The following is a 72,089-nucleotide window of genomic DNA, read 5'->3' on the forward strand; positions in this document are numbered from 1 at the left end:
ATGGACCCCCTGCCTGGCGCGGCCTCTGGTGCTGTCGGCTCAACGGATGGTGGCGACGCAGCGTCCATGGTAGCCGCCATGATGGGAGAAATGCGCACTGGCTTCAAGGCCCTGGACACTCGCTTCGATACCCTAGAGGAAAAACTGTCAGACATTGGCACCACGGTGCAAGCTCATGACCGCCGCCTCGACTTGGCGGAGTCCAGAATCTCCGATGTTAAACACGGGGCCGCCAAAACACTGAAACGGCTGGAACGTGTCGAAAAAATTCTTAAGGATGTGGCCATGAGGACTTGGAAGCGCGTAGCCGCAGGAACAATATTCGAATCCTTGGAGTGGCGGAGACAACTGCCACGGGCCGGTTTGATACCTTTGTGGAACACCTCCTCATCGAACTGTTCGGAAAAGACACCTTCACGGCTGGCTTTGTCGTCGAACGGGCATATAGGTCTTTAGGACCCAGGCCGCGCACTGGGCAAGCACCTCGTCCCATCATTGCCAGGATTTTGAACTTTCGGGACCGTGACTCTGCACTCCGCGCCACACGCGAGATGGGAGAGGTGCAGTGGCAGGGAAGCAAGTTGTCCTTCTTTCCGGACTACACACTCATGGTGCAGGAGGCACGTAGGAAGTACACTAGTGTCAAGGCCGCCCTCCGCAATCTCGGCCTGAAATACGGCATGCTCTATCCGTCACGGCTGAAAGTGGAAGTGAACGGCCGATTTCGCATCTTCGAATCTCCGGCGGAGGCCCAAGATTTCTGCCATGGCTACAAGAAACAACCGGGCTCGGCTCCCGGATCTAGGCCTCATTCTCCGCCTCAGTCTGACACGCAGGCCAGTGCTGACTTGTTCGCTGAAACTGGCCTAAGCTGATCACCCAGTTGCTCTCTATTCTAGGTTCCTTCTGTATGGTAGTTGAGAGTTCCGCTCTGGTGGGTTCAATTACGTGTTAATACCTCGTTGGATGCTCTGCTGGGCTGCCCGCATGGGGTAGCGTTGCTTTCCCCTATGGCGAATGCCTGTTTGTTCAGATTCTATTGGGGTTTATTATGTTTTAGTTGGCAGATATGTTCGATTATAATGTTCATCTTGCTATTTGTGTTCTGCACAGCTGTTCAGAGCTTGTTTGGGTCCTGCCTCTCCTGGGGTGTTGGGAGGCTGGGTGGTGGGTGGGGGATGGGGTGTATGTTTTCTTTGAGGAATTTTATATTTGTGTTTGATTGCGAGATTCATGGTATCGGCCTGTTAGCCCACCATTTACAGTCCTTGGTTTAGTGCTATGGCCAGGTTAGGTCTGCAGTCTGGTCCCTCCAGGCTTAAGTTGATGTCCTGGAATGTTCGTGGCTTGAACACCACTCGAAAACGCAAACAGGTTCTGCAATATGCTGACCGTCATGGGGTGGACATCCTCTTCCTACAAGAAACCCACTTGGTGCAGGCAGATACTGTCTCATTGGCTAGGGGTTAGGGGACTCATAGAGTGTTTTCCACTTACAGTAGATATGCACGGGGGTTGCGATCCTTGTCCACAAACGAATACCCTTTGTAGTTACGGACAGTAAGGTGATAGAGAAGGCAGATATGCGCTACTTTCTGGTGTGTTGTATGGACACAAAGTTGCTTTGGTTGGGGTCTATGGCCCTAATACTGACTCCCCGGCCTGTTTCCATGACCTGCATCTAACACTACTCCACTCGGACATAGAGCTGCTGGCATTGGGAGGCGATTTCAACCTATTGATGGACCCTGGCAGGGATAGCACGTGTCCTCCACAGATCGCAAGCCACTTGCTCGCGCTGCGGTAGCTGCTATTTGCTCACACTTCTCCCTGCTGGATGTGGAGGCCAGACTGCATGCTCACGCCCCCGCTTTTACTCACCACTCCAGCTTCCATAACACCAGCACAAGACTTGACTATTGGCTACTTTCTCCGGGCCTGGCGGGATGGGTGGTTGCTCTCAGCACACTTCCGCGCACCCTTTCTGACCACTCTCCAGTGATGTTGACCCTGGCGGTACCAAGGATGGGTGGGTATGAACGACAGTGGCGTTTCCCGGGTAGAGCCCTTGCGGACCCGGTCTTTACTGAGGAGATCCGTACTGCCATTGAGGACTATTTCAACATCAATACTGGCTCTGTGGCCACTTGGGCCACGTTATGGGAGGGGTTCAAGGCCACCATTAGGGGAGTCTGTATCAACAAGCATGTTGGGGCTCTGCGTGAGGTCCGTGCTACTCTGGACCGAGTGGAGGCCGAGTTATTGGTGGTGGAGGGCGAGATTCTCGCTAATCCCTCGCCGACCTGCGAGGCTAAGCGCCTTGAGCTGCTCCTTGAGTTCAGGGAGGCTGCGGACAGGGAGCTGCGGTTTCTGGGCAAGTACCATATGGCACGCCAATATGGTGAAGGGGATAGGCCGGGCAGATTACTGGCTCAGCTGCTCCGCCCACCACGACAAGCTGCATACATCACGGACATAATTGGCTCACAGGACACACACTTCTTTTCCACCCCCGATATATGTGATACCTTTCTGGCTTACTACCGCCGCCTTTACACTTCCGCCCTACCAGGGGACAGCCAAGACCCAGGGTCGTATATTAATGAAATTGCCATGGTGTACTTAGAGAAATACATGCAAGACTTCCTGGCCGATCCCATCACACCGGACTTTATAATTGAAGCCATTGACTCCTTGAGGGGTTCTTCGGCGCCTGGTCTTGATGGCTTCACGGCCGACTTTTACAAAGAATATAAGGAAGAACTGGTACCAAGACTTGTCGAAGTTTATGCGGAGGCTTTGGAGACCGGCGTTCTCCCTCCAACGCTCCGTGAGGCAGTCATTGTTTTGCTGCCCAAACCGGGACGCGATCCCACGGTCTGTGGCTCCTATCGACCGCTTTCGCTCCTCAACCTCGACTATAAAATTTTGGCCAAAGTGCTGGCGATAAGACTGGCGCTGCTGGTGGATACTATTGTGTCACCGGCCCAGTCCGGCTTTGTCCCCCATAGGTCTACCTCCCTGAATCTCCGTACGCTTTTCTCCGTCTTACATAGGATCGACCCCTCCACTCCGGCGGCGGCTGTATTTCTAGACGCCGAAAAGGCGTTCGACACTCTGGAATGGACTTTTTTCCTGTCAGTGATGCAGCGGATGGGCATTCCCGCGATGTTTGTTGGCACGGTTGAGCTGCTGTGTACTGCCCCCACGGCTCGCATTCGCTTGAATGGCACCATCACTGAAAGGTTTGACGTCTCTAGAGGCACCCGACAGGGATGCCCCTTATCCCCACTCCTCTTCATCCTTGCTATGGACCCCCTTGTGCGACACTTTCAGGAGAAACATTTCCACAGTGGGCTCCAATTCCGCACCGGCCCACTCTTAGTCTCGCTATATGCAGACGACATGGTCCTGTATGTCCGTACCCCAGAGGTCAACCTGCAATCCTTGCTGTCAGAGATCGCTCGCTTTGGCGAATACTCCGGCCTCAAAGTCAACTGGCACAAATCGCAGCTGTTTCCGCTCACCGCCGCCACCACACGGTGGCCTTGCTCCTTCCCACTGGAATGGTGCGAGGACTTAAATACCTGGGGATCCACGTGCACCTTGACACAGTGTCCATTATTCGTCTGAATTACGGACAAGACCTAGGTTTTTGTACCTTTTCAATAACATCCCGATCCCTCTCACCAAGATTTTTTTCACCCAACTACGCACTGCCCTGTTACGGTTAGTATGGGGCGGTAAAAACCCCCGTGTGGCCTGGTGCACATTAACTCTTCCATATGAGAGAGGAGGATTTGGGGTACCAGATTTTTATCTTTATTACTTGGTCGCGCAATGTTTGTATGCACACCCTTGGTTTCACCCAGATGCTAGGATCCCACATCTGAAACCGGAAGCTGATGCGGCGCTCCCAGTGTCACTTAACGCAATCCTCCCCAAGGGCCTCTCACGTGACCCGCATGACATACACCCGCTGTCCACCACTGCCTGTGCCTGGGACAAGCTGAGGCGATTACTACACATAGACAAATTGTATTCCTCTGCTCTTCCTTTACCCAACCCTCACTGGCTCCCCATTACCGGCGAGTCAGTGATTCGTCGTACGCTGTCCAAATTCCAAATACTCACGATCGGCGACCTGTTCCCCGATGGTCATGCTTTCTCTCTGACAGAGGACTCCCGCTTCACCGACCATACATTCATGGATGCCTTCACTTTAATGAGACTCCGCTCGATGTTACGAGCTGAATTTCCCACATTCCCCCTTGCCCCTGAAGAAAACCCCGCCCTTACATTTATAATACAAAACACGTCAGGGGCACATGTGGTGTCCAAGCTCTACAAACTGTGCTTGGCCTCTCTTCCAGCTTCAGACGGGGTGGTGCGCACTGCATGGGATCGAGATCTGGGCACGCCGATTTCGGACGACCAATGGGAGGCATGTTGTACTGTGACCCGAGATGTATCCATGAACAGTAGACACAAGCTCATACACTTTAAATTCTTGCGAAGGATGTATCACACCCCGGCGCTTGCTCACAGAATTGACACCAGTAGGCCCCACTGCTGCCCCAAATGTGACGCCCCGCAGGCGGACTTCGCGCACCTGTCCTGGACCTGCCCTAGGTTACACACTTACTGGCTAGAGGTACACCGGGTGTTGGGCGACATGTTAGGACTGACGTTGATTGCTACTCCTGAAATTGCGTTGCTGGGCTACATTACAAATTTCCCCCGCCATCTTCGCAGATTGGCGTCCATTTGCTTCCTCTTGGCCAAAAGGGAGTTGGCACTGCTCTGGTGCCCACGACGCGTTCCGACGCTCGCTTCATGGCTCAGGAGTGTGGCCTACAGCAACGTGAATAGTGTTGAATATTCGGAACAACTTCCTACTTCTTCCCGCCCAACTGACATTTGGGGTCCATACCGACAGTACATTGCGAAACTCACTCAGGAAACGCCTTCCCAGTCGCTTCATCCTGTCACGCCAACTGGGGTGGGCTAGAGCAAGAGCTGCTTAGTGGCCGCACTCGACAACACCTTGCTGTGAGGGCTACTGGCGCTTGCCCCATGCTCCAAACGTCTGAGTGTGTGTCGTCTGTTGGTACTATGTCCATTACAATGATTGTAGCGTCCCGACAAGCATTCATTGCTCACGCGTTTCCTATGCAGATTGGACGCGCCCCCGACATAGGCTCGCTCAGGCCGGCGCTCCGGGCAGTATACCAGGGTACGACTGCCTGTACTGTTCACTGCCTTTTCATATTAATACTGACCTGTGTTTGTGATTTCTTGATGCCCATTTCAAGAGATGCCGGGGGGTTGGGTGACATTTGTTGGATCTGTACTACTACTGTTGCCCATGGTGGTATTTGACACATTGCGAACTGGCTGACTGTATTGGTCTTGCAATCTCGTAGATATGATTTTTTTGTTTTTGATTTATATTTTTGTTTTACATTTCTGTGTTTTGTGCTTCTGTTTTATGCTTTTTTGTTGCTGTATTTCAAAATGTTACCCTTGTGTCATTTCAATGATAACTCCGCAATCCTGATGAATACACCAGCTTTCAACGCGCGATGTTATATATGGCATCTGACGATTCCGGTAATTGCTATGTTATTGATCTTTTTCCACTGTGGATTGCTTATCATGCTTCAATAAAATATTAAAAAAAAAAAAAAGTACAATTAATGTCTGTGCAAAATACAATTTTTAAAATGCAGAGGACAGTTGATAAAAATGATTTCAAGTGCTAACAAGCGCTCCGTTACACCATCCCACACACACTAGCAATCAGAGTCTCATATATTTGAGTGTTAGTTCATACACTAAACTTTAAAATGGCTGGGAACCAGTGAAATGGAACATAATCAAAAAAATATATAAACAGATAATCTTAATAACAAATGTAATTAGTAAACTTAAAACAAAAAATATAGAAAACAGAATAGAATATTAGAATTCTTAAAATTAAAAAAGTATACGATAGTATAAAAAATGTTTTCACAAAAGGGGGGTGGTGGGAATTCCCGTCCGGTTATACTCATTCATTTCTTATATAAGTCAATCAGTCTTTAAGTCTCGAACGATTCTGTTAAGCCGGTTATTATCATTATTACTTTTATTTAGGGTGGAAGGGCAAGTGGAGAGGGTCTGTTCGAAGACGCAAATCTGGCTATTCATTTGGCCAGAGTAAGTAAGGGTGGGTTTTCCAGGGGGAGGGTGGGGGCAAAAATAATAAGTCCTCGTATGCCAGTCCTTGTCCGATTTGTTTTAAATCACAACCTCTTTAAACGAGGTGAACCTAGATATTTAAGAGATGGCGGTCCGATAGGTTCTGTAGGTGAGTGGGTGAGATGGGGTAGGAAAGGGGAATGATTGGGTTGCAATTTTTATCCTGGAATGTGAAGTACTGGGTTTTTAAGAACCCAGCGGTGCCAGGGGACACACCCAAAGACTTTGAGTTCTCCTGTCTCAGACTACAGAAACACAGAGTCTTCTTGGTGAAGTCAAAGATCGAATTTATTGGCTGCAGCCAGTAACAGGTATCCTAGAAGTACAACACGGTGTATATTCTCAGGAGACTGCTCAATCTTACAAAGCCAGTCAACCCTTCTTATACAAAATATTATGCTTCAGGCAAACATTCCTTATTTTACAGTTGACCATTCACATATTTTCACGACAAAGAAAAAGCAGAATCATGATGACAAGCCCATATTTCAGTTTGTCCAGCCCACAATCAATTACCCGGCAAGGCCCAACACTTTCCATCAGATATCGGACGGACCCCTAATAAAAACGGGCACCTCCTCATCGTAAAGCAGGCCATAAAGAAAGAACAGAGACAGGTGTGAGTAAGATTAGACATAGTTGTGTGCAATACAGTGTTTATGGCATGTTGTGGCTTGATCCCTAATCTCGATCGGCCACTGGGAAAGGAACTGGTCGAACAGGTTTGGCTTCGGGCAGTGGAGTCAGCTTGCCCAGGTCACACAAAAGTCAGCAAAGGTGTATGTGTCCCAAAAGACTCGTTTTGGCCATAGTCATCGGCCTATGTGAGGGCAACCACAAAATGGCTGCCGTACACAAAATGGAACCCGAGGGTTCAGAACGGAATCCCTGATTTCATGGTGATCTCGCCACTCAAATATGACGAAAATACTCGCACAGCTTATACTTGTCATTTTCGGTCTGATGTTACCAAAATCGTCATGATACGACGATTTTTATGACACGGGTGCAGAATTTCAGTACCACAAATGTCAATGGCCTGCGTGTGAGGGGTAGGAGACATAGAATCTTACAATATCTGAGAGACTCCCCCGCGCAGGTCGTTGTCATTCAGGAGACTCACCTACTCAAACACGAGGTGAACGACATGCTGAAAAGGTTGAAGTGGGTGGACAAGTTCCTCTGTACGGACCATAACACTAATATACGTGGGATCCTCATCATCTTTAAAAAGCAGGCTAAGGCTCAGATTATGGAATATAAGGAGGATCTCAGTGGGAGAGGGCTCCTTTCCAAATCACGGCTAGATGGCAGGCCATACACTTTGGTAGTAGTGGCGGCTGGTGTGATTTGAAAGTGGTAGTGCGTAAAAGTCAATGGTTGAGTGCCCAGTGGTAAAAGAGGTGTAAAACCAGATGCAAGCACAACATCATGGTTACCTATTCAGACTGGCAAACCGAAAAAATGAATAACTAAAAACCGGCCCACATGATTGATGACAATGACGTGCAAATTGGGACAATTTTGAGCTTGTAAACAGTAGAGATAAGCAGTGATGATGTAGCTATTAATTTACAAGGGTATACCGCATGCATTTGTTATTTGTGGTCGTCTGTGTTTGCAGTAATATCAGGGAACAAGTGCACAAAAGTAAACACCAAACCAGGTGGCCGCTGGCAGAAGCAGAACACAAATCAGACCTACATTTGGTGGTGCTGCAGCTTCTATGATCTTGTAGAGAATGTTATGGACATTATTTGGCAGTTTCACAACATTCCGGCAACCAAACATTAATGTGAGCAAAACAGAGGCACGCACAAGCAACATCAGGGTCTGGAAAACACAAAATAGATAAGCTCCACATGAGCATGTCGGACACCAAAATAAAAGAGGCCCGAGATAAATATGTGCAAATCGGGGCAAATTTGAACTTGAAAATACACAGTGACGGTGTAGCTATTATTTTACACGGGTAGACTGCATTCATTTGTCTGACTCTTTTGAGCTGTAGTCGATATTCGTGCCAGTAATATCAGGGAACAGCACAACAGTAAACACCAACCAAGGCGGCAGCAGCAGACGACAAAAGAGACCTGGCCAACGTACTTGTAGAGAATTATATAACTATTATTAGGCAGTTTCACTACTCTCACACATTCCGGCAAACAAATAAGTATGAATGCGAGACAAACAGATGCACGCACAACCAAAGGGTAACGGGGTCAGACTGGTGAACAGAAAATAAATAAGATTCAGCACGGGAGCACATCGAGCACTGAAATAAAAGACGTCCCAAGATAGCTTATAAAAAACTTACCTTGGCTGCCCGCGCTGACTCCCGACTCGAGTCCCGAGACTGCTCCCGCTGTCCTGGATTTTGAATGCCGCCGCTGCGTCTGACGTGGTGTGGGCTCTCGTCACTGAAGGCTGCAGGCAGCCTCCCTCCCCTCCATGGCAGCCGGCGCTGATTGGTTCGGCCGGCTGCCCTAACCGTGTCATTTCTCCTAGTCTGCATCCTGCAGAACGGAGAGTGGGAGGTCGCTTGGGGGAGCGGCTTGCCCACTGTTGCTAATACTGTCTGTTTGGACGCCTCTCAAGCTGTCCAAACAGTCAGTATTAAAAACAGTGGGCAAGCCACTCCCCCAAGCCGCTCCCCCCTGCCCTGAGGCTCGAGTAACCAGGAAGTTCTGCTGACTGCTTTCTCGCCGTGCGAGAAGGGCAGGCAGAAACAAATGGTAGTTATAAATAGATAACTACCATTTGTTTCTGCCTTCTTCTCGCACGGCGAGAAAGCAGGGGGGGCGGCACCCAAACGCCCCCATGGAAGAACCGCCACTGTTTGGTGGGCTACTACGGCCCTAACCACGATGACCCTTCATACCTGAATAAGATTCAGAGTTATTTGATCACTTCTCAAGATCCGTTGATAAAGGTAGGAGATTTTAATCTTGTTCTAAACCCCATATTAGATAAGTCTCCTAACTCCAGAGCATTGACGCACTCCAAATCTAGGCTAACCCTCCTATCAATAATGACAACCCTGGGATTGGCAGATTTATGGAGGGAGAGAGCGGGCAACACCCTGGGGGTTTCCTTCCAGAATCTCAAATATAAACACAAATCGAGAATTGACTATGCTCTTTTTAGCTACATTCTCAAAGATGCTCTGATAGACCTGGTTTACCTCCCTTCCCATTTGTCCGATCACTCAGCTATCTTCTTCACTTTAACTCTCTCCCAGCAGATTAGACATACTTCCAGGTCCTTTGACTGGACAATTCTGCTAGAGGATGAGGAGATAAACTTCCTTATAGCAGAGTCCACTTCATTTATGGAAATTAATCTAAATTCTGCTACTATTGTGACTGTGTGGGAAGCACTCAAAGCTTATTTAAGAGGGTGTATAATCAACCGAGCCTCCTACAGAAGGAAGGTATACAGAGAAGCAATCACAAATATAGAGCAGGAATTGCTACTCATAGACCAGAAGAGTGGCTCCGCCATAGGATCTTTAGCTGACCAAGAGAGGTGGGCGGAGCTAAAGAATAATCGGTAAAACCTACCTCAAGAAAGGGTGGCTAAGAGGTGGGAGGTTAGCAAGTTCTCACATTTTGAGTATGGAGAGGCTGCGGGTAAGGTTCTGGCCTGGAAAATAAAATCAGATCAGGCCAAAAAATACATCAGGGAAATAAAGGTGGGGGGGGAGCCATTCCTAGGACTTCCAACCCAGGTATTGGGAGTGCCTTTCAGGAGTTTTTTCAGAATATTTATAAGGAGGAGATCATGGAAGACGCAATGGCTAGGGACGCGTGGCTAGACAAAGTCGAACTGCCTATCCTCTCACTAGAACAGAGTGACCGTTTGGATGAACAAATATCAAAGGCAGAAGTCCGTAAACCTATAAGCCGATTGAAGCAGGGGAAGGCGGCCGGGCCAGATGGCCTACCAGGGGAGTTGTACCGTATATTGGGTCCTGCTATCATTCCCACATTGACTGCCCTCTTTAACGACATTTTCTTAAATGGCGCAGTGCCTCCTGAGTCATGGAGGGAGGCAATGATTGTTTTGATTCCCAAACCTGAAAAGGACCCGACCGACTCTGGGTCTTATCGGCCGATTTCGCTCCTAAACGAAGACTATAAGATCTTTGCCGCTATTTTATCAGCACGGCTTGGGAGCAAGATCGGCTCAATAATTCACGAAGATCAGAAGGGATTTATAAGGGGGCGCCAGTTGGCCGACCTTACCTATGACCTGATTGGCGCAATAGATATTGCCTCAACCTTTTCTCTTCCCCTGGCCATCCTGACCGTGGATGCTACCAAAGCATTCGATAGGGTCAATTGACCCTACCTGACCGCAGTAATGAGGAAGTTTCAGTTTGGGGCAAGGTTTTCTCGAATCATCAACCTTTTATATAGGGACCCCAAGGCCAGTCTGATGGTCAATGGTGCCTGCACTGAGCCCTTCCAAATCATGAGGGGCACTAGGCAGGGCTGCTCGCTCTAGCCCCTCTTATTCAATTTATATATTGAACCTTTCGTGCAAATTCTGAGAGAGGAGCCCGGTATCTACCCTTTTGAATTTGGAGGATGGGAGAAGCGGGTAGGACCCTATGCTGACGATATCCTTCTTTATACAACTGATCTGGTTCAAGCTTTCCCCACAGTTGTAAAAAGGGCAGAGGAATTCTGGCGGATCTCCGGATATGAAATCAATGTGGGGAAAACGGAGATTATGACCTGGAATCTAGATAATTCACTGTTTACAGTGACCCCTTCCATGCGCTATCTGGGAATAAGGATCACCCAGGATATCAGCAAAATAGCACTGACCGATCTGGACAGGGTTTTTCGAGAATGTAGGCCACTACTAAAATCTTGGTCTTTCCTCCCCCTGACCGTTCTTGGGCGAACAAGTCTAGTAAAAATGTCAATCCTCCCCAAATTTACATTTATTTTTAACTCCATCCCATTAGCCTTTGATTCAAAACAGCTTCAAAAATGTCAGCAGGAAATTAATTCCTTCATCTGGAGATACAAAGCAACCAGATTGACATGGAAGAAATTAAGGAGGAGGAGGGAAAAGGGAGGGCTTGCACTGCCAGATCTACAGTACTACGCTTGGGCATTCCAGCTAGCCCATTCAAGGATGTTGTTGAAAACTCCACCAAGTTCCTCAAACGGGAAAATGTTTAAGGCCATGCTAATCGGGGCAAACTTGCCACTAGACGGATTTCTATTTAAGTTTGGAGACCAGAGGTTTTTTAAAAAGGTGGGATTAAAGATCTTACAATCACTGGCGAAAGATTGGGCGCAAATTAAAACAAGAGTAGGGTTGGCCTATTTTTCAAATTTTGCCCCAATCTGGGATCCTCCGGGGATCCCTCCCTGTTTTAACGACAGTCTAGCAGCCCCTGTAAAGGAGGCAGGGATCCTAAGATGGGGAGAGTTATTAGCAGGAGGAACATTGGTAGAATGGGAAGAGTTTTACGAGAGGGTTGGCCCTGCCTTAACGAGATTCAAATATATGCAACTAGTTAGTTGGTCCTGAGAGTTGTGTGCACAGAAGAGTACTGCGTTAAGTAAAGGAGGTGTGCACTGTGTGATGTAACAAGTGTGCTGAGAAAACAAGCCCCTGTGAATGGACTACTGACCAGGTGTGCACTGAAAGAACATGTGTGCTTACACTCCTACGTCACAGATGCTGTAGACACAGCCATCTTGGGACAGGAGCAGACCTGCCCAGCACAAAATAAAAATCACCAGAAGCATTTCCTTTTCTGAAATCAAAATCAGCCCATCATCCAGGGTTATGAGCACGGACAGCGCACTGACATCACAGCAAAATAGAATTAAAGCGGCTCCTGAGCACCGATCTCTGTGGGAGAGGCAGCACTGGAAAGGGGACAATGTTTGCAACCAGTTTCCCCCTTTGGGTAGGTGTAAAGCCCGCTAGACACCATGGATTTCTCCCAGGAGAGGGGGGGGATAGAAAACCCACTAGACACCAGGATGTTTTGAGGCGATGGGAGCTGTCCTATGGACAAGGGCTAGTGCTCTGTTTCCCCATCCACAGCAATACAGTCTTTCTGCCAAACCCCCACCCCCAACTTCTCAGTCTCCCAGGAAGGGGGGGCACTAGACATCAGGGTGTTCGCATGTTGGAAAAAAGGGGTGAGGTGGGGTGGCCAGCCCCACTCCTACCCCAGAGGGGGAAATAAAGTCGTTCTGCCACCCCCACACAGGGTAGTACACACAAGTCCCAGGTTCAGCAACACAAAATACTGTTTTTATTGGGAGAAGTGTGGGTGCTAAGGATTTTGTAGATCCATGCATATTTTCCCCTCAGAAAATGGGAGGAAATGAATGATTTATCCAAAGTTTGAAGAACAACTTCACTTTATGCTTTTATTGCTCTTTTAGTGAGTTTCTGTGATTTATTAATCTCATTCAACATGGAAGGTTTTTTTGCAACTCTACCTAAGTTAAATCCTAAGGATTGCTTTGCATGCCTTGTAGCTGTGAGTAGGACGTCGACATTCATTTATTTATTTACTATGTGTGGTTAATTAAAACCATTACACATTTATACAAAAACACACACATGATAAAAAAGTTTCAAGTCAGAAAGAAAAAGACACACATGCTATAGCGTCACAGTTAGCAACAGCGTATAAACACACATACATGTGTTAAATGAAAAGGCCTCGGGGACCTTCTGGCTTGTGGCTTATGGGCCTGTGTCTATGAATACCAAGTGCAATGTCTAATAAGAAGTCCTGCTTTTGTAAACCGTTTTAGGACTATGTCAAATTGACATGATACATCAAAGTGCTAGTGCAACAACCAGATAAAGCAGCATTTTCACAATCAAACTGAGTTGTTCAGCTGGAGTAGCAAGACAACCTCGTGATATAAGAAAACCAGGGTAATGTAAATACTTCTCAAGTGAATAAAACGATCAACAGATTGAAAGGTGACACAGACAGGAAGACGCCTGGGTCTCTGGCACAGTTCTAGTGCAAAAACAGAAAATATCTGCGATTCATTGGATAAAAAGTGCAATCTAGCAAATTTACATAGCACAGGAATAATTGACAAATATTGGGGGACACACAGAGTACAGTAAATGGCAATCGTTCTTCGAATGAGCTATACTATCTCGCAGCATTCGAGGACTTATGTGAATAAGGTAAGGGCCAGATAATAGCAGCAGGGCAAAGAAATGCAATCTCTCAAAATTCGTAGCAAAGATGGCACACACTCGTATTAGTGAATACTCTTAGTGCCAATATCGGCAACACTTCCCATCCCTCCCACAGCAATAACTCGGAGAAATAATCAGACAAGACACATCCTTAGTGGCTAAAATTGCTGCAGGTTTATTTGCATAACAAATATGCCAACATGGTGGTTTATCTTACGGGCGATCCCAGGGCCGGCAGCCCCTCGCTGCCTGCCCACCTGATGAGCCAAATTACACCGTGGCCCTAGCCAACCGGTGTTTGTTAGATTTGGGGGAGGGGAAAACCCCTCCCACCGGTGGACCACCAGTCCACCCACCTACTCACGCCCCCCCAGCTAAGGGGCAGCATAAAAAGAGGGCGGACAGTGGGTGGGAGAGGTATATGCACCTCTTCCCCCGCCCCCTCCTGCCCGGAAGTGACACGGGCATAGGGGACCCTTGAGGGTCCCAAACACTGGGAGGCTGACTCGTGTGCCATCCTGTGGCACTAAGGGGGGGCTGCCCTGTTAGGAGGGCCCCCTTCATGGGCCTGGGGCAGCACTTTTAAAGTCCAGAAAATAGCTGCTGTTCATCAAATGAGGAGTGCAATCTTACAGCATCCGTAGAAAAAGGGATCGAATTTCGTAGTAACAGACACACAAGAAGTCCAGTCAGAGAAGAACATACAGTTACTCGATGTGCCAAGGGGCCCTACTGGCTGGATTGAACCTGGTGGGAGGGTGCTGAAGGAGGAAGTAGAACTCCCCCCCCCCACTCCCGGAGATAACCTTGGGCGTTGAGCCTGTTAGTAGCGAAAGTGATCAATTTGGTCAGCAGAATGTTTTGTTTTTTTAAAAACTTTTTATTAATTTTAAAACAAGAAAACAAAAGAACAATACAAAACAAGGCAGTACATTAAAACGTGTCATCACGTGGCCCGTGGGGGGGGGGTACATAGAGGAATCAAGCAGTAGTGCAATCAATAATTGGGGGGGGGAGAGGGGTAGGGGGAAAGGAGACCAAAATATATACAAAACAACTATATTCCTGCGGAGGAAACGTCAGGTTGGGAGGAAGACAAATCAGCATCAAATTCCGACATTGGGGGAGTACATATATCTCCACGGTATGCGTTCCATTGGGTCCACACTTTCCCCCACTTGCCTGGTTTGCCACGGGAAACATACACAGTTTTTTCTCGAAACATGCACCAATCCATGTTTTGTGTCCACCCCAGAAGTGTCGGAGGCTTCTGAGCGCCCCACAATTGGGCAATATCACGCTTGGCAACCATGTTGCCCAAGGTCGCCCAGCGGAGCTGTGCTTGATTGTAGTCATTTGGCTCCCAGACATTCAACAAGCATCTTCGCGCTTCAGGCATTAATCGCACTCCCGTGACCTCACTCATTACTTCATGCACGCGGTTCCAATAACGTATCACAGCAGGGCATTCCCAGATAACATGAAGGAACGTAGCCACCATACCGCATCCGCGCCTGCACAATCCATCCATCGAAAATCCCATTCGAACCAAACGTGGGCCAGTCACATACACCCTATGCAAAATTTTTAGTTGGACGAACCGAAGACGTGCCGGGATAGCCACTTCCTTCGGGGAAGAAATCGCGGACTGCCAGTCCTCATCATCGAGTTCTAGACCATCTCTGGTCCACAACCCTCGAAGACTATCTAGTAGATCAGTCCTGGTATTGATCAACTTTTTATAAATTAGCGAGATCGTGCTATCAGGAACGTGACCATCCAGAATCCGATCCTCGAGCGGGGATGCCTCCGGCACGTCCGAGCCTAGTGGAAAAACAGACAAGACCGCATGCCGGACTTGCGCATATCTGAAGAATTCCTTATCATTCAGCCCATACTCAACTTTCAGTTCCTCAAACGTCTTGACCCTGCCCTTGATCCATACGTCATCCACCCTACTGATCCCGATCATGTCCCACCGATCAAATCCCTTCGATTGCCAAAGGGAGCCCAGTTTATCCGAAGCATATAGTGGGGTAGCCCGGGTCGGCCTGTCGGCCCATCCCGTGGCCGCCGTAGCTCTACGCCACACCTGCATTGCTGTTTTGGTGGGGCCCGTAAGAGTTTTGCCAGCTGATTTCGCATATAGAGCCCTATTGTAGTCCCCACCGGGTAGCAACCATCTGTCCATCGCAAAAGCCGTGTTTAGTGGGGGAGTGTAGGTGCCATGGTTGATGGCCCCCAATTGAGAGGCCCAGTAATAGCGACGAATATCCGGAAGAGCGATGCCGCCATCGTACCAAGGGAGTGTAAGCTTCGAGAGGGCGATGCGAGGACGGCCCCCCCCATAACAATTGCCGCTGTAGACTCTCAATCTCCCGAAAATATTCCGCTGGCACAACATCAAGCGTGTTTTGAAGCGCATAAAGGAATCGGGGGAGCGACGTCATCTTAAACAACGCAGCTCGTCCCAAGGGAGAAAGGGGGAATCTGCTCCAAGTCCTGACATCCGCCCGAAGGCGTCTGAGAGGGGGCAGCAGATTGCGCTCATACCGAAGTGTGGGGTCCAAGGTGACAAAGATTCCCAGATATTTGAAACCATCTAGTACCACCGGAATAGGACAATCACGGGGCAGGAGAGGAGTATCATCGGAGAGAACATAAACGCAAGATTTAGACCAATTTATAACTAAGCCGGAATTCTTACGGAAAGAAGTCAAAACGTCGAAAAAGACGATTAACGACTTTCGGGGCGATGTGAGGTACAAAAGGATATCATCTGCATACAGAGATACACGGTCTTCAAATTCCGGAGACCATCGAATGCCCTTCATGGATGGCTCCCATCGCAGCCAAGCCGCCAGTGGCTCTAAAGCAAGGGCAAACAAGAGTGGGGACAGAGGACAGCCCTGGCGCGTACCTCTACCGAGAGCAAAGGAGGCCGAGACACGTCCATTCACCACTACCTGGGCTAAGGGATCAGCATAAAGCAATCGAACCCAACGGATAAAGGTGGGCCCAAACCCGAATTTGGAAAGGACCGCCCAAAGATAGGGCCATTCAATCGTGTCAAACGCCATGGTGGCGTCCAAAGACGCCAAGATGGCCGACTCTCTCAATGTCCCCGCTCGCGCGAGGACTCCATGCAAGCGCCGAAGATTAAGTGCCGTATTGCGATGTGGTATAAATCCGGACTGGTCTGGATGAACCAGATCGCCTATAACAGCCACCAGACGATTAGCAAGAACTTTGGCCAGGATCTTGGGTTCAGCATTTATTAGGGAAATAGGCCTGTATGATTCGCAGCGGTCACGTGGCTTACCCTCTTTATGAATAACCACTATGGAAGCCAATCTCTGGTCAGGAGGAAGAAACCCTTCCGCCAGTGATTCCAAAAACATAGATCGCATATATGGTGCCAGCACATCCGGACGGAGCTTGTAGAGTTCTATAGGGAGTCCATTAGGGCCCGAGGCCTTCCCGGAGCGGATCGAACGGATAGCGTTCGCAACTTCATCCGCCGTGGGCAGAGCTTCCAGCAGGTCCCTCTCTGAATCAGACAAGCATGGTAGCGAGATATCGCGTAAAAGCATGTGGGAGTCTTTTTCAGGTCTATCGGACACAGGGGAGTACACTACCCGAAAATAATCGGCGAACCTCTCAACAATCCCAGCAGGGTCCGTGATACTTTCACCATTCGTGTCAACTATAACAGGAACCACTCGACTCGCGCATTCTCTCCTATCCAACCAAGCAAGCAACTTCCCAGCCTTATCTCCCACATCATACAGACGTCCCTGCTGTTCACGACTCATCTCCTTCGCTGCATCAGTCACCAGAGCTCTGTACTCATGTTGTTTTAGGTCCAACAGATGAAGCCTCTCAGGGGAGACCCAAGCATCAAACTCTCCCTCAAGATCAGTAATTTCAGTCTCAAGACGAACAACCTCCTCTCGTCTACACCTCTTAACATTGCCAATCGACGAGAGGGCCTGTCCCCGAATTACAGTTTTGTACGCCTCCCACAAGGAGACAGAAGAGGATACTGACCCCACATTTTCGGCAAAGTATTGATCAATTGTCTTAAGTAGTTCCGCTCTAATCTTAGGATCACGGAGGTACCATGGGTTGATCGGGGCCACTCGACCCTCCGATCCCCCATGTGCGTTCACAACCAACGACAGTGGGGAATGATCCGAAATACCCCTGGCAAGATGTTTCACCTCCCCTATACGGGAAGTCTGGGAGGAGGGCATCAAAACATAATCCAATCTCGAAAGGCTGCCGTGGGCCCCAGAGTGAAAGGTATACTGCTGTTGCCCAGGATGATGTAAGCGCCAGCAATCGGTCAGCCCCAGCGCCTCCATGAAGTCCCCAAGCCAGGATTGGAACTTAGCGAGAACTCGGGGAGGGTAACGATCACACATCCCAGATACTACTGAATTAAAGTCTCCCCCGACTACAAGCAAACCCTCGGGGACTCCCAGAATCACTCTTCCCAGATCTGCATAGGTCGTAGTTTGAAGACCGGGGGGTATGTAAACAGAAAATAATGTAACCACCCTACCCTCCCAACGCCCCACAATGGCGGCGTACCGCCCTCTATCATCGAGTATAATGTCATCAACAGCGAGGGGGAGGGAGGTCCGGATTAGAATGCCCACCCCTCTGGAGCCAGAAGTGAAACCTGAGTGTGCAATGAGACGATAGCCACGCCTATTCATGGCGTGGCACGTATTACCCAGCAAGTGCATTTCCTGAAGCAAAACCACATCAGGGGACAAGCGTCTCAGTAACTGCAAGACCACTCCCCGCTTAATTCTGTCTCCCAGACCATTTACGTTCCAACACAGTATCCGTAGTCCCCTACCCCCCATCCCAGAGTCCACCCCACGTCCCCCCCACACCAGCCGCGACACCACAACACAGAAGATCATCAGCATTATGCCTTGAAAAAAACAAAGAAACACATCCCTGAACTTCTCAACCCCCCAGAACAACATCATACCCCCCACCCCGCACCCCTGCATTAGACTCAAAAGCCACCCCAACTCGCAGCGTGCCTGTTGCCCTAACATACAACTAATCTACGAAAAGAACCCCAGAGGAGGAAGTCTCACCCGCCCCTCACCCACACCCCAGTAAGACAATGGAGTAGCAATCGTTATCAGTATAGTATCGAACCACTGCCGAAAGTCAAAACGTTGGTCCGGGAGCCGATGTCGCTCCCTATTCCTGCTCTGTCGGGCCGCCCTCCGCTCCACCGGAAGGTTCCAATTGTTCAAATCGCCCTCATCCCGTAGGCAGCGAGTCCAACCAGTCATTAGCCGCTTCAGGATGGTCAAAGAAAAATGTTCTATCGTTGTGGACGATACGCAATCGAGCCAGGAAAAGCATGGCATATTTCATGTCCCTGTCTCTCAGTCTCTTCTTCACTCCTTGAAATCCCAGCCGCTGCTTCTGGACTTGTTGGGTGAAGTCCGGGTAAAAGCTGACCGCAGCGTTCTCATATTCCGTGGGGCCTGATGTGCGGGAAGCCTGCAATATCACATCTCTGTCACGAAAGTTGAAAATCCGCGCAATGATGGGGCGCGGAGAGGCACCCAGCTTGGGCGGGCCACCCGGGACACGGTGGGCCCGTTCTACTGCAAAAAACTTGCTCAGGCCCTTGTTGCCATGCCAAATGTTAAGCGTCTCTCCGTGACCTCATTCAAGATACTCCCCACTTCCTCCCAGTAATTTCCCAGTTTTGGGCACTCCCACAGCATGTGTTCCAGCTCCACTCCTTCGCTCGCGCACCTAGGGCATTCTGCATCTTCCACCTTAAAGTACTTCTTAATCCTACCCAGCGTTAGTTATGCCCTGTTTATTATAAAGAAATGTACCAATTGAAATCGTGCATTCCTCGTGCCCTTCCAAGCTCTACGTAGAATCTGTTCCCATGTAGTTTCTGGTATAGGCTTGCCAACACCTGTTTCCCACTTTAATCGCAAGGCATCTAGCGGTGCCAATCCCTCATTCAGCATCCTGGAGTACAAGCACGTGACCGCCTTAAAAGTCCCAGCTGCCATCACTACATATTGGCATGCCATTGTTGTTTTAGGTTCTGTATGCCCTTCTTTCCACTGCGTCCGTATTGCGTGAACTAACGCCGCATGCAGCAAGAACCCTCCCCCAGGGATATCATGACTCTCCTGCAAAGCCCGGTATGGCAGCAATTCCCCATCGTAATACAAGTCTCAAATTACCTGGATCCCAGCCTCTTCCCAGTCCATCAAGGGCATTCAATCACTGCCGTGGGGCAATGCTGTAATCATCCCCAGTGGAATTTTGGGAGCATAGGGATGTAATACTCCAGCCTTACGTTGACTACGATTCCAGCACAACCGCAACGTCTTCTCCTCTAGAGAGATATCGGTAAGATCTAGCTTTTGTTGCAAAATTATAAAGTATAGGACGTGCCTTGGGACCCCCTTTCCTTTTAAGTTCTCAATAACCCTAAATTCCACTGCAACCGCTTGTGTCAATACCTGGAGTTGAGCCGCCAAATAATACAGCTCAAAATCGGGGACCACTAATCCGCCCTCCGCTTTTGGTCGCACTAGAGTTGCCTGAGCAACTCTTCGCCTCCCAGTTCCCCACAGAAACCCCACAATCATAGATTTCAGGGATTTAAAGACCAAATTCAGTACCCCAACAGGTAATGTTCTAAAGAAATATAGCAGTCTAGGTAGTGCCACCATTTTTAGTAAAGCTATCCGGCCCATCACTGATAGCCGAAGTGTAGACCAGAAGGCCATACTGCCTTTCAAAGCTCTCACACATGGTCCTACATTCCCTTCTAACATGTCATTGGCTCCATGAAATATATTTACCCCCAGATATACCAAGCGTGTCGGCTCCCAGCGCACCTCCCTTGACACAGTAGGGGGGGCCCTCCGAGCTTCACCGGGAACAAACACGTCTTAGCCCAATCCACCCGTAATCCTGAAGCATCGCCAAACTCCAATAGTAAGCTGCCGCTCCTTCCAATGCAACATCGGCATCCACCAGAAACATCAGTAAATCATCCGCATATAGCTAAATATATTGCTGATCTCCTCTGAATCCCAGGCTCTCATAATGCCGTCCTAATCTAGCTTTTGCTGCCAAGGGCTCTATCGCCAGGGCAAACAATTACGGAGAGAGCGAGCAGCGCTGTCTCGTACCACGAGCCACTAGGTACTGGGGTGATATCAGCCCTCCTACTTTCACCCTGGCCACCACGGTGTTATACAACACCCTAGTCCAGTCTACAAAGTAATCTCCTAATCCAAAACGTCCTAGTGTCTTATATAAATATAACCATTCCAAGCTATCAAAGGCTTTCTCTATGTCTACTGAGAGCACCGTTGGGTTCGGCGCGTCAGGTTGATCTTCCCCCATAATCCTTACTAGTCTCCGTACGTTAGTGGCTGTGTTTCTAGTAGGGATGAACTCAGCTTGGTCTTTGTGAATCTGACCTGTCATGTGCTGTAGAAGGCGAGTTGCCAAGATCCTACTCAAAACCTTGTAATCGGTAGGCAGCATTGATAGTGGTCTGTAGGCTGCTGTGTCAGTACCCTCCCGCCCAGGTTTTAACAATGGAATAACAAGCGCCTCCCTCATGGAACCGGCGAGGTGTCCTAAGACTTTCGCCTCTCTGAAGACCTCAAACAACCGTGGGGCCAGCAGGTCCACATGTTGTAGGTAAAATTCCATGGCCAGTCCATCTACACCCGGTGTTTTATTGTGGGCCATATGTTTGATAGCGCACCTAATTTCCTCTAATGTTATATCTCGACCCAAACATTTTGCTTGTTCTTCTTCCACCTATGCAAGGGACACACCATCTAAAAAGACGTCAATGTCTGAGTCCCCGGCCACCAGCGAACTTTCATACAATGCCGCATAATACTCGAGGTACCGGTCTAAAATGTCACGCTGAGTGAAGACCGTGCCACCCCCCTGGTCCTTTAGTGCCATGATTGGGGAGCCCCGTGTCCTGGGATTGGCCAGCCAGGCTAATAACGTCCCTGCCTTGTTACCCTCCGCATGTACTTTCGTAACATATGTTTTATAGTCAAAGCATCTCAGTTTCTCCATCTCCCCCGCCCGGGTTTCCTTGGCTGCCACTACTTCTGCCTGTGCTTCAGGATGTCCAGGTCGCGCTAACTCAGCTGCCCTCAGCCTGCTTTCATCCCTGTCCACTTCTTTCAGTAGCGCCTTCCTCACTCGCACCTGCTTACTTATACAGACCCCCTATATCACCACCTTAAAGGCGTCCCACTCTACTGCTCTCGTGGACGCCATGCCCGCATTTTCGTTGAAATAATGTGCTATTCCCTCTCCTACCTCTCTTTGAAAAACCGGATCCTCTAATATTTCGGGTCAGAGCCTCCAGGTGGGGATATCAGACTTTACCGTCATCCAGAACATATTAAACATTAACGGGTTATGATCAGATAATGTCCTTGTTAGATATTGAGTGTGCACTATGGAGGGTATCACCTGTGTGGAGCATAGGACTGCATCTAATCAAAGATGTAAATCGTGCATCGCAGAAAAGTATGAGTAATCCCGGTCCCATGGGTGCTGTATTCGCCATATGTCCACCAAGCCCCACATATTCTGCCAGTCCAATCTACACTTGGCCAATCTGTGGGCAGGAGAGTCCACCAGAGGAGGGTGTGATCTGTCTTATGAAACATCTGCTATGGAATTAAAATCCCCTCCCAACACTACCGGGCCTGTAAAATAATGTGCCAACGTGCCTGACAACCGTTCGAGAAAGCGTGCCTGGTCAATGTTCGGTGCATAAATACTACACAGCCCTATGTCCCTCCCCCATAGTCTCCCCTCCACTGCTACAAATCTGCCCTCAGGGCCAATGGTCTGTTTTGTGACCTGGAAAGGTACCCCCACCCTTACCCAGATCAATGCTCCTCGAGCAAACGCAGAATATGTGGTGCTAAATATCTGTCCTCTCCACCTTCGTTGCAATGTGAGACCCTCTGTCTTAGTGAGGTAAGTTTCCTGAAGCAGCGCTATATGTATTCCTCTCCTGACCAAGTATGCATGGATCATGTGCCACCTCGTCATTGTATGTAGCCCCCTTACATTCCAGGTAATACATCGTAAATCAGGTGTCGTTCCCATCACAATAAAATGATGCCCACATTACATTTCGTACCATAATAAACACACCGATGACCTCCCTTCCCCACCCTTTCCCCCAACTCCCCTGTGCCCCCAACCCCCCAAGAACAGGACCTAGAACAACATTGCTAGTCCCCATCCAAACCATTTCGACAACCAACTCAGCTCTAAGACCATCAGCAGTCACTGAGGGCAAGCCTTATGGGCAATGGGGGAGTTTGGTGCCAACAGGCGACCTCGTACACTTCAGGTCCATTACCGCTTCAAAACCCCAGATGATCCTAGCTTTCCCATTCCCCCGTGCATTCTTTCATGCCCCTTTGAGCACTCAGCCATCGTTCGAGCGTGCCATTGTATACCAGGGTCTTGAGGTCCTCCCCCTTTGCAGCCCCAGTCATCAACGTATTAGGTCCGCAATAGTGTCCACATGCCCTTCCCTACTCCTAACAGCCACACAACACCTTCCCAGAGTACAAACTTTTAGTCATCCAATAGTCCATCCGCCGTCCCCGGTGTGACCAGTGGCAAATGTACACTATCCGTCTCCGAGAAGTCAGCATCCGAGTGCTCCTTGTCCTTCTCTGAGTCCGTACCCTTCGGCGATTGCTCCATCGGTTCACCAGATATAGCAGACACTGCCTCCAGCACTCCTCTCCGCTCCAGCTCAGTTTGTGAAGTTGACGGCCTCCGCAGTCCCCGCTGCTGGTGCCTTATCCGCTGTGGTTTACGGAGCTGGAGCTCATACGCAAGGTCTGTCGTTCTGTCTCATCTTTACCAGCCCTATAAGATTCCAGCCACGCCTCCTCCGGGGTTTTGTGGAAGCACGTCCTCCCATCCAGGATTATTCTCAGTTTGGCCGGAAACAACAGGGAGTACTGGAGTCGCTACGCCCGTAGTTCTTTCTTATCTGATTGTAAGGACGCACAGCGCTATTGAATCTCAAATGTGTAATCCAGAACCAGAGTAACCTTGCTATTTCCTACGTGGAATGGGCCATCAGTTCGGGCCTTTTGGAGCAGCAAATCTCTGTCTCCAAAGTGCAACAGGTGTGCCACCACCAGTCGTGGAGGGCGTCCCTGCTGCGGTGGCTTCGCAGGAACTCCGTGCGCACATTCCAGGGTATAAAAGGACGACAAGCCCTCAGGAGCTACTACTGATTTCAGGCAGTTCTCCAGGTAGCGCACCATGTCCGATCCCTCTGCTTTTTCAGGCAGACCCGCTACGCGAATATTATTCCGCCGGTTCCTACTTTCGGCGTCCTCGGCACGGTTCTCCAACGCCACAATTCGATCTAAGGCATTTGTCACTGTCGCAGTCAGCGCAGTTTGTGCAGGCGCTACATCCTGGAGTATACCCTCCACATGTTTCACTCTGTCTGCCAACTTGGAGTGGTCTGCCCGCAGGAGGCCAAGGCCTGCCGCCACCTGTGCAATGTCCTGTTGCAGGGCGGTGCGAGAGTCCGCGATAGCCGCCAAAATGTTATCAAATTGTTCCTGTAGTCCAGAATCCTGAGGCGCCCCCTGTGCATCCTGTTGAGCTTGATTCGGAGACTCAGTGTCCGAGAGCTGCTGCGCTCCATCTTTCTTCCCTCTCGGTTTGCCCATGATAAGATTAGCCAGCTCTTGCCTGAGGGGTGCTAAGTGCCTGAGCCCTCCTTGCTTGCTTAAAAGGATTTAATTTCTGTACACCTGCAATTAGACTTCAAGTGTCCGATCCCCCAGTTATCCTTCATTCCGCCGCCAATGCAATCCAGCTCAGTGCTGCAGGACACTACTGTGTTGCAATTGTGCTAGTGTTAGAGTTCCGATCAGTGGGACTCCGCCCGCCATCCCTGCCCAATCCAGCGCGCACTTGCCCACAGTTACCATGTTGCTCCACGCCAGCTGCCACGGCTCAGTCTCGAGGACCTCAGTACTTTCCCCACCGTCGTGGCAGCACCGGCCCAAAGCCTGGTTGTTTCACCTGCTGCTGCCTACTCGGCCCCCAATTACGTTCCACCTACTTCTGAGGTGCTCCAAGCTCCTGGATTCTCATGGGCGCTGCAATCGGCCTCGCCCAGGAGGCAATCCACTTGCTGCCTTCTTCCCCCAGGACCCGTAGCATTTCACCTCTCCTTTGGGGTCCTTTCATGTGCACATCAGGGCAAGCCTCCGCTCCTTTCGGCTCCCCCACTGCATGCACCAAGACTTATTTCCGTTCACACCGTTCACCAGGCGCCAGCTAATGCCCCTCGTTGCTCGCCTCCGCCCGTGCCCCGGTTTGCAGGCTGCAGCGTCCCTGGAGCCACGCGTCCACCTCCGCAGCCCGCAGCTCCAGTCCTCGTCACACCCCACTCGCCAGAGCAGGTCTGATCACCGCCTCTCCTCCAGTTGCCACCCAGCCGCCGATCGGCTACTCGTTGTACCGCACTGTGCGGACCCAGCTCCGGGAGGTCCAGGCCCCCCGCACTCTTGGTTCTGGTCACTGCGCCCTCCGCGCCGCCGGGCAGTCTCTCACCAGGCCCTCCAAGCATCGGCCGACGCGGTCCACTCTTCTCTCTGCCACAGCTCCAGTCCAGCTCACAAGATGTACCTCACTGCCCCCAAGACCAGTCCGCCGCTCTATCGGCCTCCTAAGCAGTGGTCTGCGGCTGCCCCCGGCTCAGTTCTAGAGCTTCCTAATCCTATGCCGCCGCCATCTTCCGTGTGCCTCCAGCGGTCGCCTCAGGTCGGGAAACCTCCAGGGATTCCTGGCTCACGCCCTATTTAGTAGTGGAACTGCAGCAATGGGGTTCTCCTTCGTTTTCCGATCCTCGGGTGCCGTCAGGGGGTGCAAGGCATCGTTTAATACCGGATTATTGTGCGGATTCTAGCAGAGCTCGGTGCTCACGCTGCCGACCTCATCGGCTGCCAAGCCACGCCCCTCGTAAGAGATTCATTCATCAGTCATAAGACAATTTCTGAGGAGGCAGAGATGATTTTTTGAATTTGTGGGGTGCATGCATCTTTCGGGAAGCCATTTTTCACTTTTGTTATTAGTTCCACTAGGTAGTCTTGGCTAATATTGGGAAGGTTGAGATGGAGGTGTAATTTCTGTTTTCAGGTGCGGTCTTTGTGTCTAACATACTGGTGGGGATAATGTCTTGTATTTCCTTATTTTGTCCACAAAGAAAGAGTTGAGATCATTGCATAATTTTTATGTTGGGGTGACTGGCAATATAACTCGATATCGGTTTGTTATTTCGCCCACTATATCTAAAATATCTTTGGTTTTATTATTGGAGTTCATGATTTTGTTTGAAATGTATGTTATTTTAGCCTGTAGGGTAGTTGTTTTATAATCTTTCATGCTTTGTGCAAAGAGCTCCTTATTTTCCGTCAGATATGTTCTTTGCCATTTTCGTTCTGCATGATGACCTGTTCTCAGGACACCCCGCGCCGCACGGCCACCAGCTGTTGTGTGTGCAACTCGCCCCGCTGCTGCCCGCAGCCTCGCTGAGCCTGCCTCACTGACCCCGCCCCCGCCGTATTTGCGTGTACTGTTTGTTTTTATTTAGTTTCCTTTTTGTTTCCCTGCATCTTGTTAATATTATTATTGTTTCCCATTTGCTGTAATTGTTTCTTGATAATGCCTGTCCTGTTTTTCTGTCTCTCTGCCCCCTGTGCCTGCCCGCCCCGCTCCCTGCTTCCCGCCGCCGTGCCAGCGGCCACGCCCCCTTTTCCTTCTGTGCCCTCCCCGCTCCCAGCTGCTCCTCCCTCCCTCCCACTTGGCCATAAATGGCGACCGCGCAGCGCAGGTGAGTGTGACCTGTTCTCAGGACACCCCCGCGCCGCATGGCCACCAGCTGTTGTGTGTGCAACTCGCCCCGCTGCTGCCCGCAGCCTCGCTGAGCCTGCCTCACTGACCCCGCCCCCTGCCGTATTTGCGTGTACTGTTTGTTTTTATTTCGTTTCCTTTTTTTTTTCCCTGCATCTTGTTAATATTATTATTGTTTCCCATTTGTTGTAATTGTTTATTGATATTGCCTGTGCTGTTTTCCTGTCTCTCTGCCCCCTGTGCTTGCCCGCCCTGCTCCCCGCTTACCGCCGCCGTGCCAGCGGCCACGCCCCCTTTTCCTTCTGTGCCCTCCCCGCTCCCGCCTCCCAGCTGCTCCTTCCTCCCTCCCACTTGGCCATAAATGGCGACCGCGCGGACGCGCAGCGGTCACGCACAGCGGGAGCCGATTGTGCGCCTAAGGCGCGCCAAAGGTAAGCCTGTCTGCGCCCGTCCATGCCTGGAGCGCGCCCAGTGCCAGGACCTCTGGCCCCCACCGACGCAAGCCGACCCGACAGACCTACGACGCCGCCGCCCTCAACGCACTCAATGCCAGCCGGCACCACGCCTGCTGCCGGGCAGCCCCGAAACGCTTCCACGGACCCTTCACCTGCACAACCTGCAAGTTCACCTGCCTCCGAACATGCACCGCGCCCGCCAAGCCAAACCCCAGCAGCGACCTCAAGTGCATCCTGCTCAACACCCGCTCCGTCCACAGACACGCCGTCGAACTCTGGAACCTGCTCGACACAACATCACCAGACATCGCGTTCCTCACTGAAACATGGATGAACGCCTCCTCAGCCCCCGACATCGCCATCGCCATCCCGGATGGATACAAGATCATCAGGAGGGACCGTGTCAACCAGACTGGGGGAGGCATCGCCATCGTCCACAAGAACACCCTCCGCATCACGACCGACGCAGACGACACTTACACCGCTGCCGAACACCTCCACTTCCAGATTCACACCGACCCCAAGACCACCCTCAGAGGCACTCTCATCTACAGACCCCCGGGACCACGCACACAATTCAGCGAAGACATCACGGACTTCATCAGCCCACACGCCCTCCCCTCCGCCGACTACATCCTCCTAGGGGACCTGAACTTCAACCTGGAGAACAACAAGGACCGCAACACCGTCACCCTGCTGGACAATCTCGCCAACCTCGGACTCAAGCAACTGGTCAACACCCCCACCCACTACGCCGGCCACACGCTTGACCCCATCTTCTCAGCCAGCAAGCACATCGCCTTCAGCCACTCCACCGGACTTCACTGGAACGACCACAGCTGCGTCCACTTCAGTTTCAGAAAAACCACTACCCACCACCACCCGCAACAGGTTCCTCACAGAAGCTGGAGCAAGATCACCGCCGACCAGTTCACCACCTCCCTCAGCCAGAACCCACCTGCCAGCACACCGGACCCCAACGAAGCAGCCCGCAACTTCACGCAGTGGCTGAGCGCCTGCGCAGACGACCTCGCACCACTGAAGAACCCTCCCAGCAAACCCAGAAGCAGGAAGGCCCCCTGGTTCACCGACGAACTCAAGGTCTCCAAGAAGACCTGCCGCACCCTCGAGAAAGCCTGGCTCCTCGACCGGACCACTGACAACATGACCGCCCTCAAACACGCAACCCGCAAGCACCACCAGCTCATCCGCACCACCAAGAAGAAATCACTGAAGGATCGACTGAACAACAACGCCCACGACAGCAAGGAACTCTTCAGCATCGTCAAGGAGTTCTCCAACCCCAGCACCGGCAACAACGACATCACCCCGTCACAAGATCTCTGCAACTCCCTCGCCTCATTCTTCCACCGCAAGATTGCCGACATCCACAACAGCTTCGGCGCACCTTCCTCGCACCCAACCGTCGAACCATCGCACCCCACCGCCACCCTCCGCACCTGGACCGCAGTGACCACGGAAGACACAGCCCACACGATGAACACCATCCACTCCAGATCTCCGACTGCCCCCTGCCCCCACCACGTCTTCAACAAGGCCGACTCCACTATCGCACCCCAACTCCGAGACGTCATCAAAACCTCCTTCGACACCGCCACCTTCCCGTAGAGCTGGAAGCATGCCGAGCTCAGCGCCCTACTGAAGAAACCAACAGCGGACCCCACCGACCTCAAAAACTTCCGCCCCATCTCGCTCCTCCCTTTTCCTGCCAAAGTCATCGAGAAGATCGCCAACAGACAGCTTGCCGCCTTCCTCGAGACGAATGGATCCCTCGACCCCTCGCAGTCCGGCTTCAGAGCCAACCACAGCACCGAGACCGCCCTCATCGCAGCCACCTACGACATCCGAGCCCTTCTCGACAACGGGAAACAGCGGCACTCATCCTCCTGGACCTCTCCGCCGCGTTCGACACTGTCTGCCACCGCACCCTAGTCCAACGCCTCAGCAACACCGGCATCCAAGAGAAGGCCTGAAGTGGATCATCTTGTTCCTCGCTGGAAGAACACAGAGAGTCCGCCTCCCCCGTTTTGTTCCGAGGCCACCGAAGTCATCTGTGGCGTTCCGCAAGGATCATCACTCAGGCCCACCCTCTTCAACGTCTACATGAGACCTCTCGCAGCCATCGCACGCCAACACAACCTCAACATCATCTCCTACGCCAACGACACCCAGCTGATCCTCTCCCTCACCAGAGACCCCGACACCGCCAGAACCAGCCTCCACAAAGGGATGAAAAACGTCACCGAGTGGTACAGAACAGCCGCTTGAAACTGAACTCAGACAAGACGGAAGTCCTCATCCTTGGACCATCACCCTCCGCCTGGGACGACTCCTGATGGCCCCCAGCCCTGGGCACCGCCCCCAAGCCGACAGACTACGCACGCAACCTGGGCTTCATCCTGGACTCCTCCCTCTCGATGACCAGACAAGTCAACGCCGTCTCCTCTTCATGCTTTCACACCCTCCGCATGCTCCGCAAGATCTTCCGATGGATCCCGATCGAAACCAGGAAGACGGTCACCCAGGCCCTCGTCACCAGCCGGATGGACTACGGAAACACCCTCTACGCCGGAACCACAGCCAAGCTACAGAAAAGACTACAACGCATCCAGAACGCCTCCGCCCGACTCATCCTGGACATCCCTCAACGCAGCCACATCTCGGGCCACCTGAGGAACCTGCACTGGCTCCCCGTCAGCAAGAGGATCACGTTCAGGCTCCTCACCCACGCACACAAGTCTCTCCACGACCTGGGCCCCAAGTACCTCAACGACCGCCTGACCTTCCACACGCCCACCCGCCAGCTACGGTCCGCTAGCCTCGCCCTCGCCGCCGTACCACGCATCTGAAGAGCCACCGCCGGAGGCAGATCCTTCTCCTACCTGGCGGCCAAGACATGGAACTCCCTCCCCATCCACCATCGGCTTATCCAGGACCACCTCGCCTTCAGGAGACAACTCAAGACCTGGCTGTTCGAGCAGTAGCGGGGCCCTTCCCCCTAGCGCCTTGAGACCCTTCCGGGTGAGTTGCGCGCTATACAAGTGTTATGATTGACTGATTGATTGATGTGTTTTTATTTTGAATATAACTCTGCTGAGAACCATTTGGACACCTCATGGCGGCAAATAGATCTAATTTTTTGGAAGGTGCATGTATATTACTGGCCGTCCTTTGCCAGTTTGAGATTGCTTTCTCTAATTTGTCCTGATTCTCTGTCATGGGGGGGCAGATTGGATGCCAGATGAACAAGAAGGGCTCAACAGTATGAATTGGTTTCGACTGATGACTTGGGGAGCTCTAGGTCCCGTCACTCGGAGGGAATCGTTTGTGAGCTGGGCAAGATCACTGTTAACCGGGACAGAAAGCCCAGGTTGGTCAACAGGACAGTCTTGGGTTGTCGTCAGCCCATGCCCACATGAGTTACCATGGGTGGCCTTCGATGTTACGTCTTCTGGATGTGCGCCTGTTGGAACCGGAGGTCTCTGGTTGACACAGGTATGCACTTGTGACAAGCAGGGACCCTCAGCTCCACGTTAGGGCAAGGGAACTACTCCTTTGAATAACCCCTGCTCACCCTCTAGGTAGTGTGGCGCGAGCAGACAAGGCTAATCCTCAGGGCGATAGTAAGTTAAGCATTTATGATCACACACAGTAAACCCACTGACCCACCACAAATGGACACCAGTCGTGTAGTTGTATCAAAAATACGTATACTTTATATAAACGATAGATTCAAGCAGGATTATCACAAGACCATGTAACGTTTAGCGATTCAAGGCCACCAGATCATGATAGGCAAGATTTAGTCTTTGAATGTTCGTTGTTCAGCAAGGTACGATGACAGGGAAATAAGAACGTTGCGGACCCTGGATCCGATATGAACTCGGGACGGAGTTCAAGTGTACCTTGCTTGTGGAAGTCCGAGGCGTTTCAGGCGCGGCTGGTGAGGGCGGACTCCAGACGAGGCCAGGGGTTCTCCAGAGGATCTCTCCGGCTCAGGTCCCCCTCGAGGCGCGAGATGGAGGAGCAGGACTGTGGAGGGTAGTGGCGATCCGGGGTCGATGCAGCTCACGGGGCGAGGCGCCGTACAGGCCTGCGGGGCGTACTACTTCTTAGCACGCCGGGTCGTACTCGTGGATCTGTGAGGGGCGTCACGTTCTATGGCAGACGAGTGCAACACCAGGCTTCCAGTACCACTGTACGGGGAGGCCTTTCTTGAGGTGCGACACTGGTCTTGGCATGCAGGAGGGCAAAGCGAGACAGTCGGGTACGTTACGACGTACGGACCGTCCGAGGCTATGGAATGCGCTCCGTGCAGATTCCAGCAGGCGAAGATGAGAGGTGCACAATGCGCTCCGTTAGCGGCGAGGTGACAGGAGAGCAGGCAGCCCGGCACTGAAGCAGAGCGCGACTCAGGGATGAGCGGGCTCTCTACGGCGGGCGACCAGGCTCCGAGCTGTCACGACCTGGGAGGGGGCGAAGGCACCCGAGTCACGACTCCGGCGAGGGAATAAGAACTAAGGCCCAACAGGAGACGGGCACAAGCAGATAGAACCCAATGGTCCTGGGCTTCCGTTCAGGGGGCAAGCTCTCGATCAAGCCCTTGGAGATCGTTTCAGGCACAAGTCTACAAAGTCCTTTCTAGTCCTTTCCTCTCCGTTCTCAGCCAGGCACCTACTGCAGGCCAGTCTTACAGGATTCAGACCGGTTTCCGTCCTTCAGCTTCTCTTGGTCCTTCTAGTCAGGCAGAGGTTCGTCGTGGTCAAAACTGGATCTGATTTGTAAGGAGCGGAGCTCCTATATTTATACCGTGATTCTTTTGTCTTTGCAGGCCAGGGGGCCTGAGCCTAGTTCAACCCGGTTTTGGAGTACTCTGTTTACAGGAAACTGCCGTCTTCTTTCAGAGTGCGGGCAGAGACATCAGACGCTCCGCAGGAGGTGGAGACAGCATTGTGGTGGTGGAGCACAACCCTACTCAGAGTCAAGGACTACTCCGCCCACCCATCCTGGTGTAAGCACCCTATTCGCCACCTGGGGGTTCCAACTGTCCCCGGGAATCTCCCAGCCCTGTCACTCACACAAACCCAGACAACAGAAACACATCCTTGCAGAGGCGGGCTAAATAGTTAGGCGCGCAAAGGCTATCTTTCTGAAAGTAGCATTTGCAAACCCAGGATATTAAAATAACCCTTACTAAAGGAAGTATTTTATTATTCTGAGTTCAGGCATACTAAACTCGACATGCTACCATGTTCCCTGAGTCTGCCGGGACTATAGCGTGTAATAGTTCCGACAGCTCATCTTGGCCGGTAGCCCTTCCATAGTGAAGAACGAAAAGGGTGGTAATTCACTATGAGGACATGCCACACTCTATATGAGGACATGCCACACTCTAGGTTTGTCCTACCTTACGCTTCAATGCACCCTGCCCGTAGGCCTACCATAGGGGCGACTGATATGGAGGTTAGGGAAGGTTCAGGGACTGGCAAGTGTGGGCACTTGCGCAGTCAGCGTGACAGTACGGGACTGTACGCGGGGTCTGCAATGGCGGACCCGAGTCATGTCTCCTGAGGCCGCTTCTGTGGGTGGCGCAACCAGCGCTGCAGGCCCTCTAGCAGCATTTGTATCTACAAGCCCCGGCACTCCTCGTGCGCTTTACTGGGGACTGATAGTAAACCAAATAAGCCAATCGTGGAAATCAATTACACATACACTTTACATTGGGAGCACTTGCACTGCAGCACGGCTTGGCCGTGGCGCAGTGCCCTGAGCATCGGACACCAGCAAAACATCTGAGGCACATCAGCAAAAAGTGGAAGGGAGACTCACGCCAAGGTGCCAGGTCTAACAGCGCCGTATTGTCTTGATGGTTGACACAGCCAGTTGTCGGTGGGCCCTGGTATTGCATTTGCCTCAGCGGGCACTGGGCCTTCGGTTTGGGTAAAAAATGAGACATGTGTTTGTCTGGTGGGATCCATTTTCTTTGCCGTTAGGCATGGGGGCTTTCTTCTTTTACTTGTGAACAGCGGGAACAGACTGCTAGTGACAGAGGGAGTTGCTACTGGTTTTATTTAGCTGCTTCTGAAGTCTCATCCATTCCCTCATGCTGAGAGGATGAGATGGCTGAGTTCCTTCTAAGTCAGTGATCCCGGTGGCTGGCTGGAGCAGAGCGCTATAGGTCACTGCTGAGGGGGGCTGGTGTCGTATACCTGCCTGCTGGGGACTCAAACTTATTGAATGAGCATGTCCGTTCATTGGGGAACAATCGTGGCCTTTACAAGCCCAGATATTGGTTACATTTGTTGTCGCTGAAGGGCTAGTCACCTGCTGAGAGCCTGAAAGCTCAGGACTTGAGCCGATGGACACGATATGTACATTTGGAGTTTGGGTGTTGTGGAGTTCAGGGGCTTGTAAAGGGGTTGCACTGGCCAAAAGTTGACATTGTCCAGTCCTGACAGTGAGCCATTTGATTTCAGACAAAACATCATTGAGAAAGGTTGGAAATGAGGACAAGCTGTCTGTGATGGGGGAGCTTGCTGTCAATCTCTGCTGTGAAGACAGCTAACGAGTTCAGAAGGTCAACTTGAAGGACCAGTTTATCACAATGGAAATTAAGGGTGGAAACAGTAGAATTAAGTGTCTGCAAAAGTTGTGGCCATATTTCACTAGGGGGAGCCGTGGTCATGTCTGAGGCAAAAAGCGTGAGACCCAATTATTCGGTCAGATTGTATCACGAAGATCTGTATATTCTAGGGGGGCGCTAGGTGGCGCCGGACAGCATAGCCGCCTCGGTGTAAAGCTCCCGCCTAGCCAGGCGGATTCCTGCACATAAACCCTATCCTGCCACCCCATATCGCCCTACTAAGATCACCAATCGGGTCCGGAAGGTCTGCTGGTGCTGCCGTTTTTTGTGCCGGAACACCGAACATTTCGCCTGCTACACGCTGTTTGCCGTGGAGGCAGGGTGAGTCCTTCACGCCCTGGAGAGCCATGGGACACGAGAACTAGGGGAGGCCGGGGCTGCATAGGCCCAGACACGACGCGGCCAGAGGTGAGGTGCGGAAGATCGGCGCCAACTGGGACACCGGAGGGATCGCGTCCCCCGCCTGTGGGTCGCATAGCGGGGGTCGCATGCCCGGTGTAGGTACACCCCACCCCACCCGTGGAAGATTCTCCTCCCCGTGAAGAAGAGGCGGAAAGGTGACAGGGCCGCACCGACTCGGATTGACGCAGCTGCTGGGAAGGCCGACTACAGCGGTCTAGTGGAGACCCAACATACGGTAAGATGCTGCGCTTTTACTGTGACTGGGCGTGGGACACTGCGAAGCCACCCCGACCGGGAGGGAAGCTACAGCTGCGGCGGGAATCACCATTTTATGCTGACCCTGCCTATGTCAAATGGAGGATTAGATCAGCGCTAACTGCACTGCTCATGGCGGCGGGGCGTATGTATTAGAGACTTTGGCGATAAACTTCTGACTTCCCCGTACTGCCGCAGACGCCCCTGCTCCAATATCAGCCACCCTGAGGTGGGGGGGTTCGCAAGGAGACCTCCCCTGAAACTACGGTGCTCCTTGCCGCCATTTTGCTAACGTGCTGGCTGCACACACTGGAGGAACGGAGCACGGAACAACGTTCGCATGTTAGGCCTTGCTGAGACGACCAACACGTGGAGGCTCGAAGACTTTATGGAAAAACTGCTGGTTGATATGTTCGGGAAATACTCTTTCTCTGCCTCTGCCCACATGGTTATTGAATGGGCTCATAGATCTCTGGCGAAGGGTCCTGCCCCGGGTCTCCCCCCACGCCCGGTGATAATGCGGTTTCTGAATTACAGCGACAGAGACGCTGTGCTATGGCTGGCGCGTGAGAAAGGGGAAGTACGATATGAGAACACCACCCTGTCATTTTACCCCCGATTTTACCCAGCAAGTGCAGGATGCCCACCGTAAATTCCTAGTGGTTAAAAAGAAGCTGCAAACCCAAGGCATACCGTATGCCATGCTGTATCCCTCAAAACTTCGGATCCATCATAAGGGGGCGCCTCGCATCTTCACCACTCCACAGCAGGCGGAGGACTACCTCAAGCACAACAGGCGATCATCCTCCAGGGAGGAGGCCATGCGACGACGTTGAGAGATCCCACTCACCACTTTCGGACCCTGGTTGATGGCGATTCCCCACCTTAGACTGAATGCTGGGTGGCGCTGCCACTGGGCCTCTAATGGACGCGCTGCAGATTGGTGATGTATAACTCCCTGTGATTGATATGGTGGTACATTAACCCCTTCGGGGCTAATGACGAGCTGGGCTCGTCATCGCGCTTACCTGTCCTGCGCGGATGACAAGGCCAGCTCGTCATCAGCCCCACCCTCGGGGGAAGCGCTGGCGCTCCCCCCGAGGCTCTCAGATCGTCATTGTTTTGCTGGGGGCGGCAGTGGAAGAGCTTCCGCTGCCGCCCCCGCCCCCCCCCATGGTAATCCCTGATGACGTCAGCGCGCACAGCGCGCGCTGACATCATCAGGGATTCCCAGCGCTCGGGAAGCCATTTGCTTCCTGCGCGCTTCAGAAGAAGGTAGGTTTTGGGACTCCGGCGGGGGTTTGGGGCAGCGAAGAGGCATCAGGGGAGAGGAAAGAGATTTTCCTTTCCCCTGATGTCTCTTTGCAGGGCATTTCTGCCTCACGATCGCGCACAGCGTCGCGATTGTGCGGCGGAAATGCCCCCACTAGACACCAGGGATATACTTTTAGTTTTTAGGAAGTGACCCCTTGGGCAAGGGTCACTTCCAGGCTGGCTGGCAATATGTTTTCGTTTTTCTGCCCCCCCTGGGGGGAAATCGGCCCGTTTTTTCGGCCGTTTTGCCCCCAGGGGGGGCAGAAATTCCCCACTAGCACCAGGGATATAGATTTGTACAAAGATGGCGGCCATTTATTTTGTTTACGTTTTTCTGTCCCCCCTGGGGGCAAATCGGCCCGTTTTTTTTTGCCGTTTTGCCCCCAGGGGGGACAGAAAATGCCCACTAGACACCAGGGATGTAATTTTAGTTTTTAGGAAGCGACCCCTTGGGCAAGGGTCGCTTCCAGGTGGGGTCTGAGTATGTTTTCGTTTTTCTGCCCCCCCTGGGGGGAAATCGGCCCGTTTTTCGGCCGTTTTGCCCCCAGGGGGGGCAGAAATTACCCACTAGAACCAGGGATTTTTGTTGGGGCAATGTGTTTGTTTTGGGAAGCGACCCCTTGGGTAAGGGTCGCTTCCAGGTGGACATGATTGTGTTTTTGTTTTTCTGTCCACCCTGGGGGCAAATCGGCCTGTTTTTTTTGCCGTTTTGCCCCCAGGGGGGGCGGAAAATGCCCACTAACACAAAGTTTTTAGGAAGCGACCCCTTGGGCATGTTTGCTGGTGGTGTGTGTGGGGAGTGGTACTTGGCTGGATGGTGTGCGTGGAGCGGTGCTTGGCTGGCGGTGTGTGTGGAGTGGTACTTGGCTGTCGGTGTGCGCTGAGTGGTGTTTGGCTGGCGGTGTGCGTGGAGGGGTACTTGGCTATCTATGCACAGAGTGGTGCTTGGCTGGCGGTGTGTGTGGAGTGGCGCTTGGCTGGTGGTGTGTGTAGAGTGGTACTTGGCTGTCTGTGCACGGAGTGGTGCTTGGCTGGCGGTGTGTGTGGAGTGGCGCTTGGCTGGTGGTGTGCGTGGAGTGCTACTTTGCTGTCTGTGCACGGAGTGCTGCTTGGCTGGTGGTGTGTGTGGAGTGGCGCTTGGCTGGTGGTGTGCGTGGAGTGCTACTTTGCTGTCTGTGCACGGAGTGCTGCTTGGCTGGTGGTGTGTGTGGAGTGGCGCTTGGCTGGTGTTGTGCGTGGAGTGCTACTTTGCTGTCTGTGCACGGAGTGCTGCTTGGCTGGCGGTGTGTGTGGAGTGGCGCTTGGCTGGTGGTGTGCGTGGAGTGCTACTTTGCTGTCTGTGCACGGAGTGCTGCTTGGCTGGCGGTGTGTGTGGAGTGGCGCTTGGCTGGTGGTGTGCGTGGAGTGCTACTTTGCTGTCTGTGCACGGAGTGCTGCTTGGCTGGCGGTGTGTGTGGAGTGGCGCTTGGCTGGCGGTGTGTGTGGAGTGGCGCTTGGCTGGATGGTGCTTGGCTGGCGGTGAGTGGTGCTTGGCTGGTGGTGCTTGTGGAGTGGCGCTTGGCAGGTGGTGTGCGTGGAGTGCTACTTTGCTGTCTGTGCACGGAGTGGTGCTTTGCTGGCGGTGTGTGTGGAGTGGCGCTTGGCTGTTAGTGTGCGTGGAGTGCTACTTTGCTGTCTGTGCACGGAGTGCTGCTTGGCTGGCGGTGTGTGTGGAGTGGCGCTTGGCTGGTGGTGTGCGTGGAGTGCTACTTTGCTGTCTGTGCACGGAGTGCTGCTTGGCTGGCGGTGTGTGTGGAGTGGCGCTTGGCTGGTGGTGTGCGTGGAGTGCTACTTTGCTGTCTGTGCACGGAGTGCTGCTTGGCTGGCGGTGTGTGTGGAGTGGCGCTTGGCTGGATGGTGCTTGGCTGGCGGTGAGTGGTGCTTGGCTGGTGGTGCTTGTGGAGTGGCGCCTGGCAGGTGGTGTGCGTGGAGTGCTACTTTGCTGTCTGTGCACGGAGTGGTGCTTGGCTGGTGGTGTGGGTGGAGTGGCGCTTGGCTGTTAGTGTGCGTGGAGTGCTACTTTGCTGTCTGTGCACGGAGTGCTGCTTGGCTGGCGGTGTGTGTGGAGTGGCGCTTGGCTGGTGGTGTGCGTGGAGTGCTACTTTGCTGTCTGTGCACGGAGTGCTGCTTGGCTGGCGGTGTGTGTGGAGTGGCGCTTGGCTGGTGGTGTGCGTGGAGTGCTACTTTGCTGTCTGTGCACGGAGTGCTGCTTGGCTGGCGGTGTGTGTGGAGTGGCGCTTGGCTGGTGGTGTGCGTGGAGTGCTACTTTGCTGTCTGCACGGAGTGCTGCTTGGCTGGCGGTGTGTGTGGAGTGCTGCTTGGCTGGCGGTGTGTGTGGAGTGGCGCTTGGCTGGTGGTGTGCGTGGAGTGCTACTTTGCTGTCTGTGCACGGAGTGCTGCTTGGCTGGCGGTGTGTGTGGAGTGGCGCTTGGCTGGTGGTGTGCGTGGAGTGCTACTTTGCTGTCTGTGCACGGAGTGCTGCTTGGCTGGAGGTGTGTGTTGAGTGGCGCTTGGCTGGTGGTGTGCGTGGAGTGCTGCTTGGCTGGAGGTGTGTGTTGAGTGGCGCTTGGCTGGTGGCGTGCGTGGAGTGCTACTTTGCTGTCTGTGCACGGAGTGCTGCTTGGCTGGCGGTGTGTGTGGAGTGGCGCTTGGCTGGTGGTGTGCGTGGAGTGCTACTTTGCTGTCTGTGCACGGAGTGCTGCTTGGCTGGCGGTGTGTGTGGAGTGGCGCTTGGCTGGTGGTGTGCTGGAGTGCTACTTTGCTGTCTGTGCACGGAGTGCTGCTTGGCTGGCGGTGTGTGTGGAGTGGTGTTTGGCTGGCGGTGTGTGGGGAGTGGTGTTTGGCTGGCGGTGTGTGGGGAGTGGTACTTGGCTGGATGGTGTGCGTGGAGTGGTACTTGGCTGTCGGTGTGCGCTGAGTGGGGTTTGGCTGGCGGTGTGCATGGTCTGGTGCTTGGATGGTGGTGTGGGTGGACTGGAACTCTGCTGGCGGTGTGTGAGTAGTTACTTTCTGTTGGTCACTACACACACTGCTAGTTGAGTGACACTCTACGCAGTCCATCATTTTCTGTAGTTGCTATGTCAGATATGTGGGCGTGTGAAAGTGATGGGCGGCTGGCGGTGTGAATGTTTTGTATGTGTCACACGTACAAAAGGTGTATGAATGTCCTTACTGCCCCTGTGTGATATGGGTACTGGTAGTAGCAAAAGACTGACTGGCACCAAAGTGGTCAGGCACTTTACAAAAATTCAAAAAATTATCCAGTGTCTTGATGTTAAAACTCATCTAATCTCATTTGGTCTAAGCCCTAATTGATGGCCCATCTGGCCGAATTTTAATTTGGGGGGCAAATTTGTGTGTTGTTTTTTTAATTGTTATATTGTTTGTGAAATGTGGTAGTAATTTTTTTTTCTTCTCTATTTTTGTCTTGTTCCAGGCTTTTGCTGTTTGGATTGTTGTAGGTTGCGTGTCTGTTTGCAGCTTGTGTAGTTGCTTGTGCTTGGTAAGTGAATGTATTTTGTACTACTTCTCCTTGATGTTTGTCTTTTTGAAAAAGGTTGTACCTCTAGCAGTTTGTGTGGCTCTGTGTTTTTTTTTTCAGGATTAGTGTTTGATGTGCACTTTGTTTTCTAATGTCATTTCTTTTTTTCTTTCTAGTGGGATTTCATTTCTTTTCGCTGTGTCTCAACAGAGTAGGTGCTGGTGAGTGTAGCTATATTTTGTAAGAGTGAAATTGTTTTGGATTGTATTTATCTTTTAGTGAAAGCCTTACCTTGTTTACTTCTTACTTTGCACAGTGTAGGTTGTTGTTCACTTGTGTGTGCAGTCTTCTTGCTTTGTAAGGATAATGGCTAGTCGCAGGATTACTGCTCAGCAGGTTCTTGGTTTGCTTTTTGAGTCTTCCTCGGACCATGGTTCAGAGTCTGAGTCCGATTCGGACTCCCAGGAAGTGGCAGAAGATTCAGGCAGTGAGTTTTCTCTTCGCATGGAATCATCATCATCGGATGATGACTCTTCTTCTAGTGCTGATGAAGGGCCTATGGTACAGGAGGACATTGTGTTGCCGGTAGTGGGCCAAGAGGCACCTGTGCTGCTGCCTAGGGCCGCAAGGTTTCCTTTCTTTTTACGTCGGCAAGAGGCATGTGGGCTGGAGCCTGCACCCAAAAGGCTTCACATTGCTGTGGTGCGCAAAGGGGCATCTGGTGCTTTTCGTCTTCCTGCTCGTGTAGTGCAGCAAGAGGCATCTGGGGCTGTTAGGCTTCCCATTGGTGTAGAGCGGCAAGAGGCATCTGGGCCTGCTGGGTTTCCCGGTGGTGTAGTGCAGCAAGAAGCATCTCAGGCTGCTGGGCTTCCCGTTGGTGTAGTGCAGGAAGAGCCCTCTGGGGATGCTACGTCTTCTGTTGGTGTTGTGCAGCCAGAAGTATCTGTGGCTGTTAGGCTTCCCGTTGGAGAACAGCAGCAAGATGTTTCGGTGCTGCAGGCTGGGGTGGCTGCTCCCCCCGTTGATAGGGATGGCCTCTGGGTTCCCCCTGGCTTGGTGCAGCCGGCATTGCCAGAGTTCACTGGTGTTCCTGGGTGTAGAGTGAATACAGAGAATTTTCTGCCAATTAATTTTTTTCAGTTGTTTTTTGACGATGTGTTTTTGCAAAAGATTGTTGAGCAAACCAATTTATATGCAGAACAATATTTGAGGGCCAACAGTGCCAGCCTTAAGCCCTATTGTAGAGCAATCCGGTGGACTCCCACCAATGTTGAAGAGATGAAGAAGTTTCTGGGATTAACTTTTTTGATGGGCTTGATAAGGAAGTCATCAATTACTTCATATTGGTCCACTAGTCCCTTGATGGTAACAGCTGTATTTCCAGCAGTCATAAGTCGTGATCGGTATACGCTTCTTCTTCGGATGATGCATTTTGCTGATAATAGTTTAGCGTTGTCACGCGATCACCCTGATTGTGACCGTTTGTTTAAAATTCGGCCTGTCCTTGATCACTTTGTTGATCGTTTTTCTGAGATTTTTGTCCCTGGTAAAGAAATTGCAGTGGATGAGTCTTTGGTGTTGTTCAAGGGCCGCTTGGTTTTTAGGCAATACATTCCTAGTAAGAGGTCACGCTATGGAATCAAACTGTATATGCTGTGTGACAGTGAGACTGGATATGTCTACAATTTCAGGGTGTACACTGGTAAGGAGTCCCGCATTAACCCTCCCGGTTGTCCTTCTACTTTTGGAGTAACTGAGAAAATTGTGTGGGAACTAGGTAGAGGATTATTTAACAAAGGCCATCATTTATATGTAGATAACTTCTACACTGGTGTGCAGTTGTTCAAGGAGTTGGCCAAAGTGGGCACTGTTGCTTGTGGCACAATGCGCAGTAACCGTAAAGGTTTCCCAAAGGAACTTGTTTGCAAAAGGCTTGTGCGGGGACAGTCTACGGCATTGCGATGTGGGGAGCTTTTAGCTGTGAAGTATTCAGACAAGAGAGATGTGTACATGCTGACTACTATCCACGATGAAAGTACTGTACCTGTGCCTGTTTGGGGTCAGGGTGCTGAAGTGCGCAAACCTGTGTGCATTGTAGCTTACAATAAGTTCATGGGTGGTGTTGACAGAGTAGATCAGAGGTTGGAACCTTATGCTGCTCTTCGAAAGGCTTACGTTTGGTACAAGAAGTTGGCTATCCATCTGTTCCACTTGGCATCATTTAATGCTTTCGTTGTGTACCAGAAGTCTTGTCCTGGGACGAAGATGACTTTTCTTAAGTTTCAGGAGTCTATAATAGGCAGCCTTGTACTTGTGCAGCAGGCAAGTGTTCCTAGATTTGGAGTGGTGGAGGAAGTGGCTAGATTGCAAGATCGCCACTTTCCTGAATCTATTCCTTCCACTACTGCTAGAGACTTTCCGACTAGAAGATGCAGAGTCTGTTGGCGAAGAGGCGTGCGGAAGGAGTCTCGTATATACTGTCCTGACTGTCCTTCTAAGCCTGCATTGTGTATGTCAGCTTGTTTTAAATCGTACCACACGCAAAAGAACTATTGGGAGTTTGATTGAGCTGTAAAGTGAATTGCTTGGTCTGCATTCTGTAAAACATTTTTAGTTTGTTTCAAGGATTGGCATTAGTGCAAAGTTTTTATTTTAAGAATTTGTGTTACCTGATTTGTAGGTATTTCCATTTGTTTAGTGTCATTTTCAAAAAAAGAATTCTAAATGTGTTTGTGGTGTGTGCCGGCTGGTGCTTGGCTGGCGGTGTGTGTGGAGTTGCGCTTGGCTGTCTGTGCACGGAGTGGTGCTTTGCTGGCGGCGTGTGTGGAGTGGCGCTTGGCTGGTGGTGTTCGTGGAGTGGTACTTGGCGTGGTGTTCGTGGAGTGGTACTTGGCTGTCTGTGCATGGAGTGGTGTTTGGCTGATGGTGTGTGTGGAGTGGTGCTTGGCTGGCGGTGTGTGTGGACTGGTGCTTGGCTGGCGGTGTGTGTGGAATGGTGCTTGGCTGGCAGTGTGTGTGGAGTGGCGCTTGGCTGGTGGTGTTTGCGGAGTGGTACTTGGCTGGAGGGTGTGCGTGGAGCGGTGTTTAGCTGTCTGTGCACGGAGTGGTGCTTGGCTGGCGGTGTGCGTGGAGAGGCGCTTGGCTGGTGGTGTGCGCTGAGTGTTTGGCTGGCGGTGTGCATGGTCTGGTGCTTGGCTGGTGGTGTGGGTGGACTGGCGCTCGGCTGGCGGTGTGTGAGTAGTTACTTTCTGTTGGTCACTGCACACACTGCTTGTTGAGTGACACTCCACGCAGTCCATCAATTTGTGTAGTTCCAGTGTCAGAAATGTGGGCGTGTGAAAGTGATGGGCCCTTGAATGGCGCTGTTTGCTGGTGTGAGTGTTGAAATGTGATGGGTCCGCGGCTGGCGGTGTGAATGTTTTGAATGTGTCACACGTACGAAAGGTGTATGAATGGCCTGTAAAGAGGTTGGTGCCTTGACGTGGCTTTACAGCTCACGAGCTGTGAGTCAGTGGTTCAGTTTATCATACTTGCAATTATACACAGTGTATTTCATTTTTGTGAAATTACTTGCGTATACAATTGTATGTACTGAATCATCACTCACCCTCGTGCCAAATCCAACCAGTATGTGTGTGTGCTTGCGGATTAGATGGGTGTGCAGTAATAATTGTTTTTTTTCTCTTTCTGCATTAGGGTGTACCTTGTCCCTTATTGTGATTGTTGTAATGTGTTGCTTTTATTCCAGATGGTGTCAGTGGTCTTGTTTGTATCAGGTATGAAAGGTGCGTGAATGGCCTGTAAAACGGTTGGTGCCTTGTCGTGGCTTTACAGCTCACGAGTTGCGAGTCACTAGTTCGGTTTTTATGCATTTATTTATTGACAGAGCATTTCATTTTTTTGAAATATCTTGTTAATAAAATTTTATATACTGAACCATCACTCGCCCTCGTGCCAAATCCAACCTGTATGTGTGTGTCTTTGAGGAATAGATAGCCGTGCTTGAATGTTTGTCTTTTGAGTAACTCTGTTAAGGTGAGGTACCCTTTTACTCGGGAGAACAAGGGGAACGCTGGGTGGTAGGACATTTTTGCCGGCACGGCGATCCCACGGCAAAATTTTTGTAAAAGTGCTATTTTTACCTAATTAAGGTTTGCAAGGAGTTCTGGGTAGGAAAACATTGGGGGACCCACGCATGCCATACCTCCCTGGACTCCCCCGGGTGTCTACTTTTCAGAAATGTGTGGGTTTGGTAGGTTTCCCTAGATGGCTGTCTCGCACGGGGCCAGAAACCCAGGTAACCCCTCTTGCAAAAGCTGGAGAATTCATGTCCACCAGCTTTTGCAAGAGGGGTTACCCGGGTTTTTGGCCCCGTGCGAGACAGCCATCTAGGGAAACCTACCAAACCCACACATTTCTGAAAAGTAGACACCCGGGGGCTTCCAAGGAGGTATGGCTTGCGTGGATCCTCCAACGTTCCTTTACCCAGAATCCCTTGCAAACCTCATTTTTTGCTTGGAAATAATCATTTTTTTTCACACGTTTTAGTGTGGGAAAGCGTGGCATCACTGGGCTCACACAAATTACCTCCCACCCAGCGTTCCCCAAGGTCTCCCGATAAAAATGGTACCTCACTTGCGTGGGTAGGCATAGCGGCTGCTTTAGGAAAAGGCCCAATTCATACTGTGGAGACAAAAACATTACCTTTAGCCAAATAATCTTATTTTTGAGGGGGTCACCTGAGCTTTTGGCCCGGGGCTTGGCAGGCATCTTTGGAAACTACCAAACCCAAACAGTTCTGAGAACTAGACACCCGGGGGAGTCCAGGGTGGTATGGCATGCGTGGGTCCCCCAATGTTTTCCTACCCAGAAACCCCTGCAAACCTGAAATTTTGGTCCAAAAACCAACTTTTCCATACTTTTTTGGGTGGGATCTCGCTGCCGGAACAAATGTCCTACCACCCAGCGTTTCCCTTGTTCTCCCGAGTAAAATGATACCTCACTTGTGTGGGTGGGCCAAAGGCAAGTGACTTAGGCTGGGGTGCTTAATTTGTAAAACGTAAATATGAGTAAAAACTACCTTTTTCAAAATTCATTTTTGGGGTGTTCTACTTTGGGGCACCCACACAAGTGAGGTATCCTTTTACTCGGGAGAACAAGGGGAACGCAGGGTGGTACGACTTTTTTGCCGGCACGGCGATCCCACGCCAAAAAGTTTGGAAAAGTGCAATTTTTACCTAATTTTAAGGTTTGCAGAGAGTTCTGGGTACGAAAACATTGGGGGACCCATGCATGCCATACCTCCCTGGACTCCCCCGGGTGTCTAGTTTTCAGAACTGTTTGGGTTTGCTACTTTGCAAAGAATACCACCGAGCCCCGGGCCACAAATTCAGATCCCCCCCCCCCAAAATCAAGGTAGTTTTGCAAGGTGGTAATGTAAATTCACCACCGTACGATTTGAAGCGTTTCCTGTTGCAGCCACTATGTCTACCCACGCAAGTGAGGTACCGTTTTTTTCGGGAGACCGGGGGGCACGCTGGGTGGGTGGAAATTTGTTGATCCACGCAGATTCCAGAACTTTCCACCACAGAAATGTGAGGAAAATGTGTTTTTTTGGTCACATTTTTATGTTTTCAAGGAGTTCTGGGTAGGAAAACATTGGGGGACCCACGCATGCCATACCTCCCTGGACTCCCCCGGGTGTCTACTTTTCAGAAATGTGTGGGTTTGGTAGGTTTCCCTAGATGGCTGTCTCGCACGGGGCCAGAAACCCAGGTAACCCCTCTTGCAAAAGCTGGAGAATTCATGTCCACCAGCTTTTGCAAGAGGGGTTACCCGGGTTTTTGGCCCCGTGCGAGACAGCCATCTAGGGAAACCTACCAAACCCACACATTTCTGAAAAGTAGACACCCGGGGGCTTCCAAGGAGGTATGGCTTGCGTGGATCCTCCAACGTTCCTTTACCCAGAATCCCTTGCAAACCTCATTTTTTGCTTGGAAAAAATCTTTTTTTTTCACACGTTTTAGTGTGGGAAAGCGTGGCATCACTGGGCTCACACAAATTACCTCCCACCCAGCGTTCCCCAAGGTCTCCCGATAAAAATGGTACCTCACTTGCGTGGGTAGGCATAGCGGCTGCTTTAGGAAAAGGCCCAATTCATACTGTGGAGACGAAAACATTACCTTTAGCCAAATAATCTTATTTTTTGAGAGGGTCACCTGAGCTTTTGGCCCGGGGCTTGGCAGGCATCTTTGGAAACTACCAAACCCAAACAGTTCTGAGAACTAGACACCCGGGGGAGTCCAGGGTGGTATGGCATGCGTGGGTCCCCCAATGTTTTCCTACCCAGAAACCCCTGCAAACCTGAAATTTTGGTCCAAAAACCAACTTTTCCATACTTTTTTGGGTGGGATCTCGCTGCCGGAACAAATGTCCTACCACCCAGCGTTTCCCTTGTTCTCCCGAGTAAAATGATACCTCACTTGTGTGGGTGGGCCAAAGGCAAGTGACTTAGGCTGGGGTGCTTAATTTGTAAAACGTAAATATGAGTAAAAACTACTTTTTTCAAAATTCATTTTTGGGGTGTTCTGCTTTGGGGCACCCACACAAGTGAGGTATCCTTTTACTCGGGAGAACAAGGGGAACGCAGGGTGGTACGACTTTTTTGCCGGCACGGCGATCCCACGCCAAAAAGTTTGGAAAAGTGCAATTTTTACCTAATTTTAAGGTTTGCAGAGAGTTCTGGGTAGGAAAACATTGGGGGACCCATGCATGCCATACCTCCCTGGACTCCCCCGGGTGTCTAGTTTTCAGAACTGTTTAGGTTTGCTACTTTGCAAAGAATACCACCGAGCCCCGGGCCACAAATTCAGATCCCCCCCCCCAAAATCAAGGTAGTTTTGCAATAAGGTAATGTAAATTCACCACCGTACGATTTGAACCGTTTCCTGTTTCAGCCACTATGTCTACCCACGCAAGTGAGGTACCGTTTTTTTCGGGAGACCTGGGGGCACGCTGGGTGAGTGGAAATTTGTTGATCCACGCAGATTCCAGAACTTTCCACCACAGAAATGTGAGGAAAATGTGTTTTTTTGGTCAAATATTTATGTTTTCAAGGGATTCTGGGTAACAAAACCTGGGGGTAGGCAGACGAGTCACCCCATCCTGAATTCCCCTGGGTGTCTAGTTTTCAAAAATGTATAGGTTTGCTAGGTTTCCTTAGGTGCTGGCAGAGCTACGGCGCAAAAACAAAAGGTAGTCTTTTTGTCCGAATCGTGCAAAATTTCACTGGGAAATTGAGGTGCGACCATGCTGCGTTTTGCGCTGTTTCATGTCGCAGCCACTATGCCTACCCACGCAAGTGAGGTACCATTTTTTTCGGGAGACCTGGGGGCACGCTGGGTGGGTGGAAATTTGTTGATCCACGCAGATTCCAGAACTTTCCACCACAGAAATGTGAGGAAAATGTGTTTTTTTGGTCACATTTTTATGTTTGTAAGGGATTCTGGGTAACAAAACCTGGGGGTAGGCAGACGAGTCACCCCATCCTGAATTGCCCTGGGTGTCTAGTTTTCAGAAATGTATAGGTTTGCTAGTTTTCCCTAGGTGCTGGCAGAGCTACGGCGCAAAAACAAAAGGTAGTCTTTTTGTCCGAATCGTGCTAAATTTCACTGGGAAATTGAGGTGCGACCATGCTGCGTTTTGCGCTGTTTTATGTCGCAGCCACTATGCCTACCCACGCAAGTGAGGTACCGTTTTTTTCGGGAGACCTGGGGGCACGCTGGGTGAGTGGAAATTTGTTGATCCACGCAGATTCCAGAACTTTCCACCACAGAAATGTGAGGAAAATGTGTTTTTTTGGTCAAATATTTATGTTTTCAAGGGATTCTGGGTAACAAAACCTGGGGGTAGGCAGACGAGTCACCCCATCCTGAATTTCCCTGGGTGTCTAGTTTTCAAAAATGTATAGGTTTGCTAGGTTTCCTTAGGTGCTGGCAGAGCTACGGCGCAAAAACAAAAGGTAGTCTTTTTGTCCGAATCGTGCAAAATTTCACTGGGAAATTGAGGTGCGACCATGCTGCGTTTTGCGCTGTTTCATGTCGCAGCCACTATGCCTACCCACGCAAGTGAGGTACCATTTTTTTCGGGAGACCTGGGGGCACGCTGGGTGGGTGGAAATTTGTTGATCCACGCAGATTCCAGAACTTTCCACCACAGAAATGTGAGGAAAATGTGTTTTTTTGGTCACATTTTTATGTTTGTAAGGGATTCTGGGTAACAAAACCTGGGGGTAGGCAGACGAGTCACCCCATCCTGAATTGCCCTGGGTGTCTAGTTTTCAGAAATGTATAGGTTTGCTAGTTTTCCCTAGGTGCTGGCAGAGCTACGGCGCAAAAACAAAAGGTAGTCTTTTTGTCCGAATCGTGCTAAATTTCACTGGGAAATTGAGGTGCGACCATGCTGCGTTTTGCGCTGTTTTATGTCGCAGCCACTATGCCTACCCACGCAAGTGAGGTACCATTTTTTTCGGGAGACCTGGGGGCACGCTGGGTGAGTGGAAATTTGTTGATCCACGCAGATTCCAGAACTTTCCACCACAGAAATGTGAGGAAAATGTGTTTTTTTGGACAAATATTTATGTTTTCAAGGGATTCTGGGTAACAAAACCTGGGGGTAGGCAGACGAGTCACCCCATCCTGAATTGCCCTGGGTGTCTAGTTTTCAAAAATGTATAGGTTTGCTAGGTTTCCTTAGGTGCTGGCAGAGCTACGGCGCAAAAACAAAAGGTAGTCTTTTTGTCCGAATAGTGCAAAATTTCACTGGGAAATTGAGGTGCGACCATGCTGCGTTTTGCGCTGTTTCATGTCGCAGCCACTATGCCTACCCACGCAAGTGAGGTACCATTTTTTTCGGGAGACCTGGGGGCACGCTGGGTGGGTGGAAATTTGTTGATCCACGCAGATTCCAGAACTTTCCACCACAGAAATGTGAGGAAAATGTGTTTTTTTGGTCACATTTTTATGTTTGTAAGGGATTCTGGGTAACAAAACCTGGGGGTAGGCAGACGAGTCACCCCATCCTGAATTGCCCTGGGTGTCTAGTTTTCAGAAATGTATAGGTTTGCTAGTTTTCCCTAGGTGCTGGCAGAGCTACGGCGCAAAAACAAAAGGTAGTCTTTTTGTCAGAATCGTGCAAAATTTCACTGGGAAATTGAGGTGCGACCATGCTGCGTTTTGCGCTGTTTCATGTCGCAGCCACTATGCCTACCCACGCAAGTGAGGTACCATTTTTTTCGGGAGACCTGGGGGCACGCTGGGTGGGTGGAAATTTGTTGATCCACGCAGATTCCAGAACTTTCCACCACAGAAATGTGAGGAAAATGTGTTTTTTTGGTCAAATATTTATGTTTTCAAGGGATTCTGGGTAACAAAACCTGGGGGTAGGCAGACGAGTCACCCCATCCTGAATTGCCCTGGGTGTCTAGTTTTCAAAAATGTATAGGTTTGCTAGGTTTCCTTAGGTGCTGGCAGAGCTACGGCGCAAAAACAAAAGGTAGTCTTTTTGTCCGAATAGTGCAAAATTTCACTGGGAAATTGAGGTGCGACCATGCTGCGTTTTGCGCTGTTTCATGTCGCAGCCACTATGCCTACCCACGCAAGTGAGGTACCATTTTTTTCGGGAGACCTGGGGGCACGCTGGGTGGGTGGAAATTTGTTGATCCACGCAGATTCCAGAACTTTCCACCACAGAAATGTGAGGAAAATGTGTTTTTTTGGTCACATTTTTATGTTTGTAAGGGATTCTGGGTAACAAAACCTGGGGGTAGGCAGACGAGTCACCCCATCCTGAATTGCCCTGGGTGTCTAGTTTTCAGAAATGTATAGGTTTGCTAGTTTTCCCTAGGTGCTGGCAGAGCTACGGCGCAAAAACAAAAGGTAGTCTTTTTGTCAGAATTGTGCAAAATTTCACTGGGAAATTGAGGTGCGACCATGCTGCGTTTTGCGCTGTTTCATGTCGCAGCCACTATGCCTACCCACGCAAGTGAGGTATCATTTTTTTCGGGAGACCTGGGGGCACGCTGGGTGGGTGGAAATTTGTTGATCCACGCAGATTCCAGAACTTTCCACCACAGAAATGTGAGGAAAATGTGTTTTTTTGGTCAAATCTTTATGTTTGTAAGGGATTCTGGGTAACAAAACCTGGGGGTAGGCAGACGAGTCACCCCATCCTGAATTGCCCTGGGTGTCTAGTTTTCAGAAATGTATAGGTTTGCTAGTTTTCCCTAGGTGCTGGCAGAGCTATGGCGTAAAAACAAAAGGTAGTCTTTTTGTCCGAATCGTGCTAAATTTCACTGGGAAATTGAGGTGCGACCATGCTGCGTTTTGCGCGGTTTCATGTCGCAGCCACTATGCCTACCCACGCAAGTGAGGTACCATTTTTTTCGGGAGACCTGGGGGCACACTGGGTGGATGGAAATTTGTTGATCCACGCAGATTCCAGAACTTTCCACCACAGAAATGTGAGGAAAATGTGTTTTTTTGGTCAAATTTTTTTGTTTGAAAGGGATTCTGGGTAACAAAACCTGGGGGTAGGCAGACGAGTCACCCCATCCTGAATTGCCCTGGGTGTCTAGTTTTCAGAAATGTATAGGTTTGCTAGGTTTCCCTAGGTGCTGGCAGAGCTACGGCGTAAAAACAAAAGGTAGTCTTTTTGTCCGAATCGTGCTAAATTTCACTGGGAAATTGAGGTGCGACCATGCTGCGTTTTGCGCTGTTTCATGTCGCAGCCACTATGCCTACCCACGCAAGTGAGGTACCATTTTTTTCGGGAGACCTGGGGGCACACTGGGTGGATGGAAATTTGTTGATCCACGCAGATTCCAGAACTTTCCCCCACAGAAATGTGAGGAAAATGTGTTTTTTTGGTCAAATTTTTTTGTTTGAAAGGGATTCTGGGTAACAAAACCTGGGGGTAGGCAGACGAGTCACCCCAACCTGAATTGCCCTGGGTGTCTAGTTTTCAGAAATGTATAGGTTTGCTAGGTTTCCCTAGGTGCTGGCAGAGCTACGGCGCAAAAACAAAAGGTAGTCTTTTTGTCCGAATCGTGCAAAATTTCACTGGGAAATTGAGGTGCGACCATGCTGCGTTTTGCGCTGTTTCATGTCGCAGCCACTATGCCTACCCACGCAAGTGAGGTACCATTTTTTTCGGGAGACCTGGGGGCACACTGGGTGGATGGAAATTTGTTGATCCACGCAGATTCCAGGACTTTCCACCACAGAAATGTGAGGAAAATGTGTTTTTTTGGTTAAATTGTTTTGTTTGAAAGGGATTCTGGGTAACAAAACCTGGGGGTAGGCAGACGAGTCACCCCATCCTGAATTGCCCTGGGTGTCTAGTTTTCAGAAATGTATAGGTTTGCTAGGTTTCCCTAGGTGCTGGCAGAGCTACGGCGCAAAAACAAAAGGTAGTCTTTTTGTCTGAATCGTGCTAAATTTCACTGGGAAATTGAGGTGCGACCATGCTGCGTTTTGCGCTGTTTCATGTCGCAGCCACTATGCCTACCCACGCAAGTGGGGTACCATTTTTTTCGGGAGACCTGGGGGCACGCTGGGTGGGTAGAAATTTGTTGATCCACGCAGATTCCAGAACTTTCCCCCACAGAAATGTGAGGAAAATGTGTTTTTTTGGTCAAATTTTTTTGTTTGAAAGGGATTCTGGGTAACAAAACCTGGGGGTAGGCAGACGAGTCACCCCATCCTGAATTGCCCTGGTTGTCTAGTTTTCAAAAATGTATAGGGTTGCTAGGTTTCCCTAGGTGCTGGCAGAGCTACGGCGCAAAAACAAAAGGTAGTCTTTTTGTCCGAATCGTGCTAAATTTCACTGGGAAATTGAGATGCGACCATGCTGCGTTTTGCGCGGTTTCATGTCGCAGCCACTATGCCTACCCACGCAAGTGAGGTACCATTTTTTTTGGGAGACCTAGGGGCACGCTGGGTGGGTGCAAATTTGTTGATCCACGCAGATTCCAGAACTTTCCACCACAGAAATGTGAGGAAAATGTGTTTTTTTGGTCAAATATTTATGTTTGCAAGGGATTCTGGGTAACAAAACCTGGGGGTAGGCAGACGAGTCACCCCATCCTGAATTGCCCTGGGTGTCTAGTTTTCAAAAATGTATAGGTTTGCTAGGTTTCCCTAGGTGCTGGTTGAGCTACGGCTCAAAAACAAAAGGTAGTCTCTTTGTCCAAAGAGCTTAAGATTTCACTGGGAAATTGAGGAGCGACCACGTTGCATTTTGTGCCGTTTCCCGTGGTAGGCACAAGGCCGACCCACACAAGTGAGGTACCATTTTTTTCGGGAGACCTGGGGGCACGCTGGGTGGGTGGAAATTTGTTGATCCACGCAGATTCCAGAACTTTCCACCACAGAAATGTGAGGAAAATGTGTTTTTTTTTTCAAAATCTGAGCTTTGCAAGGGATTCTGGGTAACAAAACCTGGTGGTAGGCAGTCGAGTCATCCCATCCTGAATTCCCCTGGGTGTCTACTTTTCAAAAATGTATAGGTTTGCTAGGTTTCCCTAGGTGCCGGAAGAACTAGGGTGCAAAAACTACAGGTAGGCACTTTGCCAAAAAAGGGTCAATTTGTAACTGCAAAATTTAGGTGTGACCACGTTGCATTTTGCGCCGTTTCCTGTCGCAGGCACAAGGCCGACCCACACAAGTGAGGTACCGTTTTTATCGGGACACTTGGGGTAATTCAGATTTGTAAATCAACTGTTATTACCAATTGAGCTTTCTTGCATTTCTCCCTTTGAATGAAAGATATTGTGTAGAAAAAAAAACTTTATGAAAAATGACCAATAATTCTCATACTAGTATGAGTATTCCCAACTTTGAAAATGTGCAATTATATACTGTTTCTGAACTCTATAATTTGTACCCAATTCATACATACATAGGTGTCTTTCATGCAGATTATTCCATGTGTACATTTTCCAAGACAAAGTGCACTATACCCAGTAAATGAAAAAATACCATTGCAAGTTGCTGCTCAGTTTTTGGATCTGGGTTCGTCGGGTTCTTGGTGAAACTACAAGTCCCATATATCCCCACAACCAGGAAGGTCTAACGGATGTAACGGTATATTGCTTTCCAAGAGCTGTCAAAATTAGAGAAAGTTATAGGTGAAAACGTTGAGACAAAAGGCCGTTGTTTTCAACAAATTTTCAAATATTCCAATATCTAACTGTTAGTTTCTATAACGAACCCTTCATGGATTTAGACAAATGACCCCTTTCTGAATTCAGAATTTTGTCTATTTTTCGGAAATGTAAAGCTTTCCAGGATCCATTATTGCTTTCAAACTCATTTCTACCATTAACTGGAAGGAGGTGGAAAGCTCTAAAAATAGCAAAAATAGGCTATGTCCCAGAAAAATGCCAAAACTGAGTGAAAAATTTCGGTTCTCTGACAAAACACTGTCATTCCCTAAAAGCTGAGAAAATGGAGAATTCAGCCCCACAAACCCTTTTTTGATACCATATTCAGGGAAAAAGCCAGAGGCTTTCATTTGCAGCCCGTTTTTCCCATTTTTCTGAAAAAAACAAAAAAAACACTATATTTTGGTTAATTTCTGGGACCCCTCCAAGGGAATCCACAAACCCTGGGCGCCTTTAGAATCCCCATGATGTTGGAAGAAAAGGACGCAAATTTGGCGCGGATCCCTTATGTGGTCAAAAAGTTACAAGGGCCTAAGCGCGCACTACCCCAAAACACCAAAAAAAGCCTTAGCACAGGAGGGGGAAAAGGCCTAGCAGCGAAGGGGTTAAGCCGCCTGGCCATTCACCTCCATCCCGTCAGACCGACCCCTCGTTATTGGGAGGTTGCGGATGGTTGCGATAGTGAGGATGAGTGGTAAAGGTGGGAGCCCCTAGTGGCCCCTAATTGAGGGCATTCCCCCTGTTTCATGTATCGAAGGTTAGGAGCGCAGTGGCTCCAGTTGGGGTGGGTTTGCGGGGGGAGGGATGTTTTTTCCTGGCATGTTGGGGTAGCCGGAGTGGGTGTTGGAGGAAGGGGAGGAAGGGGGATGGATGGAACGAAAGTGAGCAACGAAAGTCGCAGAGTAGCGAGTGCTCGCGTTCAGATGCAGAATGCACAATATGACATGGATAATGCACAGGATGATAGAACAGCGCTAAATATCATCTCATGGAATATTAGAGGACTGAATGACCCCAGGAAATGTAGGCAGGTGCTATGATATTTAGACCGCCATCATGCCCAGATCACCCTCCTACAGGAGACCCATCTTGCTCAGGGCAGTACACCCCGGTTTGCTTCACGATGGGCATCGCATAGAAGTGTCACGTCCTACTCCAACTACTCTAGGGGAGTGGCCATCTTAATTAGACGAGGAGTTGGGTTTGTTGAGGGAGGAGGGGAGGCAGACCCCGATGGAAGGTATTGGTTGCTCTGGGGCAGGCTCAATTCACATGATGTTGCCTTCGCAAATTACTATGGCCCTAATGTTGATGATACACACTCCCTACTCACACTACGTGGTAAACTACTCACACTTGGGTGCAGGCATGTGTTCTGGGGGGGAGATTTTAACACTGTTCTCAACCCCAGCATGGACCAGTCATCAGCCATGGCCGCTCACTACACCACATCCCAATGCACGTTGCATGACATTGTACTCACTGACAATCTGATAGATACGTGGCGATATCTGCATCCAGCCATGCGGGCAGGAACCCATCACTCCACTGTACACAACACCTGGGCCAGATTGGATTATTTGTTCGTCTCCAAGGGTATGGCACATTGGGTGGACAGGGCGACCCACCTCGCTAAAACTTTTTCAGATCACTCCCCAGTTCTTGTCAAAGTGAGGCCTCCAGGGAACTTGACCCCCTATGCTAACTGGAGGCTCAACCCCCTTCACCTTCAGGATGCAGCCTTTAAGGCTGAAATAGAGCAGGAGATAACGGAATACTTCCCCAGAAATACTGGCTCAGTAGCCAGCCTGACTACAGTGTGGGAGGCATTCAAAGTGACAGTGCGCGGGTGGTGTATATCCAAAGGGGGCGGCATATTGAGGGACCTCAGACGGACTCTGACCACACTCGAGGAAGAGTTGAAAGGACTGGAGCGGGAAATAGCGGGCAGTGACGACTCACATGCCTTAAGGGCTAGTCAGCGGGAGAAACTATCGGATTATAAGGAGGCTGTCGACCGGGAATGTAAATTTTGGGGGAAACATTGTAGGGCTAGAATATATGGGGAGGGAGACAAACCCGGGAAATTGCTTGCAGGAGCGATTAGACCCTCTAGGTACAGGAACTATGTCACCGAGCTTCGAAACAAGCAGGGGATCACCTGTAGGTCTCTTCCGGACCAAATGACTACCCTAACGGAGTATTACCAAAAGCTATACACGTCCCAGAGACAACACACACTGGATCTCGGGGACTATTACGAGGACGTCGCCCTAGCATGGCTGGGAGACGGGCAACGCAAATTCTTAGCTCATGAGCTCGAAGTTGATGAGATCACCGAAGCGATAATGGGCATGAAGTCAGGGAAAGCTCTGGGTTCTGACGGTATCCCTATTGACTTTTACAAGGCATATGTTTCCATTTTAGTGCCTATTCTCAAAGCGGTCTTCTATGAGGCACTAGAAGAGGGTACGCTCCCTGCCACAATGATAGAAGCTCAGATTCTTTCACTGCTCAAGCCCGGAAAACCTCCAGACCACTGCGACTCATACCGACCTTTATCCCTCCTCAACAGCGACACCAAAATCCTGGCGAAAGTCCTAGCAACCAGATTGAACCTCCTTCTAGAAAGACTGGTGCTACCGAATTAGGCGGGGTTCGTGCCAAACCGGGCCACTGCCCATAATCTACGGACCCTCATGGCCGGTATTCAGGACATTGACCTGAGAAGTGTCGCGGTGGCAGTCTTCCTGGACGCCACCAAGGCATTCGATTCAGTAGAGTGGGACTACGTGATGGGGACGCTGGCGTACATGGGGATGCCGGAATTGTTCCTTGGCTGGATCAGGCTGCTCTACACTGCACCGTGTGCCAGGGTGCTCCTCAATGGGTCGCGCTTGGATTCCTTCGCTATTACCAGAGGGACTAGGCAAGGTTGCCCCCTTTCCCCCGTCCTCTTCGCTATAGCAGTTGAACCCCTGCCGGCCAAGTTGCGACAGCACCACAACCATAGAGGCCTCATATATCTTTCCAGACAAGTGTTGGTGTCATTGTACGCTGATGATATCACATTATACATTCACAAACCTCAGGAAAACTTAAACCCAGTCTTGCAGGAAATTACTAAGCTTGGTGCGATCGCCGGGGTACAAATAAATTGGGGCAAGTCTGTGTTTTTTCCCCTTACTGATCACACACTCCCGCACCCCCTGGATTACCCATTGACGTGGGAGGGAGATGATTTTAAATACCTTGGTATCCACATCGCTAGGGACAAAGAGGCCTTAATGAGGAGAAATTACAGGCGGGCCATGACCAAAGTGATTGATAACATTACGAACTGGCTAAAGTTTCCTCTTTCAATGGCTGGGAGGATCTCACTGATAAAAATGGTTATAGTTCCAACATTTTTGTACTTATTTATCAACATTCCCTATCACCCGGGCACTAATTTCTTCAAAACACTGCGTACACAGCTGGTCCAGCTCATCTGGGGGGGAAGCAAGCACGCCTGAAGCTCGAACCCTTACTCTGCCGTATCGATACGGGGGCTTCGATGTGCCCGACTTCGAGCAATTTTATCATAGTGCTCAGGCACACTATGCCGTATACTGGTTCCACCCCCCCTTACATGCCTCATCTTGCTGTGGAAGATGGCCATATGACTCCGGTCCCTCCCTCTGGCTACGTGTTTGCACCATATAAAGAGAGAGACAGGGAACCCACTACTGTGGACTGCACTGTCAAGGCATGGCACTGGCTGGCGCGGGCCGAGGGAGTGCCCCAGCTTTATTCCCCCAGAATCCCATTAGGCAATTGCCCTCTGTTGCCTCTCACAACTGAGAAAATCTGCCTCAACCTACTAACTAAAATGCCGTTATGTGACCTGGGGCGACCTATACCTCGAAGGGGAATTCCGGACCAAAGACCAGTTTTTTGGGGACGCTCAGTACTCCTTTATGGACCTCTTCCTGTATACTAGGCTTAGGCAAAGCGTACAGACCAAGACTCCGGATTTCCCGAAGGAGCCGGCAGTCCTTACGTCCCTCCACCTACTACTTCAATCGGAGGCCCCTCTGCATGTCACCACCATGCTATATGCGCGAGTACGTGCCGCCCCTCCGGATTCCCCAGTTAGGGCCAGGACAGAATGGGATAAAGACCTAGATGTCCCACTCACAAATGAACAATGGGAACTGGCTTGCTTACAAACTAACGCGGTGTCGGGTAGTAGCAGACTGCGATTAATACATTTGAAATTTTTGCACAGAATATATCACTCGCCGGCACGACTATATAAGCTCCATCTCCGAGATGACGATAGATGCTCTAGATGTCGTTGGGGACCTGCTGATTTCCTTCACCTGGCATGGAACTGCCCTCGGGTTGCCGACTACTGGAGGGAGGTCTTCCAGGGACAGGCCGACATGTTGGGGACCCCTGTACCGCTGCACCCCACCACAGCCCTACTGGGATTGGTGACTGACATTCAAACACCGCATCATAAATTCCTGATTATGGGTATACTCCTAGCCAGAAGACAAGTGGCGTGCAGGTGGGGTAGGGGCAGAGCGTCCAAATTCAAGGGATGGATACAAGACATGTCCACTTGGCAGGAATACTTACATGCATATGCGGAACAGCTGCCGCTGAAATCCCGGCCGAGGGATATTTGGAGCACTTTGATAACTTATCTTTCGGGCCGGCAGGGAAGTGATGACACGGCTGACGAGGTGCCGGAGGTTGGTGTGGGGTTGGTTGAGATGTGGGACTGATGGATGAAGTGGAATGCGGCGAATGGGGGGAGACGGATGAGGGAGTTTTGGAGGTGGGACAGTGGAGGCACTTAGTGCTAACTGGAGAATTCCAGTGTTTGAGTGAGAGGGAGACCTCTAATTACGAAACTGAAGTTATCCCTGGGAGTACTGGACTCCTCTTCGATTGCAAGCTTGGACTTTCGTATATCACAGCTGTTTAGCTATTATGACAATTCGAAAGGGGAAAGTTGGGAAGGAGGTGTTGGGGGGTGGGAGGAGGGCAAAGTTATGATACAGATTGTATACATGTGACTTATGGTATTGCTGTTGTTACCTCTCTGTTGACCTGATGGTCGTGTAACGATTATTGGAAAATACCTATAAATAAATAAAAAATAAAAAAAAGATCTGTATATTCTACTGTGCCAATGGCGATAACATAGAGGGGTCAGCACCTCTCTTTTAATAAAATCAGGGAGATACAGCATCCGATCTTTCAGCCAAAATAAAGGCGAATATTTGTGGAAGCGGAAGGGACGAGTTGACTGTTAATTGAGGACCGAAATCGCCTTTATTTTGGCTGAAAGGTCGAATTGGGTCTCACGCTTTTTGGAACTGCTAGAATGCATAGAAAATACTCAGGGATCTGCATCTAAAAAATCTTGAAAGACGATACAATTTGTAGCCGGGAGATATCTACATTCCTGAAGAAGGTGGTTGCTATATACTTCTACCCCCGAAACGCGTCAATACTTTTTTATGTATCGACACTAGATCTCTAGGATGTTTGCAAAATACTATGTAAACCATTCTGACTGTGACAGACAATCTATTATTGACTGGTGTTTCTGTACAATGATATGAGCTTTTTGTCAATTGTTTTCTCCTACTCTTTTATGTACAAGATGTGAAATTTTTATGTGCGTTTTTTTATGTGACCCTCCCTTGATACAATATAGGTTGTAATGCCTTTTTAATATATATATATATATATATATATATATATATATATATATATATATATATATATATTCACTGAAAAAACCATAGGTTATAGACCATATATAGTTAGGGATTAGCATTTAAAAAACCTTATTTTACTCACACAAAACCATTGAAATTCCATATATAGTTAGTTGTACTAACTATATATCACGCACCCGCAATCCACTGCTGATGATGTCACATATTACATCATTCATGACATGGTCAGTGACATCACTGATGACATCACTGATGACATCTCAAATGACATCACTGATGACATCACTGATGACATCATCCAGTGACTGTGTGTTTCTGTAAAGTTTAAATATGTTTTACATATTGAAGAATGAGTAGATGTAGAAGTGTCTGGATGAAGGATTTAGTAGGTGCGTGACTGACTGTATGAGTGAGTGATTAAATGTGTCTCACTGAGTGCATGGGTTAGTGACTAAACTGTCTTAATTTGTGCATCATTATGTCTGTTGTTCTGTAAACTGCTGCATGTGTTGATCAGTAGCTATATGAGTAACTATATAGGTTATTGATTGGTTGCCCAAGCATTTGTATGGGAGACTGAGTGTGTGTGTGAGTGGCTGGGAAGTGTATGACTCTGTGCATAGATGTATGGGTTCAAAAGTGCATGTTGGAAACAGCTGTATGGGCGGTTGACTGTGTGCATGACTGTATTGGTGAGTGAATAGATATCTCAGTGCTACATGTCAAATTAAGTACATATGTAAAATACAGTACATGTGAGAGTTGACATATATAAATAACTGTGCATAAGAGCCAGTGAATGTGTGAGTGGCTGTATGGATCATTGTGAACTTGTATCCAGGATCGTATAAGTGAGTAAATATGTTTTAGTATTTGTTTGAATAAGTAAGTAAGGTGTGTTTAACTGTATAGTTAAGGAAATGGAGGTGTGATTGATTGTTTGCATGACTGTCTAGGTGTGTGTGTAACTTCATGGATGAGTGACAATCTGTGAGTCTGTGTTTACACTGAGTGTATCTAAGGTTATATTAGAGTCTGAAGAGGTTCATCGTATTATCACAACAGTGATGTCATCAGTAATGTCATTTGAGATGTCATCAGTGATGTCATCAGTGATGTCATTTGAGATGTCATCAGTGATGTCATCAGTGATGTCATTTGAGATGTCATCAGTGATGTCATCAGTGATGTCACTGACCATGTCATGAATGATGTAATATGTGACATCATCAGCAGTGGATTGCGGGTGCGTGATATATAGTTAGTACAACTAACTATATATGGAATTTCAATGGTTTTGTGTGAGTAAAATAAGGTTTTTTAAATGCTAATCCCTAACTATATATGGTCTATAACCTATGGTTTTTTCAGTGAATTTTTAAGGTTTTGTAAATGCTAATTCCTAACTATATATGGTCTATAACCTATGGTTTTTTCAGTGAATTTCATTGGTTTTTTAATAGCTAATATCAAAACCTTTACAATGTATTATTCTTTAAAAAGAAAAATATTTTTTACATGTTTTTTATACAATTTTTTTTGTATTTTTTTTGTTTCGCTCCCAGTACGCGTACCGGTTAGCTTCCCGTTAGCTCAATCTGGAGGCGCGACCCGGTACGCGAACTGGTAAACGTTCCTTTAGCGCACCTCTCGCGTTACAAAACAACATCGCGACGCTTCGCGTCAGCATGACGTTTCGCGAATACGTCATATTACGTGCTACGTTCGCGTACCCGGAAGCGCAGCGGTACGCGAACCGGAAGCGATCCGCGGCGCGGCGCCGACCGCGTAATGTAAACATAGCAGGTCATGTGACTCGATAATAACACTTTTCATTGGTTCATTTCACTTTTGGTTTCCTAATGATGTAATACAAGGTCATGTGATCTAAAATGGACACTTTTCATTGGTTTAGAACTTTTGTTTTTCCCAAATGATGAAAACCCCTCCTTCTTTCATCACTCTGACTTTCATCTTGGTGAGAGAAAGACCCTTTATTGAGACTTTGTGATGGCTTCATTAGTAGCTTCAGCTGGTGCTAGCCCACCACCTCCACCAAATCCAAGAAAGAGAGGACCACCTGCAGAAGTAATTCTGCAAGAAGAGGAAGAACAGGAAGAGGAGGAAGAGGAGGAAGAGCATGAGTTTTTGCCAGAGGAGCCCAGGAGGTACAATCGACAGGAGAATTATATCTGGCAATTCTACAGAATTCCTGAGGGGCAAAAGAAAGTGAATGCTCGTTACGTGTTTTGCCGCATATGCGGTGACAGATTGTCAAGGGGCACTGATAAAAAATATAGTTATGGCAATCATACTATGCATCGGCATATGAGTAGGTGGCACCCAAATAATTATAGTGCTGCCCAGCTACGTGACCAACAACAAAATCCCCTCCAAATGGCAAGAAGATCGGTGGTTCCAGAGGTGTCGGGACCAGAGGCGAGGGAGGTGATTGCAAACATCCAAATGTTGTTTGGGCACGTAAAACAAGTGTGCGTGGAATGTGGCGCTTTCATCTGCTACAGAGAAAGTAGCATCACTTTGATTTTGCGAGCAATTCAAAATCATATTAATGGTTGCACAAGACGCACCAAAAAATAAATTCTTTTTTTTTTTTTGCTCCTGTTGAGCCCTTTATAATGGATCGTTTTTGTTTCCCCCCCCCCAAAAAAACCAAAAAAATTTTAAAAACGTTCAGAAAATACAAAAAAAGTAAAAAAATGTTCAAAAAATACTAAAAAAAATATAAAACAACAAAAACATAAAAAAAAAAGTTCTTTTCAGAACTAACTCCCCATTATAAAAAAATTGGTAGAATATTTGGAACTCTGCCAACCTGTATTTCTCTTAGTTCGCTCCCGGAGCGCTACCCGGTACGCGTACCGGAAGGTAACCAAAAAAATATTTTTTAAAAAAGAACAGTAACTATAAGGGAAGGAAATACACAGTTATGTTAAAAGAAAGACAGCTCTAGGGAGTAAACTAAGGATACTGTTACCTACAATCCACTGTTGATGATGTCACATATTACATCATTCATGACATGGTCAGTAACATCAACAGCAGTGGATTGTAGGTAACAGTATCGTTAGTTTACTCCCTATAGCTGTCTTTCTTTTAACATAACTGTCTATTTCCTTCCCTTATAGTTACTGTTCTTTTTTAAAAAACATTTTTTTGATCAGTCATAAACAGTGACATTAATAGAAACAGAGAGAGTGAACAAGAGTGAAGAACTATGGTCCTCCTCAGCCACCCTCAGAAAACCAAGGGGGTCAAGATACATCTACCGTGCCCCCTTCTACCTATTCTGAACATTATTTGCCCTCCATCTTGTATCTTGATTCGAACGAAACACAAAATGGTGGACTGCCATAACGCTGCTGGTTTGCGAACCGGGCAACTTCCCAGGAAGCGGTCCCAAAAAAAAAAAAGTTGGGAAAGTAATTCACAGACACTAAGAGTAATAGAGATGGAGTGAGTGAACAAGACTGAGGAACTATGAGAACAGAGGGACTGAGAAAAAGAGTGGAAGGAGTTGAGTAAATAGGTAATAGAGAAAGGAATGAGGAAAGTAGCAAAGGCAGGAAACTGAGGATTAAAGAAGTGAAGCAGTGGATCTAATAGTAGGTGAATGTGATAGAAATGTAACGAAAAGAGTACAACTATTTACCTTGTAATTGCCGTTAAATTAATCACATTTTATTTCTATACTTTCAATCTGTGAAAGAGAGAACCAACATTTGAAAAAAATTAAAATATGTATTTAAAAATTACAAAAGACAAGGGAAAATATTGAAGGACAAATAGTTTTTCAACAACTTTGACACTGACAGAAGCTTCTGCTTCTCCAGGTCCTCTACACAATGCTAAAGATATACATTTTAAACTAACAGTATCTTGATGCAGATGAAGTGAGGCCTATCTTAAAACATGGTGCATCTTTTGCATTGCTCTTGTTTCAGAAAAGTGTCGCTTCAGTATGCCAATAACATGTCTCCTATCCAGAGATTTGTTTGAGGTGAGGCCTACTCAGAGTTCAAGATGAGATTTACACTTGTTGAAGTGTACAGAGGAGATAATATCTGTGAAAGTCTACTAATGAAGTGAGTCATGTCCACTGCACTCTTCAACAAAGTAGAAACCTCCTATGTTTCCCTGGACAGACCTAAACTTGATCTGCACAATGTGATTCGTAATGATAGGAAACTCAGGTGATGTAATTGAAATATGTGCAATTTATTTTGCTCATTTCACAATCACATCACTTGTGTTTCCTTTGCTTAGGTATCTCATTGTGCAGATGTAGTCCAGCATATGAAAGAATACGTAGAAGTGCAGCACTGCATACAATAAATTTAACACTTACAGAAAACTCACCTTCTCCATGCCTCCTACACAGTTCTACATATACATCATAAATGCAAACAGTACAGAATTAATTATACATGTTAAATGGTTTATTTTTGCTGTTCTCAGAATGTATCAAAATTCACTAAAAACAGTGACTTGAAGGTATTCATCATGTAACAGCGGGGAAAAAAAAACACAATCAAAATGATTGTGTTTAAAAAACCCATACAACATCAGAAAATAAAATTCAGAACTCCTTAAAGTTAACTTACTTTCCATGACGTCCAAGGATGTCCTATGAACAGCTTACACTCTTTTGTGCTGTTATTACTTTCAGCCCGCCACTTTCTGAAAGAAAACCTCCATCGTTTTTAAAAACACGTTACATGCAATAAATGACTTCTTGCTCTCTACCACTATTTTCCACAAGGCCAAATCTAGTCAGAGATATTTATAACTCTTGGATTTCTTGTAAGCCAATCCCATCATTTGGCATTTCCGCAACTTTCAGAATTAAAATGTTGAAGATCATTTTCACAATCCTGGAATAGTAATATCTTCCCCTTCTTGGTCAGTCATGTTCTACATTTCCTATGACACTGATACTGCTTAATATGAAGCAGACTTACACTACCTCTATGAGTACTACAATTATTTAATTCTCTACATCACTTTTAATCACAAAGCAATGTAAAACAGTAGACAGCATTGCAGACTTACATTCCCTCTACTCCATGTTTTGATTGGCTGCTTCAATTAGCTTATGAAAAGAAACAGTTTTTCTGAACTCATTTAAAGTGCACATACATCTCCATGATGTCCAATCCTTTGATTAGAAGTTATGTCTCTGAACTACACTTATCCTCAAGGCCAAATTGTGTAGGAGCCATTAGAACTTCTTGAAATTCCACAGATCATATCCCGAGATTATTTTCCTAAAATTTTGGTTTTAAAAACACCAGGTAAGAGTTTTTAAGGTCATACGGCAATTTTTTTTTGAAAATTAAAACAGAATCATTGCAGAATGACCAGCCATTTCTAGACTTTAAATAAGCTGTGTAATGTCCTGATGATATTGAAGGGCCGTCATGATATATAATTGCTGTAGTTACAAAAGTCCTTCCTGATATTGACAACTGCGAAGCTACAAATTTTTTTATTAAAGTTGTCAATTTTGTTCCATCAGGCCTACATCGTTGGAACATTAAAATGACGTACTGGCCATATGTTCGTATAAATAATGTGGACATCATTTCAGATTTACATTGGCTACACTCCATGCTGTGATTAGCAGCTTTTACTAGCTTATTAAAGGAGACTGATTTACTGTCTGGCAAAGTTAAATATATAAATCTTTCTGAGTCTACACTAGTAGTACTTGATACCATACAGTTCTCGCAGTCATGCTGCCATTGATAAGAAAGCCCAAACAGCTGATCTACATCTACACCTTCAGCATGTAATACATCAAGCATATACATTAAAAACTCCTGACAATCTTGCTGAATATTTTGAGAGAATTGTGTTTGCCCTGAACATCTGTCTAACAGATTTCGAATTTCAGACACACTTTCTATTTTTGTTCTATCTGTGCTACATTTCTCTAACACAGAATTCAACAAACTGCAAAATCTTTGATCAGAATTGACCACAATCTCTTCTTTTACATTTTTTAGAGAAAACAAAACATTAATTACTACATTAGCATAGCAGTTGACACCAGAACTGTTTTCAAACTGAAAACCAACAACATCTTCAACAGAATCCTCTTTGTTTCTGCTTGTAATTTTAGGTTCATTCACTTTTTGTCTTTTTGCTACAACCTCCCCAGTATTGTTCTCATTTCTTCGTTTCCGGCCTACCAGACGTTTCTCAAACAAAGGAAACTGAGGCAAATGTGGCGCATACTCTCTTCTTAACCTATTGTATTCCTTAACACAATCTAGATCTGCACAAATGTTTCTGACATCACACTCAATCAAGTACAATCCCGATAAAGTTCTAACTCGTGACAATGCCACATATGCCATACCCTCCTTGAACACAGAACTGCCAATATTCACCAATGCAGTGTCTACACTTAAACCTTGCGATTTATGAATTGTCACCGCATATGCCAAGCAAACAGGGAACTGCTTACGGCGAACATATAAGTCTTTTACAAGCAAAAATCTAGCAGAACAACGAGCAATTAGCTGTACTTCCTCAATGCCATCAAATTTAATTTTTAAAAATTCAATTCCATCTCTATTTCTGTATTTCACAAAATCAACAACATTACCCATTGATCCATTTACCAGACCTCTTTCAACATGTAAATTCCTTCTTAAAATTATACGGCAGTTCAAGCACACATTCAGAGTCTTTTCAAAACCTGCAGTTTTAGATATAGTCTTCTCTAATGAATCCAATTTTGATTTCAGATTCTCAGACAAAATAATTGTTGATCCCATATGCTCTACTCTATCAATAGCTTCCACTTTCACAATCTCTTGCTTTTCTAAATGCAACATTTTGTTGTTAAATTTGGCACATTCTGCAAGAGTTGGCATCAAACATATTCCAGATTTCTTATCAGTAATTTTCTGAAAAATATTCTCAGGCACAACATCTTGTTCTGGATATAAATTTGACAGTAATCGTGCATGTAAAGCTTCTTTCCCATGCTCGGTCACTTTTCCAATTCTAACATCTTGTAGAATAGTCTTGTAAACTTCATCCTTTGCCTGACGCATATTTTCATGCAGTTCAGCATAATTGAAGTTTAACCATATATTGACGTTGCCAATGCTGCCTAGGCACTTCCTGGTATCTTCATGCGTGAGCATTTTGAACACAGGTTGCCCTTTCACTGGTGTCAGCTGCAGAAGATCTCCGAAAACAATGATGTGTTTGCCACCAAATAACACATCATACTCTGTTTTGAGAACTTCTTGCATCCTCAAATGCACAAAGGCAAGCATGACATTGGAAACCATGCTTACTTCGTCAATGATAAGAAGTTTCATTTTCCTCAAGATTCTTGAAACTTCAAAACAAGCATCTCCAGATAGCTTGTGATATTCTAATTTGTTGTCATGCTCCACTGGCAGCATCAGTAAACGATGTAAAGTAATCCCTTTAATATTATGTGCTGCCAGTCCAGTTGGAGCAGTGACAACACAAGACAGCGATGACTCTGTCCTTTCCTGCAAATAGCATGAAATTGCTTTAATGAGGAAACTTTTTCCAGTTCCCGCTTCTCCACTCACGTACAGTCGGACAGGCTTCAACGACGTACATGAGCACTCTTTCTTATCATGACTTAATCCATGATCAATTTGCATGGTAACTTCGTCATATATTTTCCTCTGCTCAACGTTGAGTTGCCTTTCCAACTCTTCTAAGTTAACCGCATCCTCTTGAGCATGTGCCATGGCTCTTTCCACCTCATTCATAGCAGTGGCAGCTTCATTTTCAATAAGAGGTCCTCCTAGTGGATCCTGACTCAATGAAGCAGAACTCTGACTGTCCTGAGAACTGTCTCTGGCAATCTCGGCTGCAATCGTTGCTTCCTGCTCAATTTCCGCATTCAACATTTCTACATATTTGGGAAAAGCAGGACATTCTATGGTCTCCTTGGCGGCATTGAAAGAGTCTTCATAACAGAGGAAATCTCCAAGCAGTTCCTCTTCTGCACGCCAAGGCTTGAAAAGTTGCAAAAGTGCTAAATAGAAAAACTCCTTTTTTTCAGGAGATTCGCCACTCAATTTTCGATGGTTTATCAAGTGGCATTTTCTTTGCTTGACCAGACATCCCTCACTTCCTATTACAGCATACACTCCTTTCTCAGTATCTTCTTTGATGTTCCTCTTGAACATGTAATTTTGCAGAACCTCATACAGACAAACATTCTCTAGGTGACTGCTTCGATTTGGATAATATGTATCCAACATGTTTGTCTTCAAAATGTCGGTACTGTTTGGCTCCTTTTCCGCCAAATACTCAATTTCCCGCACAGGTTTGAGAACTCGATTACGCGTTGCAGCAAGACCAAGACTCGCCCAAACGATACTCCTGGACTTGGCATAGAGACTTGCTGAAGACAACCGGTCAGAACATTCGTACGCTCCGATTTCTCGATGCGACAACATCTTCAGACTGAAACTGTACAACTTCTTGCTGAGGCTCTTTTCATGGGAAATGTCCTCCCACATATCCTTCAATTCTGTCTTCTCTTTTTTGGTGATGTAAGACGTCACATACCGAGCCACAGCCATACAGTTATCAGCCACAAACTGTATATCCATGTTAGCATTCCACATGGACAAAATCACCGGGTTGTAGTCGTTGATGTACTTGGACTCTTCGTTCCTCTTCAAATTGTAAGTGTTTTTAGGTGATTTCTTCATCACATTATGTCGCAGCGAAGACATCAAACTGTTTACTCTTCCTTTAGAAATCACCGGTCGTGGAAAGCCGAAACGACATTTGGTGTAGAACTTGTCTTTCTTTCGGAATTTACGACGGCAGTACTTTCCACATCGATGGCTTTGGAAACGCAGAACTTTTTCTCTTAGGCTTTTCTTCTCCTTTGCGTTTGGAACAGCACACGTAGAATACTGTTGGATGAAACTCATCACTGAGTCTTCTGGATCCGTTCCAAATTTAGGTGCATCCTTGATCCACAGCAACATATGTATATGAGGAGCACCTCTTGCTTGGTACTCCTTTCTCCAGAAGAAATCCAACACCTCTCCAAGAGGTGGATTCTTCTTATTCATGATGAAAGACATCATAGCTTCAAATCTATGATTGAAGTACCTACATACATTGACTGGATCCAAAGAGCACAGTTCTCCGGGTGTCTTGAATTCGATGTTTTCTACGTTAGCATTTGCCTCTCGTAGAAATTCAAGTAAGTCTTCCCAGCCATACTCGGCACAGCTCAGAGTGAGGAACCATGTGGGAGTACCTAAGTTCCTCAGCATACATTTTAAATCACCATGACGACGGTACCAGTACTCATTAGTACCACGCTGACACGCCATGAGATTAATCAGGTGAGAATCCAAAATACTATCTTGGACATTCACTTTATCCATAAAATCACTTGCCGAGATGTTTTGCATGTGTATACCACTTTTCAAGATGTGGTTCACTGCATATGACAGTCCAGACAGATCGCTTTCAAACAGGAGATGAAACAAATAAGGAATGCATTGTCGAAACCTAGCATCTCCTGCATACAATCGCAAAGTCCGGTATTCAGAAGCAGGAATTTGATGAGGTCGCTCATCATATCTTCCTCCCTGACCTGTTGGAAAAAGCTGTGGGAAACACCGAGCTTCCAAACTTTCCTCCCAAACACTAATGGGACTCCCTTTGGCTTGTTTCATTTGAAACAACTCAATAGCATTCCCCATGACTTCCTTTGAATGCAAAGGATGAACACTATAATGTTCATATATTTCCTCACTAGTAGAGGGTTCTACTTTCTCAATTTGACCAGCACACAAATCGCTATCCTCTTCCTCACTTACTTCCTCTTCTGCAACATATACATTCTTATAGTATTTATTATTTTTTTTCAAATACAATGTTGCCTTTTTAACTTTCCTAACATCTACTAAATCTTGCCATATTTTCTTATTCTTTGTCGGAACCCCATTAACTAAGATAACCAGAGGTTCCTCTTCCACTTTTTCTACTCCAATTGTGTTAATGTTTTTCTTCAAATCTAGAGGCAAATAAACAACTCTTCCCTTTAATCCTCTCTGTAAATCTGATGGAGGCAATTTCCCTGTCTTTGGCTCCATTCTTACAATAGCCTGAAAGGGATGGATACTTTGAATCAAAATAGATTCATAAGTATTTAAATCCTTCAATTCAGAAGGAATCTCAACCAATTCCAGATTATTATGAACTGCTCTAGCAGGCATCTGGTTTTGTTTTAATTTGTTACAACAATAAGTACACACACGTTGATCCAATCCCAAATCAAAACAATTTTCTACCATCAAGTATGTTGCAAAATCCTTCCATTCACTATTATTTTCCCTTTCACTTTTTGCATATAAATCCACTAACTTAGTCTGATTCTTATAATAAGTGCGTCGACAACACACACAAGTGAAATTAGGCCTCTCACTTGATTTCATGTCAAACGTCGCAATTTCCCTCTGGAAATTATCTGTACTGGAAACATGTACAGTATCTTCCAAATGACCCTCTATTTCTTGCTCAATTTCAACATTCTCCTCTTTACTTCCAAAGTAACAAAACTCAATTTCTTCACATATATTCCTCACATCTATTTCAGAACCATGCAAAAGAGCAGCGCATAATTGTTTCAGCATAATTGCTGGACTCTTAGCATAATACAACAGTCTAACTAACTTCCTCACTTTGTTATGATGCACTGCTAGCATCCTGAAATGATGAAAAACACTCTGGCATACTCTCCTGGAAAGACAAGCCAGTGAATGACCATGCAAACCTGTCACTTCTCTCACTCTGCAAGGATCTAATTCTTGCAACAACCTCATTTTCTGCTTCAAACTTTTCTTGTTAAATGACCGTACAAAATCACAAAGCAAATTGATGGAATCCTGTCGCACACTGCAAATACTACTACACTTCCAGGTGTACACAGGACCCTTAGCACGTCTTCCTAAAACCTCATTACCTAACAACTCTTCTGCCTCTGTTGTCACAAGTTTTTCTTTTTCAACTGGACAACCATCTTTCACTTCATAAGCACGACCACTGATGTCAACTGCATGCACCAAATCATTATCCTGGAAATAACTCTCTTCATTAAAAAATGCCTCACAGCTTGAACTATGTATCCATTCTCCAGAAAAAACTTCACAAAAATTACTACGATTAACTATTCTCTTCCATCTACTATTTCTTTTGAAATCAAAAATTGCCTTGTTTAGCTTCCTAATTCTATTGATTATCAAAATAAATAACTTACGTTTAATTTCAAAAGCCTGATCAATAACTTTCTCAACTTTTTTTTTTCTCCTATAAAAAACTAATTTCTGTTGACCTTTCTTAATATTTTTTAACAAATTGCCAATTATCCTGTTACGGAACATTCGTTTACGAATCTCCGTAAACTGTTGTTTCCTTCTACTATCATGCACAGCTTTATCTCTTGCTCTAGCAGTAACATTTTCATTTGTCCTTTTCTTTCCATTTGATTTACTTGTGTTGTTATGGATTGAAACATTTTCTGTACTAATATTTTTTTTATTAGAAATATTTCTTATGAAATATTTAGAGCTCTTACCCGGTGCTTTCTTCATCGCTTGAGAAATCTTTTTGTTAGAGGACTGCTGCATTTTTTTTTTCTCCTGCTGTCTTTGCTGTTTTGCAGCCTTCATCTCTCTTATTTTTGTAGGCATAGTTGAATCTGAGGAAAAATATAATAAAAATGTTATTAAACATTATTATCAAACAGTAAATCAGTAATAGTGATCAAAAACATAACACACTACTTGACATTTTAAATAGAAGATTTTTTAGTCCTTGCAAATTTACAATACAGAAATAGCAGAAAAGAAATGAGATTTATATTTATGTTACCTATGCTATTTTATATGTGAATCTGATCTAATTTTATGAGCATATTTTAATATTTTATTGAAGACACTACACATAACCTGTTTTTGAAGGTGTCTTTATTTTTAAATTAAACGGTTTACCTTTTTACTTTTTATTGATTATAAATTTTAAAAATAAATGTTTATAATTCCAAAGGCTCAAGCAGGTCAGCTTCCCATCCTATATCATATAATTCGGACAAATCTGCATCCTCATCACGCTCTTCTTCATCCTCAGGATTTAAATCATCCAATGGATCAACATCCACTGATGTTTCAATTACAAGTTCAATGATGAGGTCAAAATCAACTGATTGCAGATTGTCGCTCATGTTGAGGTTGTCTTTATCTTTAAAGAAAGACAACAACAATGAGATGTTGCAGAGTAAGAGACAAATCTCACAGATTATAATAGTAAAATTATTTAACAAGAGTAACATTTTGCAGCTATTATTTAGCCATGTCCAGCGATGCTGAGCAGGTGAAGCCTATGTCTAATTTTTCACTGAACAGGACTCATCTGTTCTTAACCTTGGATAAGCCTCAACGACTCTGTGTCCCCTGCACATACTCAAATGTTAAAGTGCAGATTTATATTAAATGGCACATCCCCAGGCATGCACCAGTTAATGTGCACCACTGCTTTACCACCCATGGTGTGCCGCATTTACAATCAGATAGGAGAAAGCTGCTTCAAAACCCTGCGCCTGCTTGAAGCTGGCATAGGTCTTGACGCAGCATTGTATAGATGGGGCACCCCTGATCCTTGCTGGAGCTGCATCGCACTTACGATACAACTCCAGCAATGCGCCACCTTTACAGCACAGATGCGTCACGCATCTGTGCCTTTTTTGCCCCATGCTGCGCCGCATTGTAAATGCAGCACACCATGGGTGGCGGAACAGTGGCGCAGGATGACTGTCACATCCCTGGGGATGCGCCACTCATCATAAATCTATCCCTAAGCTTCTTATCTTGTTACAGATGAACTGCCATATGTATCATCAAAATATTTTACATATTATAAATAGCAAATTTTAAGGAATAAATAGCGATTCTTTACTATTCCTAATTTGCAATGAGCAAATTGCTAATTGCAAATTACCCATTCATTTCCATAGGCTAGGAGGCTCATAGGAATTAATGTTGCAAGTTGTGATTAGCAATTAGCTCATCACAAAATAGGATTTTTTTCAAGCGTGCAGGGGTATCTCAAGAACACCCTGCTGCACCCCTGAAAAAGAAATTTGGGAGCACATGGCACACCTACATGCCCTAATGGCATGTATGGGCGTCATATGGGACCTTTTTTTTTTAAAAAAAAAAATGCTTTTTGAAAAGAATTCGCAAATTACCACAAACTACAAGTTGGTGGTAGTTTCCAAATCCTTAATATCATTTTTTACATATTTTTTTTTGATACATTGCATTTAAGGAATCACAAATTTTGAATTATTGACATTTTAAGTAATTTCCACATGTGCACTGTTTTCTAAATATAATTTGAAAATCGTTTTTGGGGAAAAGTAATGGTTTGCAAATTTATGACAAGGACATAATGGTGTATGCTTCTCTATAAGGCATTTCAGTATCTCTAATGTCATTTTTCCCATATTACATTATAAGACCTTTCCCCATGAAGCACATTCCTTGTAAATATGCTCCCACCAGTGCATTGCAAATTTAGATTTTGACTGTTTCAGACACATAGCCATGTTGAAAGTGACCCAAAAAAATTGCAAACGTTTTAAAAAAAAACATTCATGTGTCTTAATGACATTTTAAGTCATTTCCCCATGGACAATGTTTTCTAAGTGGCACAAAAGAGGTATACACCTATCATAAATCTGTCCCTAGAATTATAAATGATTAAATCAGGATGACAATAAGATGTGGCCTATCCAGAGGTTTGTTTAAGGTGAGGCCTACTCAGGATTGCAGTTTAAAGTTATGCTTGATGAAGAATACAGAGGAGATAATTTATTGTAAAGGCCTACCAATGAAGTAAGTGATTTCTACTTCATTGCACCAGTCATCATAAATGTATCCATAAGCTTCTTATCTTGTTAGACATCAACCGCCATATGTATCATATAACTATTTTGCATTTCCAAAAAAGCGAATTTTAAGGAATAAATAGCGATTCT

This window comes from Lissotriton helveticus, chromosome 1_2, assembly GCF_964261635.1.
Source record: "Lissotriton helveticus chromosome 1_2, aLisHel1.1, whole genome shotgun sequence".
Classification (NCBI taxonomy): Eukaryota; Metazoa; Chordata; class Amphibia; order Caudata; family Salamandridae; genus Lissotriton; species Lissotriton helveticus.